Consider the following 72089-nt stretch of genomic DNA (forward strand, 5'->3'; position numbering starts at 1 on the left):
ACATTCTCTGTATCTCTTTAAGTATCTAGTGGTCAGAAAGAGTAACTATAGAGGTCAAATGAAGGAACATCCTAGGTAGCAATAACATTTATATGTTATGTGGAATAGAGTTTTGATTTAAAGTGCTTAGAAAATGGGGTGAAAGATGCAAGGAGAAGTTCTCAGTATTTTAATTCCTTGCAGGCCAGTTTATTTCAGTAGGTTTCACTAACCATAATACTTCAACAGATGCTTTTTGATCCAAAATCCTGAGTGTATCTCAGCAAAATGGGGACAGATCCTCAAGGTTCCAAAGACTATTTCAGTAACTTAGTATCAATTGATGTAGTAACACTCTAAAACTATAAGAACTGGGTAGTTCTTCTAATGGAATATACAAGGTTTTTAGAGGTGTCAGTCAAACTTCTAAGTTTTCAAGGACCCTTGTATATAATCAGAACTGATAAGGTTAAACACTCATTTGATCTCTTTATAAAAGCAGCAACCAAGGAAATATTTTAAGGCTCTCAGCTGACATTCCCCTTCTCTGCAGGTTTAGCACTGTGTGGTCACAAAAAGACTTTTGGTCAGAATAGGAATGAACATTTCTTTGAGTCACCTAGCAAAGGTTTCCAGCATACTACCTGAAGTGATCAAGAAGGATACTTCATAGTTCTTCCATTTGTTAACCCTTCTTTTCTTCTTTCATTGATTATTTTGGTTCAGTCCTCTCAATTTTTTAAAAATCTGTATATATATATGTGTGTGTGTGTGTGTGTGTGTGTTTTACTCCAGCATGACAGAATACAGCAGAAATAAGCATAAACAGTTTCCTGTCTTAAAACCAGAAGTTACTAAGAAATGAAGCACATTAGCAGATGAAAGTGTACTGATTACTAGGATACATCAGACATGGCAACTTCCATGGTCTGCAAGATGGATCCTGTTTTGATCTCATAAATTTATTGTTCAAGATGAGATTATATCAAAGTGGGGCAAAAAACATGTCCTTGAAGATTAGAAGAGTTCAAGCCTAAGAATAGATCCATTTTAAATGCTTCGGTAGAATATGGTTTGCCATATTAAGAGAAAATCAAGCTTGAAAAAATCAGAGCACAAACTGTGTGGAAAAAATGGCAACCATAGGATCAGGTTATAAGATACCATCACTATCAATTGAATCTGAAGTTTTATATAAAATAACATTAAAAACATCAGCTTTGTATCATCATAGCTGTGACTGAAATGCTCCTTTTACCACAAGAAAACTATACCAGTTATGGATTGGTTATGTTGGTGATTCTCCCCAAAAGTCACATTTGACCTGTTCAATAGTTCAGAATGAGTGAATGCCTTTGTATGCCTATGTCACCCTTTTCAAGAAAAATACACACATTGAAACGGTTATAGACAATAAATGTTGCTTAAATTTAATTATCAAAATGCTTCATCAGATGATGTATTTGAAAATTCAAATGCACATAAAATCTTTAGATTCTCAGAGACAGACTCAGTCAAGTCATCAGCTATTCTGGTATTTATTCATTTGTTTTGGAAATCTTGGTGTGCTTCAATATTGGAAGCAATATGTTTCTTGTCAGCTTGCAGGAGGGCACGTCAGCAGATTTTTAAGTATTTTTACTACTATGAGTCCAGATATGTACACACCCACATATGGAACATTATTACTGAAGCAAAGATCCTGCTGATTTAGAAGAATCATGAACATTATTTGTGTTAGGTATATATGTCCTGGTGTTTCATTTTCTTGAAAGTTTATCTCAAAATCTGTCCATATATCAATACATCCTTTTTCTAAAGGACTTTGTATTCAAAATTAACCATTTAAAGAATGTTTGTACCCTGACATTCCAATGGTATGCACCCATTCATGACCAGAATAGTTCAGAATTAAATATAAAAAAGCATTACCTTATATAATTTTATAAACATGTTTTTTCTTTTTTAAAAAAATGACCAAAATTTGAGATAAAACAGGAAAATCTTAGAAAAACATGGAGGAATTTGATTACAACTGCACTAATTACAAGATATGTTAAAAAATTAATAAATTATCTACAGTATTGTTTGGCTTTAGAAAGCAGCAAACAACACATTTGGTCAATAGTTAATCCCTTCCCATAGAGTATCAAGTTGTCTTTGGATTATTCTGAGGAACACAAATTCAAATAGAAAGGAACAGGAATAGCAGAGGTTTTAAGTTGGAGCCCACAGAGGGCCTCCATCTGGAAGAAAGAGGAATCCCATATGCAGTGTGAAATTGAGAAGAGGCAACAAATCCTTTAGTATAAAAATAGGTGACAAGAGGTTGAAAGAAGGCAGCTTCCTTGCCTATTTTTCTTTCATCCAGTGATGGGGCAATGCCTACCACTTATCTCCAACCCAGAACGTAATGGCACACAGAGCAGGTTGTGATAGTCACACATGATCATTATACATCTGATTATACACCCCATGTGTGTTGCAGTTATTCATCCATATCCTCCTGACTTTGCACATCTCTTCTTGGAAGAAGGATATACACTATATGGGGAGCCAAAAGTTGTACAGCTAACTATACTTGGCTCCTACCACTAGTGTCGTAAGAGAGTACCTAGGTTCCAATGGGTTTCAGGGTATATCAACTTAAGGCCCAGGCAGATTCTTCTGGGCCCTAAAGCTCCTAAGGCCATTTGCTGAAAAAACAAGCATGTGATCAAAAATGGGAGAGGTTTTAAATCCCACACTCACTACATTTCACATTCAAGCTTCTGCATTGTTTGGTGTTCCCTTTTTTCATCTGATTACAAAATTCAGAACACATTCATAGGACTCAGATTGTTCAAACTGAGCACACATCCCTGAAAGTAAGTTCCACCGAAACGGGTGGGACTCGCTTTTAAGCAAATGTGCTAATGAACAGACTAAAATGTAAAAGCTGAAAGCTGAATGGAAATCAGCAAGGAACTCTAATGTATTAAAAAAATAAACCCCCCTTGTGTGTGAAGCAGTTTATCATTTTCCTAGTTTAGTCAGAATAATTGCTGAGAGATGCTTTTTGAGCAAGGCTTTTTGTTGTCTTTCCTAAAAAAAATCACTTTATTAGTGCACCTGATATATCCTTATGGTCCCTCTTGTAGCAAAGTCACTTCTTTTGCGCTTAAAATGTTCCAGATGTCTTGTTCCTCTTGGCTTCTGCTATTTGCCACTCTGTTACCAAACACGACACTTTTTCACAGGATCCATGTAATCTTTATCAGTACATTTAAAGGCCTCAGAAAACTCCGGGTTGTTCTGCAGTGTTCCCAGGACCCTTTAGAGCAAGGAAAACATGAACAAAGTTTGGTACTGCTGGATCCACTTCATGGATCAGCATTAAAGAAGAAAAATGTCATGCTGGCTTTCTTCCACTTTCCAAATGCTGGGACTTTGGGTCCATGTTAGCAAATTGATTAACTTTCATTTCTATGATTTCATATATTGTATTTAGCACAATCTAAGACCTGGTGACATCTCTGATGCTTGCCCAGAAAGCATAGATTGGATACCTGACTATAAAATATATCTAAATTAAAAGGAAATTATGCTTCTAGACTAAGACAGGCACTACCGATTGCAACATATTTGGCTGAAAGAAGTGGGCATATGTTACAAGTTATGATAGAATTAGATGTAATCTTTCTCAGCTTGTCATGATGCTGTCAGTAATAGGATAAAGATCTGCCCCAACTAAAATGTAATCTGGAAACATTCCAGATTAAGAAACACATTAAAAAAAAACAGTTGATGACAAATTCAGAATTTTCACGCTGTTTCATGAAACATTTCATTACATAGATATAAGGATGGATAAAAACAAAAGGATTCCCTTTCAAAACTGATGTGAAACAGAGCAAAATTTGTCCAAGACAAAGTGCAGTTGTGAAATTTTGTTGATGGCTCAGGTATGTTAAACTTACTTTCTATTATTAGAACATTTAATTTAATAAAACAGAAAACACTACTTTTTAAATAGTAGGGTGCAGGCTGTTGTTATGGATAGACTTTTCAAACAGCCATTTTGTACTAGCTATGAACATGCTGAACTTATTTAAATGTTAATAGCCCAACTTCCATCAAAACTCTTCCCATTCCCAAATCCTATAGTATCCTCCAACACTTATTTGGACATGGACTTACATGGTGCACATAAAAGCACTCCTTATGCCAGAGATCTCTTTGGGTGTGGTGCTGGTCAAAAAAATCAAGATGGTGGCTGTATAGTTGCTACTGTCACCTTGAATTTTTTGACCCCGCCCCCCATCCCCCCAGGATGTCCTTGCCTGATGTTGTTAGTATGATGGGCCTGGCTGTATTAGAGAGGAGGGAGAACATGGGGGATTATGCCTGCTTGATCAAATGTCCTGGAATGCAAATTGTTCCAGAAACAAGGAGAGGGAGAAGGAAATATTGAATGATGATGAAAAAAAGAAAGAAAAGGAAAAAGAAAAACAGCATGGTGGTGTCTCAAAGTCCTACATATTTAGCATGGCATGAACCTGTGAAGACAAGGAACATACTTTGATTTGTAAATAAATAACACTTTTTAAAAATTTTTCCTTTAAACACCTACCTGAATTTGCCAGGGCTGTGTACATCAGTTTTAATAGAACTGAGAGCATATTCCGGCCTATATGTCCCACACCAAACCTTTGGAAACAAGAAAAGTTTGCAGAAAATATAATTTCACTGCAGCTGCTACTTTAACTTTACTGAGGTCGAAGCTGTGACATGGAATAGAAAATTGAGATAGTGCAGGGAATATTAATAGTTGATCTGCACAAGCAGCTTGTCCCAGTGCCAGTATGAGCCACTGATCATTTCTTGAAGCAGGAATGCATAACAATGTCCTCTGTCTGCCTTCAGACCATTGGGAAGGCAACCCTGCCCATCTGTTCCTGCTACTCATCAGAAATTGAATGTTTCAAGTTGCGACAGCTCAAATGGCATAGTTGGGTTCACCTGCTGTGCTTCATTTCATTGTAAGGAACCCCCTCTATTCTAATTGGCTACTATGCACTCTGGCAGGAATGTTCCCTCCCCTCCAGTCACTGGTCCCTCCCCTCCATGACCATTTTTATTTTTCCAAGTTCACTAGTGGAATGATGAAAACCTAGGCTTTTTATAAAAAAAAAAAAGGTTGACTGATGAAGCAGTGAAAGGATGGACTTGAAATTGATAAGAGTTCTGCCATTTTGCTATTTTATCCCAAGTAACATGAAAATTAAGAAAATGGTGGTCTTTCTCCTTTCTCAATCCCCTTTCCCTTCCCTCTAGGGGAACCCACCAGTTAGGGACTATGGGAAACACAGTACACATAGAAAACAAGGCCATCAGCCTGGCCAAAGTGGAGGAACGGACTGAAATCTGAAAAGGGATATCTTAAGTTGGCTTCATTTTCAGCTGGTTTATGGGCAGGAATCAAGCTGCTCAAGTCTGCCAAGTGGAAAAGGCCTTAGACCAGTGTTGTCCAAACTTGGCCACTTTAAGATGAGTGGGCTCATGCTGGCTGGGGAATTCTGGGAGTTGAAGTCCACTCATCTTAAAATGGCCAAGTTTGGACAACACTGCCTTAGACAACTCCTAAATATAAAGTGTTCTAAAAACAAAGCACAGGGTCACATGCAAGTTGGTTTCCCTGGCTCACCTCCAGAATGCATTCATCCATATAGGAGTGATTAACTTAATCTGACAGGCCACACACCTCTTGGTCTGATGGCCATGAAGGCAGCCGTCTTAGCAATCCTGCCAGTTCATATTAGAAGGAGAAAAGCCAGCCTGCTGTTTCCAACTTAACTGTGAAATTGTAACTCAAGATAATTTGCAAAGCTTTCAATCAAAACCAAGCATAATACCTGTGCAAAATTCAGAAAGAATAGTTGTTTATGGCTGAAGTCAAGCCCGGGAAGCAGTTTCTCTTCCCCGTTCTTCTGTACAAAAGATTCATAGGCCTGGCAAATAAATAGGAAAGGGAAAGAGTTTACTGTTCTGAAACAGGACAACCTTATTACAAGTATCACTGAATTGAATTCCCAGGTAAATATGGATCGGAAGCAAGCCTAAGAGGACTGAGCCATCATAAGAATCAAGGGCATTACATTGATTTAGCCAACACCCATTTAATAAACAGGAAAGGAGCGAGCCAGTCCAGCACAGGGCTGTCATTAAGTTTTGCTTTAAAAATGCCTTATTTCCCTCTCCTCCAAAAACACGTGCAGAGGGAAATGTTCCAGTAGAGTTCAGGAGCCCTTCCTGCCATGCTTTATTGGTATGCTGGCATGCAAATCATCTACTGTAGAGGACAGCATAAGGCGCCATTCATACACCCACCGCCTCAGTAGATCAGTATTAAAGTAATTAACTAACCTTGTCAGTGTTTTTTTTTCCCCTGCTTGCATCACCAGCTAGTTTTGGTATACAAATACACACCAACTTACATACTGGACACTGGTAGGGAAAGTGGCCAGAAGATAATGCCACATGAACCATTTATAACTTCTTTTTACAAATCAGATGGAGATTTCTCTAAATTCCATTTCTATCTATGCTTGTATCGAAATCTTTTTGAAATCTCATTCTCAAAGGTAATGTTCCTCTGAAAGGTCTAGCCTTCCTTATAACTGATTCCAACAGATGAATAAAATGTTAAAACTTTTTTCTCTTTTATCACCTTAATGTCCATAGTAAATACCAGCCCTGCTCTATTAATAGCACTGTGGGACACTGTGATTACTCAGCTTGTTGTTTGAACATTGTTTGTCAGATTAACAGTGAAGGAGGGATGGTAAAATTCCCCTGCAGGCGCACTCTCAGAGAATTTCATTGTGAGTGTTAGAGAGTTTGGTTCTCTCCTTCACACTTTGGGATGCCACATGAAATATAAAATGGATTTCAATCTGTTGTTGGCTCTTAAAATGCCAGTTTCTTCTACTTTGCAATGAAAATTAGGTTTTGGTGGGTTATGGAGCTCTGCTATAATGTTTATGCCCATCAGATTTTTTCAGATCAGTTCACAGCTCCAATATACTGAAATTTTGGTGCAATCTTTATACTTTATTTTGTTTTCCCAATTTGATCCCCCAGTTTATGATGGATCACCATGACAAAGAATACAACTCCATGCTTATTAATTCATCACCTGGTAGAATGTGATGTCCCACAGCTCCTTCCATACAACACAAAGTTAAATGTAAAAGCAAGTTAGTGTTCCTCATGAATGAACTCATATATTTTACTTTTAGTAAAAATTATCCATAGGAATCACTTTGTACTAGTATGGAATATACATTTAATAAGGAAGGAATACATCTCTTAGGTATCTTATTCTGATATAGTTCATCATGATTTACTGATAGGAAAATTCTTTTAAAATGTAAAGTAAAGATAAAAGACTTGTAATCTCTGTATGGATAAAACAGTGTGATCCTTACTGGAATGTACTTTGCCTTGGACATTCAGTTAATTTGACAATATGTTCTGTATTCCTTTAATTAAGATTTTAAAAGAAATATCAGGCAGGAAGTATTTTTTTCCATGACTACCCTTGAGGGAGTTTTACATCACTTAGTATTTCATCAAATGATATCTCAGTGAATTAATTAACTCCCAATAGCATGCCTAATTCATCACAAGATATTCTTCACAACCCCAGATCTACTGATTTCTTCTTATAAGTAGCAACTGTGAATTGCGTGTTTGCTTCTGTAAACAGTCAAGCAGGTTTTAAAATTAAGAAATGTGCACACAATGGAATGCTGAGAAGATGCCTAGTGAAATAATGAAGTAATGTATCTTTGAGGGCACATTAAACACATACAAATTCATGGATCTTAGCAGATTTTCAGAGTAACATCTTTCCTATGCTGACTGTGGATGATGGAACTCTAGTACAACATTTAAGGAGGGCAACTGGTTGAGGAAGCAAGTGAAGAATTCCCATTTAACAGTATATTGTATTCATAACTTGCACAACTATGCAATGAAAATAATGGTGACATGCACCAGAGCTTCTGAAAGATATGGAAATAAAGTGGTGGAAGACAGAAGAGAGGAAAGTTGAAGAAAGAGCAGAATTGGGGGATAAAATTACCAACTATGCATTGAAAAGTGATGTATGTATGTATGTATGGGGAAAAAAACTGTAGGGGTTTAATAAACCAGACCTGTGTCAAAGAAGTACCATTGAAAATCTGTATTTCAATGAATATATTCCAAGAAATAATAATCTGAGCTGTGAAGAAAGAGAAAATAGCCATTTCTCACCCTGTATGCTTGTCTAATGCCACCATTATCAGCAATATTTTCACCAAGAGTATTGATTCCACTGAGCTGCAAGGAAAAAGGAAGAAATGAAAACTTAACCTTCTTTCCTTTCTTTCTTTCTTTCTTTCTTTCTTTCTTTCTTTCTTTCTTTCTTTCTTTCTTTCTTTCTTTCTTTCTTTCTTTCTCTCTCTCTCTCTCTCTCTCTCTCTTTCTCTTTTCCCTTCCCTTCCCTTCCCTTCCCTTCCCTTCCCTTCCCTTCCCTTCCCTTCCCTTCCCTTCCCTTCCCTTCCCTTTTTTCTAATTGACTAACTAAAAATGATCAAGCTCCAGGAAGTAAATTGAATGCTTTCAAGGTCAAAATGGAATAGAAAATGTGAAGTCTATAGGGAAATGTTTCATTATAGGATTCTATGAAAGGAATCCCACAGAAGGAAGGTATGTAACATAATCTATTGCACACATAGTTCAAGTTCCCCATAACATATAGACTGCCCTTCACATATTTCATTTCCTATAAAAATTGGTCTTTTGCTTGCACAAAATAAGCAAACCATATTGCACAGATTTCAAACTGAATGTTGGAAATGGTCATTATTGTTCTTGAAGCCCATCAACATCAATGAAGGAGCTTGAAACTCAGAGTAAAAACTCCATTTAAATGCAAAGATGAGCATATATAGACTGTTAATGGAATGAAAATGATGGAACTTGACATTGCTGCGTTGAAAATACATATCTATTTATTATATTTATATATCCCTGTAATAAAAAACCCAGCTCCTGATAGTATGTAAGCATAATCTATCAATGAATCAATCAATCTTTTCTACGGTAGAGAGTGCAATGTAAGTGCATAGTATATTTAGATAAACTGAAATTCTAGTTAACTGAAATGAATAACCTTATTTTACTGAACAACTGACATTTTGATCCTCTTTGGATATAATGCTAATCTGGAAGGTGAGCACCTTTAGTAATAGAAAGCGAGGGGGGGGGGTGCGCAAAGGTAAGCCTATGATAGAAAGCAGATAAGGATTTCTTGTATATGAAGGTAGGGCTGGGATTTGATTCTTACTTCCTGGACTTTTTTTGTGTGTTAATGGGGAGATATGGGGGGAAATCTTTGTTTCTAAAAATTAGAATTATTTTTATTTTATTTTATAATTATTTTATTAGGTATTAACCTAATTTTGGGCTTGCTCTCCATGTTTTGTGGGCTTCCTGCTTCAAAATAGTAGAAATGGTTTCTCTGATTTTTATCCATAATTGCAAAAGAAAAGGGGATGAAGGAGTCAGAGGTTGCACACAACCTTGGAGCTGCATGTTGTCCACCCAGCAGCAAATTTGCTTCCATGTGCTCTTCTTTTCTACTTTCTCCAGCATTACTATGAGGAGAAGCTTGAACAATTTATATTTAAATAATCACAGGATCTTTTATAGCTGAATTTGGTGGTAAATTTTTCAAATTTGTAACCCTCATTTGCACTGTGCTTTAAAACTCTCAGAGGCAGCATAGAATTAAATTAAAATACATGCATATTTTTGTATTTATGCATTTTTAAATTACAGTTGCAATATATAATAAAACCCCTAAAACACATCCCATATACATTTAATACATAAAAACACATATTTTAAATCTTAATTGCTTTAAAAATCCATGAACACTGGACAATAATGCTATCTGGACAGAAATGTGCAGTTATGCCAGTTAACCAAAGACCAGAGTTAAGTTATGGTTTGTTTAAACAAGTAAGGATCAAAGCAGTTTAAAAATGAAGCAGGACTCTCATAGTTCAGATAAATCTTTTGTTCATTTAAAAGCAAGGGTGGAAGCTTCCAATCTTCTCCTTTCAGGAGAGTGAGTTGATAAGAAGGGAAGAACATGACTCTGAGGCTCACTGCTACTCCTGATGCTCAATTGCGGGTTGTGAGCACATGTGTGTTTGTGCATGTCTGTGCATGGTTCAGATTTGTATGCATATGTTCCAGCCTGCATCAGTTTAGTACTATGTCCAAACTGGGGTCTATTTTAATATGCTATCTTTGAGTCCTAGCAGAAGAACCTTGAGAGATGAGAACCATCCAAATGTTGAGCTTATCCCGAAGGAAACTAATTTGAGAACAAATCTAAAATGTGGCACACATGTGCATACATGTTTAGATTTACTGGGCAGATATCCAGTCTTCCAACAACTTTTCCCCTAAATATACACGCTTTGTTGCATGATGAAATAAAAGGGCATGCCCAAAATATACATAGTAAGTTTTGTATGGAAAAAGACACATACGTTTTGTCCGCCAGCTAGATCCCATGTGAAATTTCCATACTGATATACCATGCACTGAGACTGACTTTTAAAATTTTTTGCAGATTCTTGAGTCCACCAATCTACAAGGTCCCCATCTGCATTAAAATTTCTACCTGAAATAACATATATACAAATGAATTATGCATAGATAACAATCAAGAAGGCATAGATAATACAACTGCATTATAGCACAGCATATTCATCTGGCTTAATATTCCAAGACTATAGGGTTTCTTTTGGAAAACTTTTCCTAAGAGTTCAAGGTAGGACCAGGTTACCTGAGGTACCCTCTCTTCCCCATTACATTGGCCTATCCCACCCGGTCAGGCAGAGAAGGTATGTTACAGGCCCCATCTATGAAAGAATGTCAACTGGTGGGGTCTGGGAGGAGAGCTTTCTCCCTATGGAACCCAGAGGTGAGGCGAGCCCCCACTCTCCTGTCCTTCCAGAAAGGGGTGAAGACCTGGTTTGCCAACTTGCGTGGGGTGTGAGGAAGGGTAACCAACCCTGGGGTGGCTGGCATCCTGAAGACACTCTCGTAGGTTAATAACCTTTATTTACCATCAGAGTCTTGGAAGATGTTATTTATTTATGAGCATCATTTTATTGTATTTTAATCAGTATTTATTCTTATTTTATTGTAAACCACCTAGAGTTGCTCTTTGAGTGAGATGGGCAGCGACTAAATTTGAAATATAAATAAATAAATAAATAAATAAATAAATAAATCCTAATATATGCAAAGTATGAACACTATATGAGCTGTGCCTTGAGCAATGTCCTTTTCTATATTAAAAAAGCAACTCTTTTAGCTGCCCTGGAGCTTACACTGCTATACCCACATTCAAGCTAATCTTCCATCAGTAAATATGTAGTGAATTCACAGCTTGGAAAAGGAGGAAAATAACACAGAAAAGGTATTGGGAAAGAGGAATCTATTCGTAACTACAATGACACCAAAATGAGAAAACCTATGTTGTAATAAGATGACATAAGCTCCATTCTTTTGCATTTGTGTTGTGAAGTGGCATGCAAGTACATAAGGAACAGAGGTCGCAGTGCAACATCACATATTTTGCCCACCATGGATGCATATGGGTATGTTCTGAACTATCCAGATCACACCTTGTTCTCAGACACATTGTTTCTATGCCACATTGTCAAAGAATCCAGCCAGCATGCCTTTCAGCTGTGTAGCATATACCTGGGTATCTAGTGGTGGTTATCTAATTCTACCTTAAGTAGAATGAAACTTTCATCCTCTCCAAGGACTGCTTAGTCCATGGATCTCAGGCATAGAATATTTATCCTTCCATTGGCTTAACCTTATTCCAACTAGCTTGCTGGCTTCAGAAAAAAGAGTACCTGGATTACTTACTCCACTAAGCTTTCTGTTTGCACATCTAATGACTGGCAGAAATTGCAATCTGCAGGTTTCCCACTTCTTTATAAAAAAGTACCATGACAGGCTAGGACTAAAGTATGTTTAAAAAAACAACAACACTAGATATCTGAAATAGATGTAAGGAATGGGAGGAGTATCTATATTATCTCTATCTCTGTCTAGATGTAGATACAGGTAGTCCTCGCTTACGAACCACTTGTTAAATGTCCATTCAAAGTTACGATGGCACTGAAATAGAAGACTTACAACTGGTCCTTGAAGTTGCAACCATCCCAGTGTCCCCACAGTCACATGATTGCAATTCGGGTGGTTGGCAGTTATGACAGTTGCAGCATCCCGCAGTCATGGGGTCCCTATTTGCAACCTTCATAGCTTGCTTCCAACAAGCAAAGTCAGTGGGGAAGCCAGCTTGAAGTTGCAAGTCATGGTCATGTGATATCACACTTAATGGCTCATGGTGATTTGCTTAACAACTGCAACAGAACTGATGTTGTAAGTCGGCACAATCACATGACATTTCACTTAACGATCGCACTGCTTAGTGATGGATTGTGGTTGGTAAGTGAGGCCAGTCCCAGTTGTGGTTGGTAAGTGAGGACTACTAGTATAGATGTATATCTAGATGTACAGCTATATAAAAATATATGAATGACAGAACTAAAGTTTCAATAAGTTGTTTTATTACAAAATTCTAACTGCAACTGAGGTCCTTGATGTGATGCTTTGTATGTTAATTGATTGGCATTTTAATATAATAGAAGCATTCCCAAGAAGCCTGGGCTGGGTGATTTGTGTCTTTGTTGTTGTTCTGACAGGACAATAGGCAAAAGGGATATATACATAAATAGGTACTTACAATAATATGCAAAGTTATCCCTGTAATGTTACATTAGTGTGGCATAGTGGTTAAGGTGTTGGACCAGACATAGGGAACTCAGGTTCTAGTCTACACTCATCCAATGAAACTCACTGGGTGGTTTGGGGCCACTTACTGTTTCTCAGCCCAATTTACCATACAGGTTTGTTGTGGGGATAAAATGTAGGAAGGTACTCAGGTAAGATGTGCTGGAATTTGAGGGGAAAAGAAGGATATAAATCCAATCAATCAATCGATCGATCAATCCTCAATTGGTGAAGAATTTCTTAGTTCTTTTTTTCCCTTGAAAAAATGTTATTACTGATAAATAGAACAGGATTCTCTCTTTTCATGTGCAATTCTTAACATACAACATTCATGAAATAGTTTTTTTTTTAAGTCTTACCATTGTCATCAAAGCCATGGGTGATTTCATGACCAATGACCATGCCAATTCCACCATAATTCAGTGACTTAGGCTGGGATGCACTAAAGAAAGGTGGCTGCAAAATACCTGCAGGAAAAACTATATAGAAATATGAGACCAAGGATTCCAATGTTAATATCTTGTACATATGCAGAACTTAAAACCAGAATAAATGCAAGCAAAGAAATCCTTGGAGATCACCCCATCCAACCACTTAATTCAGTTATTGTTCTTTTTGCATTGCATTTGCATCCTTCTGAGAGTCATTTTTGATTGTAGCAAGATATAAATGCATAATGGCTTGCTCCTGGTCCTGTCAATCAAGCTATGTCACCTAGCAGGACCCAGGATGTAAAGATGGCATAAGGAAAACTAGTAACAAAGAAAGGACATTGCTACTCAATTTCTATTTTGCCTCAGTTTTGTCTAAGGACAGGATAAATGGTCCATTGAACAATGTGAATAACTGGTTGAAGAAGATGGATTATATCTCATCTTAATAGATACACAGTGGTTTTGAATGAGTTCATATATGTAATGGCAGGTGGAATTTATACTAGAATACTGAAATAATGTGCCACTGATCTAACTGAACCTTTAACTTTTCTTTGAGGAAACCTGGAAAATGGGTGAAGTACTAAAGACTGGAGAAGGTTAAATATTGTCCGTCTTCAAAGAGGGGGAAAGTAAGATCCAGAGAATGCAGACTGTAAGCATGACAGTGATACCTGGGAAGATTCTAGAGCATATTATAAAGCAATCAATATATAAGATCTCTGAAAACAAGATAGTGATTAATAGAAGTTAAAAACAAGACTTGTCAAACTAATCTACAGTGATATTTTGATTTAACTGCCTCTAATTCAGTGGATTTCAGATGAAATGGACCACATTTCAGACAGGACAAACTGCTCCAAATAATAGACAAGCCCATTGCATCTGATGTAGAGCAGGTAAAGCAGTTAAATTTACAGTAATTGTACATCATTTATGATGAGTTATGTCACTTATGTAATGATGCCATAATACAGATTATGCCATTTGGGTCAATTTACATCCCTTATTCAATTATATCATTAAGCAAATCACTATAAATGATGTAATATGCAATTTAATGGATATCTGAGGGTAACAGACACTTTATCCTCCCAACTGAACCATTAAGTTAAGATTTGACTTATAATTTCATTATTTAAGTAGGCAGATTATGCTAAATTTACTTTTTAAGCAGGTAGATTGTGAGAATGCTGTGAATATAATATATCTTGACTTCAGGAAAGCATTTGACAAAGCATTTCTCATGATATTTTAATTAGCAAGCTAATTAAGTATGAAATGGATGGCAAAACACCATATCAGACAATGCTCATTATTGATTACTTATCAAACTTGAATGAGGAGTTAAGTGGCATGCCATAGAATTCAATCTTCAACATTTTTATTAAAGACTTAGAAGAAGTGGAGGAAATGCTTATGAATGTGGAAGATGATACAAAACTGGGAATGAGACTAATACTCCAGAAAGCAGAAACAAAATTCAAAATGATCTTAAATGAAAATGAATTTCATTTTTAAAATATAAATCTGACTTCTGATTTAACTGGGACTTCAGGTATGACTGCAAACTTTAAATGATGCTGTAACTTATATGCCACATTTAGGGCTCTGATACATAAAAGGTGTGTAAGAAGAACCTATGTTTTCAATTCCATGGGAAGCTGCTTTTAAAGTCTCCCATCTTTCTCCAGTTTTAAGAAGCATTTTTCAATGTGACTTTGAAAATACACTGCTGTGATTGAAGTGAATCAGGACATTTGAGTATTGCCTCTGTCATGAATTTACTATGGCAAAATCTAATTTCATTCAAGTAAGAGTCCATTTATGGAATTTTCTCATCTTCTGTTTTTCTCTGCAGCTTCCTTCAAAGCAGATTATAAAAGCACATTTGGGTGAAAGGGAGAATTGTCACTCCCTTTCACTTAGTGCCACTGATGGAAATTGTTCTTTTCAATTGACTGATTAATACTAAATTTCAATTATTCAGTTTCTTGATGGTCACAGTGGTGAGGTAATTTTAGATAAACCCACCCATCCCTGGTTATTTGTTTCTTCTTTAGGAACTGTTCATCAGCTTATAAAAAGGTGTTTTACAATTTTCCAGTGCATCTTTGAACATTGAAGTAGTAACATTATCAATGCTGTGATTATATGACAGCACTATCTCTTCTAAATTTGTTTCGCTAAAATAGGGGTTGAAACATCCCCAGAACATTCACAGATTCAGTTGCTGAAATTCAGTAGCAATATTACTAGTTTTCAACATTTTTTTTTAATCACAAAGAAGTTGGAAATGGGTGGATTCACAATCTGCATATTTTTAAAATCCCAACTCTCCTGCATAAAACAACTCCCAAATTTTCAGCCCCATATCCATCTGGGAAGGTTATTTTTCTATAATAATTTTAAAAAGTGCTGCATTTAGGCCAGCAAGGTTTACCTCCCTCTGAGGTGAGAAATGAAATCAATGCTCTTGGGAAGGACTTTCCCTTCCAGTTGTTTTGTGCTCTGCTGAATCTATCAGCTTGATATTTCACAATTTCCAAAGGAAAACAGAATTAAATAGACATTTCCTCTCCAACCCAGCATATACCCAAAGTAAATCACAAGAGACAGAAAGACTATATAGTAAAACCACCTCAGATAAGAATTGCATTCTACACAGCAAGGTCTTGAGCTTCTAGTCAAAAGCATGAGAGGCCCAAGAAGCATGTAATAGTATCTGGGCTTCAGTATAGAAAGATGAGTAGACAGAAAGGAGAGGAAGATGAATTCAAAATTCTGACCCAATCAAGGTACATATGAATGCTGGGATTTGACAGGAGGCTAGAAATAACTTTCTTTTTCACTGGTGATTAGACCAGCTTCCTCCAATCTAATGTCCTCCTCATGCGTTAGACTACAACTCCTCAACAGCTTGGTTGGGTGGGATTATAGATAGCCCATCTGGAGGGCAGCAAGTAGGGAGGGCTAGATTAAGCAATGTTCAACTTACCAATTTGATTCCTGCTAGCTGAATAGAAGGCATTGACAACAGCAGCTCCACTTATCCATCTACAGAAAATTTAAGGGATGCATGAAAATGTTAAAGTTGACATCCATGGAAGGAGGGAACACAATAGATTTTAATTCCTCTAAATCTGGATAACATTAAAAAAAAAAACATGTACAGGGCATACTGCTGGTGATTTAAAGAAGAACCATAACAAGGGTGAAGCTTTGCACAGCATTTTATTTGCTAGTGAGCTTCTCTATTAGCTTGGCTGGGATGATGGATTGGATCATGGCTGCAGCTTTGCTGTTCAATCTTTTCATACTCATAAATGACTCTCACTGAGATGAAATAAGCCACAATCTAATGTTTATGATGTAAGCCTACAATGAACCTTGAGCTCTTCTGTTTTCCCTTGGGTACTCTTCTGTATATGTAGTGACCATATAAATCTGTTAGTTTTCCTTGTATTATATTTGCCAATAATGGAAGAGAAGAACTAGACTCTACAGATGGAATTCTGACCTGAAATGTCTGTAATATGTTTCACAAATATATTGGAACTGAATCAACAGTCCTTACAATTCTTCAGTACAAGAAATAAAATAACTAAATGTATCCATATTTAGGGAACTATATCAAACTCATGTTGACAGGCCTTCTCTACTTTGAAGAACAAGCAATGTTCTGCCTTGTTAAGTGCTGAGTAAATGATGCCTCATTAAGATAAACCAAAATACGACAGCAATTTAACGATTATTTCAACATAATTACACTATTTATTTATCCATAACAAACATTTCTTTATTGGCTTACTTTGAATTACTCAAGTCCATGGATAAGCATTTTTTGGATTACTCTATCCTGGCTTATTCCCCACGGATTGCATGGAAACTAATGCACATGAATCTCCATCTTTTCCTAATCAAGATAAAAAGCTTGTTTTTTCACAGTAGAAGCTGTTTGACTATCTTGGTAGTTTGTCATTGTGCAATTGGTTCTCATACATTAATTCTGTATGACATTCTTCATGTAAGAAGTCTTAAAGTTCACATTTCTTCCTCATAACGACTTATTCCATGATGCTATTACCCCCTATGCATATCAGTACTATTCATATTTATTTCTCATTGTTTCCATTGTTGTGCCATGAATACAAGAGCTGTTTGGTGAATTTATGCACCTTGACCAGAAATACTTTTCTGTGAATCACTAATATTGTTCAGACTCACATCACGCCATTTGTCAAAAGCTGATTTTGCCTGGCTATTGTTATAATATTATAACAAAAAATAAAACGATTTGCATGAAGAAGTTTACTGATAATAATAATACGGGGTGCTCTGAAGATCACTCCACCCATTATTATCTAAAAAAAGAATACACTGTCCTAGTGAATCTCTGAGGGCTGCTGCAAATGTATCTTCATCACAGTTAAAGGAATGGAATGTGCATTCAATGAGCCAGCAATGCTACATGGATCATAGTTTTATTATAGTTGCAGTCCCTGGGCAGCCTTCCACATGATAGCAGGGAATTCTGGAAGTTTTAGTCCAAATACATCTGGAGGCTGAGGTAAAATATCTGAGAGTGGTCCCTGTACATTCACTTACATGTGCATAGGAACTAAAATAGAGTTATCATTGAGATCAAGTGCTACTCCATGAAGCAAACACTCCTGCTTATATTAATTCCATCAAGCAGAATGGAAGTAGGCACAGTCCAACTCATCCAGGATTTTGCCTCAATTGGCTTGAGTCTGCCTTGCCCTACTTGGTCTGCTATCTCCATTCCCTTTCCCAAAGTGCCTCACTGTATAGGAAAAGGCAGTGGATCATCAGCATATGAAGGCGCTGAGCTGGAAATGACCCAGTTGATTACAGACCCTATCATCATTACTGGTGGGGAAAGACTATCAGAGCATCCCAACCAACCAGAAATCTTCTGAGCTTCTGCTGTTTAAGGAACCTTGCTCCATTCACTACTCATTCTCTCTTCTGCAAGATGAGACATTTTTTTTTCCTCTTGGGGAAAGAAGGGATAATAAAGGAAGGTTGGGTTGAAGGTCCTTGGAAAAGCTTGTGGAAAGTTATAGAGTCTTCAGTCTTAATGTTGGAAGGTTCTTCAGTCTTTGGGAGGCACATCATTCAGAGTTCTTGGTCAAATAGAAATTGCTCACATCACACAACTATACCATGAAGCTTTTTATAATAGGTGATGATGGGATTTCTCAGCATGTGTATTTATCCTATCACTGTTGCACATCTGTCAGGTAATAGAACTAACAGTTAAGGCAGATGTGACCTGTAGGGAAAGATTATGGGAAAGTGACCCCAGAACTATGTGTACCTGAACTCAGGGAGATTCTCCTGGTGCTACAGCTGGAGTTTTAGAACATTCCTTTACAACATGGAAAGGTAAGATTTTTAGCTCAAGGGCCACAATCAAGAGTGGATCATGGGTTAGGGACTGCACAAGTACACATTCATATGTGTACAGAAACATTTTCTCAAAAACACACTGAGGAAATTGGCAGCAGTGTGCCAATTGCACACTGCAATTGCAGCAATAAGTATACTGAAGAAGGAAAGCAAAGTAGAGAGGGATATTGTAATTATGGGAAGCCATCCAGCCCAGGGGCAACAGGTTGCCTACTTTTGCTTTTAGCATATGGAATGATCACTACATCATGAAGTTGGTACAGTCTTTTTGATTACAAAGAGATGCTACTTACAAATACCCAACTATCCATATTTAAGTTCAAACCATATAAATACGTACTCTTCTTTGTTCACTTTTTCTCTAAGTTTCTTTAGCCCTTCCTTCTGGCCAAATTTTAAGTTCTTAATCATATTCTCAAAATATTCTTCTTCACTGTAGTTCAACTTAAATAGAGAGAAATAGAGAGAATGAGCAATAGCATTTGTTATACATACAGAAAGACACATATACACGCAGAAACTCCGTTCATGCAAAATATTAGGCTAAAATGTGGTTGGCTAGTTTTTGGCTAGATGTGCTGTGTAAACCTAGCCACTGTGGCTAGTTTACAGTTCAGTGTGTTGTGCAAAGGCAATTTAATTCATTTAATAAATGTTGACTCAATTAACCATGGGTTAATATTTTGTGTAATCACAATCAAAGAGAAAGAGAGAGGTGCATATTGGACTTATGTTTACAGTTCAAGTATAAGCATGTGCAAGATACCCTGCACACTCCTAAAGGATTCTCATTTTCTCTATCTATCTTATCCCACAGGGTAGCATTTATATTATATATGGTACCTGTAACCAGTATGGATTGTTCTGTACAGAGTTCCAACTGATCAGGTATACCCTTCTTTCAGGATATTCCATTCTATTCTCCTCCTTCACTCCATAGCAGACTATCAGCATTTTATGGATACTGTGCTTATTGGATTCTTCTTAGAGATCCTTTGATTTACTTCTTTCTGCTTCCCTTTAGATTTATTTTTCCCTCAGCATTTTCTCCCTTTTTCTCTGCACCCAACCAGGTGGCAGCCTCTAGCCAACCTTGGATGATCTCAAAAACCTAAGCAGCATTGGACTGAAAGAATACTTGTAAGGGAGATTTCCAGGAAGTTCCAAGATTGGGAAGTTGGTAAAACATCCCAGAAAAAGGCACTGGAAAATCACTTTGATATTGTTGCCAAATAAATTGCATGGAATGTCCATGAAGTCAACAAGAACTGAACTCAATTTAAAGAAAACTTTATCTCTACCAAACCATAGAGTTATCCTGACTATGCCTATACTTTTCTCTTGTTTCTCCCTCTTGAAATAAAACAAAGTAGAGCTAGCAAGAAAACATGGGTGAACAACAAACGGTTTCATGATCCCATTCTGGCACAGCTCAGTAACACAAGACTTTTGAGCACAATATCTGCACAATTAACCCCTTGCTCACTTAGCCGTAAACCCCAGTCTACCAAATGTTATACTGTAGATGTCCTACATACAAGGCATAATGCTGGAATAGTAATGACAGAAGATTACATTAATGAAGGTATAAACTAAGAGTTGATTTTGATGTTATAGATGATAGATAGATGATAGAAACAGGGTCCCTAAAATATAAGTCTAATTAGCTGCTGTACTAATACATGTGATCTAGCAGCTGGTGGAGCCAGGATAGACATAGGATTCCCTTTAGAATATTGTAGTGAAAATTGTGATCTGTATATATTGTGTTGCTACCCAGTCCTTATCCTGATGTATTTTACTGTACATCTGGAGAATGGTTTTTTATTGCTTTATTTGATTACACTTCTAATAGTAACAACAGCAATAGTTGTGTGTATCCTTCAAATCTTTTAAGTCTGTTTTAATATTCCCTAAGTTCTGCAAAGCACATTTTTTTGATACTTTACCCTCCTAGTTTTAGTCATTATTTAGTATATAAATACAACCCATTCCAATGAGATCTTGTGGCTTGATTATCATTGATTTAAGTCTATGAAAGTATTTCCTAGCTAAGTGCCATAATCAACATTTTAGAATAATCAGTAAGATTGTTGTGAACTGACCATGCTAGATTTTAGGGACTGTCCATAACAATTTGCAATTAAGCCACCCTTGTGGATGGAAAATATTATAAGCCAGAGATTCCTCCAGGGGCTTCTTTCTAACCCTGTCTCCTGTAAGCTTTTATTGAGTAATGTTGTTGGTATTCCAATATGGATATTAATACTTGTTTGTATATCTTCTTTTTAGCTTTGCTGTATGCCACCCAGAGTCACTTGTCTGTGAGATGGGTGGCCATATAAATATGATGAATGAATAAATAAATAAAAGTAAAAAATATTTTCCATCTGGGAAAGCAAATGTGCTTTGTGTAATCTCAAAAGCAACCTTACCACATTCCAGGACAGAAGTATCACTGCTCATAAGATGATCTGTATGCATTTTAAGCAGTTGCCAAATGAAGGTAAAATGGGTCAGACACTTCATAATTAACAGAAAGTGCCAGCTGTTCAACATGAAATCATATCTAACTATCTGGTAGAACTATCTCAGCTTATTAACTTGGGTAATTTCTGTAACCCTTTAAAATATGCATTCATCTTGCATTCCATTTTTACTTCTAGATTTAATCAAACAATAAATAATGATTGGCTTAAAAAGATAGCAATGGCATGTTTTCCTATTAAAACTTCTACCTGAGATGTCTCTACCGGTATAGCTTTTATAAAATTACAGTCATAGTTTTGTGTTTTCTAATTTAAATTTAATGCAATTACTACTGGAAAAGCCTTCTATAGGTCCTCAGTAAGCTGGGGAGAGGGGCAGTGTGCAAATGATAATGTTTAAGGAGTTTCTTTGTGCAATTTTAAAACTCCTAATACTGTAGCCAGAAATACAATTTCCGGGTACGTACAGAATAGTGGATGATTACTAAAATCTGTGCAGGATTCTTGAAGGAGTTCTTTTACAATGAATAAGAGCTGCGCAAAGGACCCATAACAGGGGATCTTCCTGTGCACTATATCTCAAATGAGTTTTTTTTTAATTTGTATCATCACTATGGACACATAATATCTGTTGCTTACAATACATTTAATAAATACTTACATCTTTGTACTCCTGATTTAGTTTGTTAGGATCTGTCATAATCTCATCAGGGTAGCCAATTCGTTCTCTAATTGCTGTAGCCTAAAAATAAACCACGATACAAAATGAATTGGAATCAAATTGTAAATTCAAGCAGCACAGGAAATAGTCAGAATTTGTCTATCAACTTACAAGGCTTTTCAATCAGATCTTTTAGTTTTTACAACCCAATCATGATACCATTCTCTGATGCCAAGATTTCCCTGAAGATTCTTTCTGGGATTTCCAATAGAAAAATACCACAACAAATTATAGTCAATTCAGGCTTCTGAATTGCTCTCTCTTTTTTTTCCCCCTTTTCATTACAATACAAAAAACCCCTTAGTCACCATTTAAGCAAGACATAACTCCACTCTGAGTTGATGAATGCCAGAAATATTGCGTTTTCATGTTACCTATTTCTGCTTGTTGAATTGATGCTAAAGCCACACAAAGATATATCTTCATATTTATTACATTTATTTCCTACTTTTCCTCTAGGAACTCAAGGTAGTAAATGCGGTCCTCTCTACCCTATCTTATTCTCAGAATATCTCTGTAAGTAATTCATACTGAGAACTTTTTAACAGTCAAGCTAAGAATTGAATTAGGAACTCAACTATCCAATACTGTGGGCTTTTCACATACAGTTTAGTTTATTTTTTAATATAAACTAGAGGTCTAAGTCAAATCGCAGGATGACACCACCTAGTTAATCAAAGACAAGTTCTTAGAATGTTTCCAAACCAGTGCTTTTTGGGATTACTGATCAGAAGGTCTTGCATATCTGTTCCTTTTCTCCCTCCTTAACAATTTTTTTTCCTAGCAGGAAAAATAATGAGAGAAGCAATGGAAAAACACAGAATGGTTACAAATGGAAGATGACATTGTCTGGACCTTTTCTTGTAACTTGTTATGGATAATGCAGAATGACTCACCATAAAACATCACTTTGAAGCATCTATATATCACTTCATTTTACAATGCTCTCTAGGACAAACAGGGTGCACAGATAAGTTAAGAGTACAACTGTAAGCTGTACTTAATTAATTGTAGTAGCCACCAATATTTGTCTGTTTCTGTCAGCTTGAAAAAGTGACCCTTTGAGAATTAGCCAATAGCTTATGTGAAGAATGATACATTTGTTTTCTTTCTCTCTCACACACACATTATTCTTTTGGTAGATAGCCTGTACTGTTCAGATTTTGAAGGAAGAAAGTATTCTTAAATTACAAGATAACCCTTAAACGATCCTTGCCTTTTGTTCTGCTTTCTTTTTGGTTTCGGCATCCATCCAAGAGAGTTCTTCCAGTGTTTTTATAAAAACTTCACGGATTTGTGTAATCATTTCTTGAACCTGGGAATATATGGTACAATAAGATTAAGATTAATCCTACAGCTGCTTACCTGAAAGGAAGACTAATAAACTTAGTGAGACTCACTTCTGACTAGACATATCTAGGGTAATATGCTTAATTATCCAATTTAGTCATAGATCATGTTTTGAGGTGTTATATTCCAACTGTTGTTGCCAGAAATACTGTATTTTTGTTTTTTTCAGAATAAGCTGACAATGGCAAAAAATTAAATCACTGCAAAACTAATCAAGTGGAATAGATCTTCAAAACAATAATTTAAAATATGTCTATGCATTCAAATGAAAACTAATTAGTGCTAATGTTGAGATAATATTATGCTATAGCTGGGTATTGTTTTTTATCACCTGTTTAGAGATTCTAGGATTAAAGCTGGAATTTTTCTCATACAAAGCATATATATTTATTGGTGCGCTAGAGATTTTGCTGAAAAATGTTAGAAGATGCCAATACATTCATTCTGAGAAAAATTAAACCTTATTTATTTATTAAATGCATATGCTGCAAACCAATCCAGAAAGTCCCCATTACAGTGGACAGTATCTGGTTCCAATTTCCTGGATAAAGTACTTGTACCACTGAATTGTGTTATTAAAGGATTGCAATATGGGTTTGCACCCATGGATCTAGCCACTGTAACAGCAAGATACAATCTGAATACAGGTTATCCCCAAAGTCATCATGTGTCTTATTGTCCTAAAAGGGCAACACATACCCAACATCAGCCTGGCTGTCAAAGGATATTGATATCTACTAGCTTCTTAAAACTGCTTTTCAATGCTCCCGAGTACAGGATTAAAAAAGAAAATCATTCTTTATATATTTTCTTTTTGGGGCAACCAGCAACTCAGCTTCTTACTACTAGATAGTGTGTCATTCAGTTTTCCTCTGCAGAGTGCCCTTCAGGTGTTTTCTATTGCAACTCTGAAACTCCTATCCAGTACCAGGTTTGGATAGCTGCTATAAAGTGGATTGAGATGGACATTACGTCTTATCTGTGTGGTTGTATACACCGTCATGCATACTCCAATCACCATCCTGACTCTATTGTCCTCCAAAAATCCATTTCCCCCACTACTGGCTTTTTTGATAGTTTGGGGGAGAATTGTGGCTTCTGTATGCTGCTGAATGCAATGTATGTCAAGATGCAGCACTATTATGTCCAGGCAAAGGGTAGACAATAGGGGGCTCAGGACACCTCCATGCCTACCAGACTCCTTATCCACCTAACTTTTAAATCTCATGAAATAAGAAGCTGGCATGGTACAAAGCAAGGCACCATCTTTAGGTTCATAATGATTTGCAGCCATCATTTGGAGCCTATAACATTTCACTGGAATAGTATGGAGCATCCTAGGAGCTTTTTCCCATTCTGCCCAACCATGGCAGCCATTTTGGAACTGATAAGTCCTCCAAGGTTGCTGAATGGTGAGCATGCCCACCCTGTGCTTTCAAAATTCCCTCTTGGGACAGAAAGGTTCCCTGTACTAGGAGCAGAGGGATCCTACTAAACAAACAAAATAAAGGAAAATAAGCATGGAAAACCAAATCTAGAAGTTTTCTGTAGGCATTGTGAACCTGACTAAAGGATTAATGTTACATTCTCCAGTAGGATTAGCTTATTCAATTGAGTAGAGACAGGGCAAAACCTAGGAACAAGATAGGGGAAAGGAGACAATCCAAGTGCTTTTTCCAAGGAGATGAAGGGGAAGAAAAACTTGCAACAAATGCCCAGGAAGGATATCAATCTGTTGCCAGATAGAACATTGGAGAATAAATACCAAACAAATATCCATAACAGCAGCGGCAGGAATATGTCACTGCCATGCTTAGGATGCTCTCAAACACTTGGCCTTTCCAGCACCTCTCATTTCTCTGCTGTTACAAGGCGTATGTCTCATACTGCTTTTATAAAAGCCATAGATATTGCAGCAGTTGCTTGACATGTGCCTTCTGAACAGGAGTCACATTTCGGAAAGCTGCTGCTACTGTAGTGCCTCAGAGATTGCAATAACCTTCACCCACTTCAGCCGAAGAAAACCAGCTTGCTTCCCCAAACTGAGGCTGCAGATATGAAGGAGCATAATCATGTAGAACCTGATGGCTCCCTTTCCAACAGCCATCAAAGATGTACTCCTGCAGGTGGCATGTTATTTTTTGCCCTTTCTGTGGGCCTCATGCCTGCAGGTAACATTGCCCCAGAGTGCATTACTTTTTAAAATAGTAAATGGCAGGGGCAAAGGGTCCAGAGTAGATTGGTGCTGCAGGATGGAGTCAAGAAGTGATCTGACAGCGTGTTGCAAATGACAGATACTATTTTGCCAACAGAGGCTAAACTGGTTGTCAGAAGCATAACAGTTCCCTTCCTTCTGCTCTGCAGCAATGGTATGAGCCCAGAATACTGTCATTCTTGCTCCCATTCCTTGCCTGGTCTCATAAAATGGAACTACAGGATCCTTCCAAACAGTCATTAAGTATGCCTGGTTTGATTTCCAAACTTCTACTGCAATATCCCTGCCATATATATGAATCCAACCTGTCTTTAAGTATCATATTAATGATAATTACCACATGTTTACTCTCTCCAGCAAAGGCTTCTGCTACATAAAGCCTTCCCACAGCATTCCACATAACGCTGTTGACATAATTTGCACAACGGCGCCAACTTGCAGCATCTGAGGTTGTGCCATACAAAACCTGTAGAGCATAAACAGAAATCAATTATGCATGTGTCAACAAGCAAAAACATGTGAATTTGGGAAAAGTTCATATCCTCCCTGAATGTTTTTCATCAGTGTTAATGAAAAAGTGTTTATGGATAAAGGATATTTAAAAAGTGGTATAGATAAAATGAGAACATATTCCTCTTTGCGTTGTTTCAGGAGTTTGGAGAATGTGAAGCAGGCTGTATCAATCTCAGCAGGGTGAGAGCAGGCTTTTGTGCTTCTGTTCTCTAACTACAACCTCCTGAAAATGTAAGAGAGCCCAGTAGGAAACCGTCTCTCATTTGGTATTGCCTCTGAGCCATCCCAGGCAATAATAGCTCTCCTTAGAAGAAAGGAAATGACCCCTATAAAGATAAAAGTGATCAAGCCTCAACAGAACAGCTAATAACACTTATGACTTTTACATGCTGTGGAATATTTCTTCTACTTTTGATATTGTCAAGCTTCCTCGCTTTTTCTTCTTTCTCATCAGATATGAAGGGAGATATGAAGCCAACAGGATTTAGTCATAAACTCAACACTCACGAAGCAAGGAATGGCCAGACTCATTTAGCAAAGAGCTGGCTTCCAGGGGAAAGAGCTGCTGTATTGATTAATTTTATAGTGTTCCCCTGCAGAAAGAGCTCCAGTCAATTTCACAGATTTGTCTGCAATCTTTTACAGTAGATGAATCCTTGCACAATCTGAAAAGCAAGGGAAACTGGTTTCTAGAGCTGCTCAGCCTTATTTTGAATGGCATCTCAGCACTAGGTTCGGAGAAGGATTTAAAGTCTAGGTAGTGATACAAAAATGTAATACTGTAGCCCTACTAAATATTAATTCACTTTCTGGCCAGCAGAGTTGCACAATAATGTTTGATATTTTGTTCTAAGTTTTGAAAATTATGTTATTACAGATGGGGCAATCCTGGGTTATCCTGCATTCACAATAGTGGTGCTGAAGTATTGTTAGTTGGTGGATTATTTTATCAAAGACACTCCTCTAATATCTCTTACCATTTCATATCTAATACAAAGAAAACATGAATTACTACATAGTTTTCTAGCAAGCTTTGAAATAATGTACCTAGTTATGAATAAATATTTTGTGATCCTATTATTTATATTTCAAGATTAAATGATTCTAGGTAGTAAGCAATGTGCAACATACTGCCTTCTGTTAATACTGGCACAATATGCACACCTTATGTGTACATTTACACATGCACAAGGAGGAACAGGCTGTTTTTTTTCTAAGTCTGGACAACTGGCCTGTAATTTGTACATGTCAAAAAGTCAACAATGATCATGGTAAAATCTTCCTGTCTCTTACCAAATGGGTAATAGTGACCTGATGTGACAGTCATTATGGAAATTGTTTCCACATGCCTTTCCCTTACTACAGGATAAGAAGCAGCATATGGTGTTTCTGTCCAACAGCCTGCACTTGGGGACTGAATATTGGAATGGTCTCTTATTTATAAAATGCCCAGTGTATTCAAAAGGAGAGTGTTTTAGAGCCAAGCATTTTCCCTTGAAATATTGACATGTGCTTGCAGGATTTTCTCAGCTTCTTTGTGGTGAATCAGTACATTCTAGACAGCTCCTCATTGAGGTACCCCCAGACTCCAAACTGATTCTGTTCATCAAAACTAAACGCAATGGATCTTCCTGGACAGGAAGAAGCACCAGAGCTTTACTTAAGTAATACAGTCTTCCTGAACCTTGGTATGATTCTATAATTTCTTTGTCTTTGATCATGACTTTTGCTTTGCACCATGATTTCTGGTTCATTTCAAATCAGTTGCAACCCATTTTATTTTTGGAAGTGATGTATACAACCCTTTTAGATCATAGCTGTCCTTTGAGTCATAAGCCCTTCCCCAAGAAAACCTGATGTAGACTAGGATGAAGTGAGGAGGCCTGTGATGGAAACTATTTTTTAAATGTTTTAAATAAAGATGAAGGTAATTTATTTATTATTATTTGTTTATTAAATCAATTTATATAGCCTCACATTTCACCACAGGCGACTCTGGGCAGCATACAACAAAGTTTAATGGAAATCAGTTAATAGGATTACTCCCCATATATTTAAGATTCCCCTCCTTCTAGACATTAACATGTCAACCTTATATGGGGGAGGGTGTCTGGGAGCCACACCCAAGGCTTTCAGAAGCAGCATGTGGCTCTTGGATCTCAGGCTGTATAACCTTGATTTAGGCCATAGAGAGTGGTGATGAAGAAGCTGTCTTGGCTATTGATACTGTACCAGGCATCACAGCAAAATGCACAAGGCTACACAGCATGTGAAACACTACCAACTGCCTCAGAGTGAAGGAGACTTCCCAAGTTCGGGGAAGATGCCTATCTACAGTATCTATCTATCTATCTATCTATCTATCTATCTATCTATCTATCTATCTATCTATCTATCTATCTATCTATCTCTGTTCACTTAATCTTATGTGAACAGATTTAAGTAGTCACTAAATTCTTCCCTGTGTACAGAATGGTTTGAAAAGGAACAGGTTGTTTTATTTCTTAATAAGCATAAAAATAATATGGCAAACAGAAAAGAACTTCAGAGAAATGTTATCAGCAAAGTTCAAAAGAACAGTCAGCTCCTAATTTTCTTGAAGACGGCATTGCATTTTATTTTTACTACATTTTATCTTTTGTTGTATTTATGTGATATACTGCAGAATCGAATATTTAACAGAACAGGACCATCTTTCAGCTTGTAAACTTAATTTTCCTCACAATTCAATTACAATTATGTCATGAGTCAGAGAGAGTGGAGACTGGCTGGACTGTAGTTAAGCTCTTTTTATTGGCAGAAAATAAGCTTATATGCCACTTTAAAAAAGTACTTCACTTTGTTCTCATTGTATCCAGCACTTCAAAGAATCACAGAATATTTGAGCTGGAGAGAATTCTAAAGGTCATCCAATCTTCCCTCTTTTGTACCTGACAGCCTTTTATTCATTTGTAGGATGCTATTGTACCACCCCTTAGTCTTCTCTTGAAAGCTAAACATGGTGAGTTCCTATCTTTCTCATACAGCTTATTTACCAGCCCCCTTATTACGGTACCTCTCCTCTGAATCCACTTTTAGCTTCTCCCTCTCCCTTTTAAAACATGGTGGCCAGAACTGGAAACAGTGCCACAAATGTAGAATGGAATTATTACATTATATGATCAGAATGCAATTATTAATATATTAATGAGCTCAAGATTGCCTTTTTAGCTACAATGTCATCCTGCTTGTGCATATTCAGCTGGAGATAATCTGCAATAGATCAGCATCCGTTCCATAACGTTCTCTACGTAGTTTGCAGATGTTTTCTCAACATCTAGAAATGGATGGAGCCCTGGGAGACTCCACTCAATTCTTCCCTACAGGACAATGCAAAACCATTTGCAAGCACTCTTTGGGAGTAACTGAAACTATAGTACTGTACATCAGATATGCAACACAGTACAACATATAGTGATAATAGCTCTAATCCTATCATCTTAAAAATGAATTAGTAATATTAGAATCAGGAATGAAGCATCTCATTCATATAGCCTACTGTATCTTTCCATCCTGCCCTAGGGCCATTAACAGGATTTCATCACTCTATCCTTTGGCTTTTCCAATCTCTTCTTCCATCTGGGAAAAGACCCTCCAGAACTATGCTCAATGAAGAAAGGCTTTTTTTTTTTTTTTCAAACTTAGAGGATGAAAGCATTATCATTTCCATCTAAGCATAGAAAAATGGTTGGAGAATGATAGCCAGAGGGATATGGCTTCAAAATCTGTCGTTTATATTAGATTTAGTTTCTCATTCTCAATTTAAATCTTATAAATAATATCAGGAGCAGTCACAACCTGCTCCTGGCAGTTCACTTACAGAAAGTGTTGATATTCACTTGAGACAGAAAGAGGAATCTTAAAATCAGAGTTGGAAAAGACATAAGAGGTCATCAGGTCCAACCCCCTGCACACTGTAGGATTTACCACATCATCCCTAATAGATGATTATCCAGCCTCTGTTTGAAAACCTCCAGTGAAGGAGAAGAAACCACTCCATGTGGTAACCTGTTCCATTGATTGACAGCTCTTACTGTCAAGAAGTTCTTCCTAATGTCTAATCTGTATCTTCAACTTTGAAGCTTCATCTCATTAGTTCTAGTCTGATCCGCTGGAGCAAGTGTGAATAAGTCTGAACCCTCTACAATGTGGCTGTCCTTCAGATATTTGAAGATAGCTATCATATCTCCTCTCAACCTTCTCTTCTGCAAGCTAAACATATCTAGGTCTTTTAATTGTTACTCACAGGACTTGGTTTCCAGTCCTTTCACCATCTTGGTAGCCCTTCTCTGTACTTGCTCCAGTTTATCAATGCTTTTTTAAACTGAGGTGTGCATAACTGAACACAATACTCCAAGTCAGGCTTGACCAAGGCAAAGTAGAGTGGAATAATTACTTCCCATAATCTGCAGTCTACACTCCTCATGATGGTTCTCAATATGTTGTTGGACTTCTTTGCAGCTGCATTACACTGTTTATGCATCTCAAACTGCAATATGAAATGATAGCCTCTCAGACATTCCTCTACAGCCTCTCATCCATTCCTCTTCATTGGAGAACAGGGCTGAATACACCATAAACACTATCCCACCAGCACAATGAAAATTCTGTCCCATTTGCCATATTGAAATAAAGTTCCCTTTAGTAATTGAAATGGGGGGAAACATCAATCCTTTGCCTCAAGCAATAGAACATTGTAGGTTGGTTTTAGATTGTGACCCTTCCCAAAATTCTACAGACCACAACAATCCTCTCTCTCTTCTGCTCCCAAATTTCCTTTGAACAAAACTCCAAAAGTGCAAACATAAAGCTTTATTTTGCTTGGATGGAAAGCTAATAAGGGTAATAGAGCTTATTGTAGTGTGTTTAACATTAAACATCAATGGTCCCAAGGAGATGACAGTGCACAAGAGCTCCTAGTCTAACTCTGTATATCCTGCTACATTCCTTTTTCCTTCCTACCAGAGAATACATGGCTCCTAAACACCATAGCTAAATACTTTATCAAAATTTTTGCCTGTCTTTAACCAGGTACTATTTTTAATCACCTCCCCCACATGCATTTTTCTCCTATACATTCTGAAATCTGTCCATCCCATTCAATTTAGACCAAAGCATTTATAAACTTATGAATGGGCCATGGTTGTGGATCCTGGGATCCTGTATATTGTTGCTAAGCTATAACTCTTAGCTCTTCCTCATAGTGTTGGAAAGGGAGAGGAATGTGGGGAGGCATGGTTCAACAACATTTGGAGAGCCAGGAGGTCCTCATTCCAAGTATATGTCTCTTGATCATCTTGAAAAAAGGATCAAATAAATTAATAATTGCTTATTTTTCATCTCTGATGGAATTCAAAGAACGGTTTGTTTGTGAGAACAGTAATACAGTTCTCCAAAATGTAAGGGGTGTGCCTACCTTGAGCTCCCACCCAATATTTTCAAATCTGCTGTCTAAATATCTGGAATGGCCCCAGAAATATCAGGAGTTACATTCAAATGTTAAGTATGAAAAATGAATTTATGAATTTCTGTACCTTGCGGAAATTATTCCTTGTGTCCTTGTAGTCACGACTTAGGCTGCTCACCATATCCATGATGTATCTCCAACTCAAGTAGTTCTGAATTTCTCTGCATAATAAAGCAACAAGAAGCAGCATTTATTGCTCTCTGTAGAACTATGAAATATATTGGCGAGTTTGAAAAAATAAAAACTTAAAGTGCATTTGGCATACATACCTGGGACTGTATTTGTAAAGGATAGAATTTAGCTTGGTTAAATATTCTGGAGCATAAACAATTATATCTTCTGTATTCTGAACATTGATTTGCACTGTTGACATTATATTATTTATGAATTTTAGCCAGTCGAATGGCTGTGGGGGGAAATAAGCATTAGGAAAGATAAGAATAAGTGATCAGACACTAGGCAATTTTACTTTTAACGTTAAGTCTTTATCGTTGGTGTGCTTTAGGAAGACTGTTGGCCTTTTTTCAGCTACATTATAATTATTCTTTATGTTAGGTTTACAATCTGCCACCTTCAGAAGGAAATAAGAGAAAACAATACACAGTTGTAGCAGCAATCAAAAACAACATATCAGAAGGGGAGAAGGGCCTCCAGACTTATTTCAAAATTATTTTAAAGTAGTATCATTAAAAATAGTGATGTTACATTATTAAAACTGGGCTCCATGCCAAAATGTTTTTAAAGGCTTAAGTCCAGATGTTGTTTTTAAGAAGTGTACTCAGAGAATAGAACATTAACATATATCCTTCCCCCCCAAAAGCAACTGACAATGTGACAAGCGCCTTTCTCTCAGCCATCAGCTAGCATGCCTAGATTTCACACAATGGGTGAATCCTACTTCCAGATACATTTTAACTTTAGCATTTCCTATTTCAAAAATTAAATAGTGCCTTAAGGTTTACTCAGGAGTTGGGGATGCTTTATGCACTATTGGAAAGTGGACATATGCAAATCACATAATGTGTGGTAAAAGCAAAACACATCACGTTGTGTAGAAAATGAAATCCTTTACTGTTACAAAAAGACTGAGGAAAGTCTCCTAAAACATGCTTCAGGTAAGGAGTAGTGTATTTATATTCCCTTCTATAAACAATGTGTTGATTCCATATTTAGTGGATGAATGGGTGAGTACCTAAATGGTGCAAACTACTGAAACTTAAATTTCAGGAATACATGCATATTTCAGTGAATTTCACCAATATATTGTTTAACAACTGGCTTATCAAAATAGTTTGCATCAACTATAAATTGTACCATTTTGCTTCATCTTTTGTCTTTTGATTTTTCTGCAGCCAGACTGCTTCTGTAAACAAATTCCTCATAAGAGCAAAAAGAAAAAAAAATCCTTTGATAATAACAATAAGCCACTGTTAAGCACTTTAGTTGGGCTCAGAAACTCCTGGCCAACAGGCAATAAATTAAGTTGAATAGCTTTAATTTAAGATTAATGAGCTGTAAAACAATCAAAGGGCTGTAGTTCTAAAAGCATTTACATGATGGTAATTCTTATAATCAGAGAGACAGCTGAGGTTCCAAGAGGTCTTAGATATGTTTAAGGATCATGCCAAGTGTGTTTAGGAATAAAATGAAAGAAATTGTCATCCTGATTAGAGACAATATCAAGTCTCTACATTTTTACAGTTTACTTTTCTGACTTGGATTTTGAAGACTGACATCAACATGTGATATTTGGAAATTAAATTGTAGCTTGGGAAATTGATATCTGGCTGGGTTCTCCATCTTTTAAAGAGAAGTTTCTTGAATGACACCCCCCCTGCAAAAAAAACCTGGAAGATGCCCTGGTTTCCACAATCCCATCCCATCCTGCTGGCAGCAGGAGGCTTGCCTTGTAAGAGCAGCAATGCACAAAACACACTCTTTGTTCACCACTCATTGTACATTTGGAAGAACCTGACTTGGGCCACCTTATCTGGTCTGCAAAAATCCAGACAACTACAAGAGGACTGCAAAGAGATACAAAAACTCGAACTGTTAGTGGTCACCTAATGCCCTTCTGGGTGGGTGGGTATTAATTTGAATTGTAAAGTTATGAAGCACTTGACTTCACAATTTCACAGTTCAATGAAAAGTTATTGATTTTGATATGGTTTTTTGTGGGATTCTAGCAGGCTAAGGTGAAAAAACAAAGCTCAAAATAAAATCAGATCAGATCAACTGGCAATCTAAATCCAATATTAACACTGTCCAGCCAAATTATTCTAGGGCTCCATCAAGCAAATAATAGCCTTTTTCAGCTGCACACTGCTCCTAGGTTTACATAAAAAAGATTAAAGAGGCTTTATTTATTTCATGCTTTCGTCAATATGTCTCAAAGTTGCACATGTTGAAAAATTACTGATAATACAAATCAGTTCATTAATAAGTTTAAGGACAAGTCAACAGAAATTATTCTTTAATCAGAAGATTGACCTATCAGCTTAGTAGAATTTAGTGCCAAAGAATTTAGCCTTGGGCCATAGGTTCTGTTCCTATCCTTGTATCACATGAACAAATTTGTCCTTATTGAATATCATATAAGCATTATATCTTCATGCCAATGAAACAATTTATATAATTAAACTTTGTCCTGCTGTCAAGAGTTTGATTTGCAACAATGAATTGTAGTTTAATTTCTCTGTCCTAATCTAGTTAGACAAGATATGCAGTCAGATGTAGACTTTGGTACAGATATTTCTAGCTGGAAGAGGAAATATAGATTTATTTGGTTATTTTCCAGATGGCTTCTCTCCAATTCTGCTGATAGGATGATATATACATAGCCCTGTCTGAAAAATCAGTGATAGAATTGATGGTATTCTTTAGAATGGAAACAAGGCATAATTTTCATAGGATTGCACAGGACTATACTGAGTCACAGTACAACCTTTACCACCAAATAGCTACTTCATGTGACTGTTAATTACCTGGGAGGGTTACTTTCTATGACCAGTTTTATTAGGGCACATGCTTTCTTTCCCCTGCTATCAGTTAGGTACACAACAGGCTGACAAATTTAGCTTAGCAGTTTGAATTCAAAAGCTTCATCTTCAGAATTAAACTTTTTTTTAAGTGGTTTATACTGCTAGTCAGAAGCGGGAAACAACAGAATAGCAATATTTTACCTGATTACTGATTTCCAAAGAGAAATTTTTTTGGACATCACTGAGCTTCATTTTGTGGTATAGCAAAAGTGGGTCATTTCTGTCATCAGCTTTAGTTGTGGCCTAGAAAAACAAATTTATACTGTACAAAGGAGTGGCTTTGAAGATAGAGGAGCAGGAACAGAAAAGCAAAATGCCTTAATACAAAAGGCAAAGCAAACCTTCAAATCAAAGAGATTAAGGCAGAAGTGACTGACTTGTTAGTATATAAAAGGTAGAAGAAAGTGTGATCTTAGGGACAGGATCCTAGAAAATACAGAAGCCCTCTCCATCCTCTTTCTGAACCTGGGGATTATGCTATGCTCTGGGAGGAATATGACTTTGAATACTCCTATTTCAGCTCATGTCAGCTTCTACACTTGCTACTTTCTAAGACCATAAAAGCCCAATCTCAGAAACCCTCAAAAGAAAGTAATAGAGTAGATCTGGAGCAGAACAAAAAGTTCTTGTTTGCAGGAGAACTAGAAGAGGGTGGAGATGCAAGCAACCAGATCGTCATATGATATTGTCCTGGCCTATAGGTTCAGATAACTCTGTTAGTTGTTCTTAGAATAAACTCACTGAGATCAACATGACTTGTAATATCTAATCCAAATCCCATTGATTTCAATAAGTTTACTCAAAATATGACAACGTCTAAATCCAAAACTTTACCAGTGAGGGAATATGGCCATATAATACAAAGATTGATTGCGTACTCAACATTTTGTGTATTTCTAGAGTGATAAATATGAAAATATTCAATCTTTTCTCTTTACTGGACCCACAATAACTTGTAACACATTTCTATTATTACTGTCGTAGTAGCATTAAGACATACAGGTATACCTTGACTTAAGAATACCTGGTTTACGGATGACCCATAGTTAAGAATGGAGCCTACTGTAGCAAAATCCGAGTTAAATACACAATGATTTGAGTTAATTACACAATACTACTAAAGTATAATTACATAATAATTATATACTTATATGTGCATGATTACATAATTACATATATAATTACATAATTATTACATAATATTACTGCAGTATTTTACAATAATACTGTTTCAGCTTACATACAAATTCAACTTAAGGACAGACCTTGGGAGTGGAATTCCTTCTTAAACTGGGGACAACCTATACTACCAAGAACTATTGAAGGATTTATCATGAGCTGCAGTAATGTCAAAACAGAAGTAGAAATAGAACTAGGAATAAGGAATTTATCATCTATGAACCCTGGAACATTCTGTTTTCCACCAGACCATACTCATCCAGCCATTTTATGGCCAGATCATATCTGAAATACTATGAACCACTTTCTGCTCTGGAAGATTTTTCTGGAAAATGACCATACCATCCTTGGAACAGTCAGATGAATACGGTCCAGAATTAAAATGGAATATTTCTGTATTCCCTAGAGCATCCCATCCCTCAGACTAGAAATAGAACTACTTCTTTCATATATATATTTACCCCTAATTTTCCCCTAACATTTCTGATTTAACAGTATAATTTTGGGAAAGAGGGAAGGAGGCAGAAGCCATATATTGTTTCTTCCTACAAAATATTCTGTATGTAGAATAGGAGAGTTAACTTACATTTGCAATTTCTTTTTCAAGACTCATTATCCTTTTTGCTTCCATAGAAATTTGAGTGTCATTGATGGGGAGTTTTCTTTCTTGGCGAATTAATTTTGCTACAGAAATCATGAAATTAACATAGGCTGAACATGCCTGTAAGAAAAAAGAATATTTTGCCTTAGTACTATGACAAACTTGTATAAAAATGGCTAAGATGTTAATAAAAGTAGCAGCCTAAAAATTAAGGCTTATAGCGTTAGTGTATATCCTTAATGAAGATCAGCCATAACACTGGATGAAGATTATATTATCAGTATTATTTTATATTTATAGTGCATATTTAATGCTATCCTTTGAACTGTGGATTTCCTAATCTGCAGTTTACTTAATTACTGTTTCTGAAAATTTTCTAAATCATGAGTTGGGACAAGGCACTCATTACAGGGACAACAATTCATTGTAATTAACTTCTCTAGGTGCTTGAAGGAAGCCCTTTTATAAGTACTTTGCCTCTTGTTAATTACCTTTCCTCCTTAGTACGCTGGAAATTGAATACTTACAATCCATATTTGGGTCAACTTTACACCTAACAGTTTTCTACATTAATACTGACTTTTGTATAGGAAATTTGTATTTATGTTAGGAAGCTGCACCCAATCATTATCTGCATACATAATTAAGAATAACTTATCTATCTGTCATCAGTTAAGGCAAGAAAGCCATCACAGAAAGTAAATTTTAAGGATACAGAATGGTGGACAAAGTGTACAATCTAGTTGGAGTGCTTGCATGCCCACAATCTACATTTTGCAAAATTTTCTGCAAAATAAGGCTTTGGTTAACTAACTATCATGTTTATATGGGATTTCTTTGCTTTGCTTGCAAAGTGGCATGGATTCCTCCTTTATATAACATAAACACACACAGAGACAGAACAGTTTCAGGCCATGCTGGACTATTTAATGTAAAATAGTAAAATAGCATTATATCTTTCAAATGGATATTGAGTTATAAAGAATCTATAGCAAATATATTTATGTTATTATGAATAGTTCTGATATATCTGGGTGCCATTATTTTCTTCTTTGTCATCTTATTAGCATTTAATGAAGACACATTCTTCTCAGTGGGGCTGCCAGTTCATTAACAAGTTAGGAAGTCTAACTTTTTGTAGGGAGTTTTTGCTTATTCCTAAACCTGGACATACCTCTTCGTACATTCCAGTGCATTCATAGTAATCCCGGGAAGGAAGTCCAAGTCCAGGTTGGTCAATCTACAATACCAAGTTAAAAAAAAAAAATCAGGCCGCAAATTGAACAGCAATTGTGGACAGATAGACATTTGAAAGCAATAATATTTACTTTTTCTAAATAATTCAATTTCTTTCAAAATGCCTCTAAAGTGAGACTTTTTAAGTACAACAACCAAGGGAAGGAGGGAGAAAGGGAGGAAGGAGGGGAGGGGAGTGAAGGGGAGGGGAGGGGACAGGAAGACTAAAATGTGTACACCACCCAACTCCCAACAACTGTGGGTGGTTCACAAGAAAAGGAAAAGATGATAGTGGTACCCAGAAGTAAAAACTTTCACTCTGCTATACTTCCTATAAGAGAAAATGGGTGTTCAGTTTCTAAAACCTGTGGAAGTAGAAAGAGGTCATTACTACTCAAGAGTGACCAGTGAGAAATGGGGATTCAGTGTTTTTACTAGCAAATGTTGTAAGACACAATCAAAGATAGAACTTCAGCATCATGGGGGTGTGACTGCAGATTGATGTCCCAGGTTTGATTAGCAGTTAAAACATGTAGCATTATTTCAATCATTCTCTTATGGATAGGAAATAAAACTATAAAAAACTTAAAACAAGGGAAAAGGAAACACAAGACAGATGGCATGGCCCCTACCAAGTACTTGCAAAGGCCACTGTCTTTATTGGCTATATACTCCTAACTCTGCACATCTATACATTGTAATTGTTAGTCTGTTACAATAATTTGAGCATCATTCTTAATGGAGATTCCTTAATGGAGGATCACTGAATCCATGGGTAGCCTGGCCAGGCAGATTCTACTGAAAATTAGAAAATTTAATTATTTTTCTTAAACATGCACATTCAAGCAATTTGTGGTAGAATGATTTCAATTCAGTTACCAAAGGAACTGAATTCTGACTGTGTAAGAAATGTATAGCAAAACATTTTAATGGAAATGACATGGGATTTACATGTGCATCACCCTTCTGTTGCACCCTTGCCTGTAAGCCATTTTAAGACTCTACAGCAGGATGATGTGTTATTTATATGAATCAGCACAATTCTTTATGGGTTGGACATTTAAAATCCCTAGTTTCCTAATTATGTCAGCATGAACAAATGCATTTTTAGACATTTCTAAGAGTGATAAACTTACATGAATTACATGTTGTGAGGAGTTTTTATCATCAGTACCAACAAACATGTTAATGATGATTTTTCTCCCAAGTTGAGAAATCAACTTTGCAATGGATGTCTCGGCACTCCATGTGAGGCCTAAAGTAGTAAAATAATATATTCAGTGTTGGATAAAGATAACTCTAACCTCTCTCATTTGAAAATTACAATGAACAAATAATGTGAACTCGCCTACCGTAATCATGGTCCCAGTTGTCTGTTGCTATAGGCCATTCTGAAAAGTTGGTCATTAGGTTGATTAGTGGCTTCCCTGCTTTCCTGTCAATGGCAGCTTGTGAAAATAAACATGAAATCCATTAATGATAGTTGCAGACTTCTTAAACCACCCAGTTATCACAATGACGTATGGGAATGGTCCTGTGTTTCCAAAAAAACATTTTCTGCAGAATCGTATCTCACAAGAAAAGGTGAAGAAAAAACAAATATAAAAATAGCTGGAAGTAGTTTCATCTTGAGTCTTTGGTGTTGTCACAGAACATGGCTTTACATTATACATTAAGCCCATAAGTGGTATAAGCCACAATAATGTTACTACTCTTATGATGTCATCACAGAAATGATGTAAATTTGATGTCACATGATGTCATTCCATTCCCCACCCCTCCCCAATAGGAATACCTAAGATTTATTTCTGGCTTATGATTAATGGGAAGGTAGCCACTGTGGTTTGTAATTATGGCTTAGAGAGATATTGAACCCACCCTATGTGTCATTAGCAAGCATATGAATTGTACAGCTGTGCAAAGCATTTAAAAAAAAGCCATTCATTCATTCATTCATTCATTCATTCATTCATTCATTCATTCATTCATTCATTCTATATAACTGCCAGTCTCACAATGGTGTCTCTGGGAGGCTTACAAAACAACAATGCCTGGGTTGCCAAACCAAACCACATAATTAGTGCAATATAAGTAAGACTTGTTAATTTAAGATAACAAATCATAATAATAATGTCTACTGTGAATAACATTATCTCTCCAGTTGCTTTTTGCTAGCCATTTTCTTTCTAGATGCCACAAATTAAAACAACTTGTTTACATTCTATCAGACTTTTCTATGATCACCGACAGAGTTTCTACAGAATAGATTTAAGTAAGTCAACTGTACCATTATTCTCAAGAATTGAAACAATTAAATAAGAAATGTGTAGAAAATTCAATATGCTGCTACTGAACTGATTACCTTACACATTTGAATTTAAATATGTGAAGCATATGGTGGTGCCCAAAAATAAGTTGCAAGAATGTCACTAAAGAGTAGTATTATCTGTGAGCAGTAAGACTATAGAACAAGGTTATGTGCACTGCTCTTAAATGTGGTAATTTACCAAGTAACTTACCTTCATTTATACAAGATCTATAAAGTGTTTTTGCTTTTGTAACAGCTTCTATATCATTACTGTCTTTCTTCTCAAGGACATCTGAAAATGATGGAGATGTATATTACCAAATGTGATACATAATGTAGGTTGTGTTCTACAGGTGTTATGCAGAATCATGGATAATGATGCCCATTTTAGTCATTACAACCGCAACATACAAAAAGATAAATGGTTGTGAGAGCAGAATTTAAAGCCTTCTAGTCCAATCTTACAGTCTCTGGTGGTGTGATGAACCAACTTTCCATGGCTGAAGAGAGGGGCTTATCTGAAGAAAGAAAGAGCCACCAACAAAGCTCCTCTGTGGATTACAGCAGTTTTCGGCTGGCATAGTTGCCTTTTACGAAGGGGGATAAATTAAAAAGGCGCTTTCCAAGCAGATGTCCAGGAGGGGGAAGGATCTACTGACCCTTATTTTCTAAACACACCAATGGAATTTCCCGTCCTACAGGCCCTATTAGGAAGGGAAATAATAGAAGCAAAACCAACAACAGGAAACTTTCTACAGTATCTTCTAAACTGGTCAGTGCAAAACCAGCAGTGCCCAGAAAGTGGCACTTCCTCTGCCACAGATTCTCTTCCTCTTTGGAGGTTTGCTCTGCCCCCCTATAAATGCTCTAAGATTAATATAATGCTGTCTCAGTTAATGTTTTATGGGGTATCTGTCCTAAATTATTTTTCTCATTCTCATCTGAATTTGACAGCAATATTGCCTAATACTTCTAATATAGTCCTTATTTGTCTGCATCTAAGCATAAACCATAAGACTGACCAGTTTGGGCTATCAAGATTTGGGGCAGCATATCCAAGTTACTGTTAATCTTGTTTCTCATTTCTAGGATAACTGCCCATCCCTGTTGGATCACTGAATCAAGTGAACTTGTCCCATCAAATGAGACTCAAATCATCCCGATCTATTCACTCTTGGCCAAAAAACATTTGACCCTACAGACTTGCATTCACCTAACCTATCAAATCTTTGAGGCTGGTTTTAGATAAACCAGAATACATCTCTTGCTCTTCTGTCACAAAATTGGAGTAGTAGAAGAAAAAAACGAAATGATCCAAAAGTCGAATTAACTCAATTTGTACTACTGACCTTTCAAAACAACTTCTAGTTCATCTCTTAAAATGTCAAAGTTACTATAACGGGAACTTGTCTCTGGTATGATATGCTTTTTTAACCATCCTCCACAAGCATACTGATAAAAATTTTTGCAAGGTTCCACCGTTGTGTCCATGTTCTCAATGATCTGGGCAGCTGTGATAAAACAAAAATAAACAAACACATATCGAGGGTAATGTAAAGATTTTTTTTTTAAAGTCTACATTGATCTTTATTGTTATAAAGTAGTAGCACGAATACAGATTTAGTTTTGTAATGAACAGTTGTAACCCTCAAGGGTTTGAATTAAGCCAAGCTAACTGAATGTGAATTACTTTTGAGGACACACATATAGGGTTGGGCTATACAACAGCACACTTAATTGAGAGCCCATCTTATTGAAACTAATGGAACTTATCCAAATAGAAATCTGTAGACTGCATCAAATACCAACCAACATTCACATAAAGTTAAATATTTTGAGCCAGGGTGGGTGGGGGGTTCTGCTCCAAGAACATGAGTTGATTGAAACAAAACTCCCATCATCTGAGGGAACCTGCAAATTAATGTCCATGTTTTCTGTCTATAGATTGATCTCCATTACTGGCATTTTTATTTGCCAGGTCTTGCCCTATAAATGCTAGAGATGCCATAGCTGAGGGCACCTGCTGCTACCACCAGAGCTGGGAGGTTGGGAGAAAGAAGGGAAAAATGCTTTCCTTTCAGGTTTTCTTCCCCTAACACTGTGGAAAAAGGATAGGCAGTACAGAGCTTCTAAGTAGCAGTGTGACCAAGCACACCTCAGCGTCTTTCACTGAGGCACATATATCCCATGGGATTTAAAAAAAAATACTTCGCTTATTAAAAAGAATAAAATGGGAAGCTGGCACTTGCAAAGCCAGGCACCAGTATTTAGCATCATATTTATTCCCAGCAAATCTTTTGGTTATCCAAAACTTCATTGGGATAGTAGAGAATAATTTAATAATAGCTACTTTGTCTAGTAGTAAATTGGTGTTTTGTGACCGGCTAGAGTCAAATTGGCTGCAGTTGTGTAAATATTCTCTCTATATATATCCACTTTTTTTTCGTATGTCTATCACACACTTGCAAAATAGCAGATGTGCCCCTGTCCGAAAAAGTTGCCTGTTGCTGCAGGAAACAAAGTGAGGGAGGAGGCTTCCTTTCCCTGTCTTCCATCACCTATGATTTATATGGGATGGGGTGTATGGCGATAAACCCTCCTGAACACCCTAGGTTGCCTGCTAAACTCAGCTTACCAAATAATGAGATATTACATTTACCAGCCTACAACAACAACATATTACTGCTTATGTACTGTAGCAATATTATACCTTTAAAAAGAGGACCTTTCATAGCATTTCAGATAGAAATGGTATTAAACACCTGGTAGTTCAGATCTGACCAAGGAGTATGTAAAGAATACCTCACATGCGTTGCAAGTGTTGGTTTTATTCTTGCCTTCACGAAGATGCTGGGGCAATGCATTTGCTTGGGCAATAACCCACTTGGAACAGGAGTAATTACAGAGAGTCTGCACATTTCTTTAAATGAAGATATTGATGAAAACAATACATTGGAAATGACCTAGATGCATAAGCTTCATCCTCAATGCAACTGATCTCTGGAAACATTTCAGAGCTTGCTTTTCCATTTGAATTTTCTCATATGCACCAAAATCCTCACTAGAAGCCCTTTCTTGGGTGCTTCCACTTGGAAAGATTAAGCCATGACCTAATGGTGGTACCACACCTTGTGGATGGTCTCCTTCCCAGAACACACTACATCACCTGATATCTGCTTGTGTTAGGTTGTGGTATGGGCAAAACCCCCAAAACCAGTTCTTAACTGTCACATCTAGCTCTCCATGAGACTTTCTCCCATCCCTCTGTGATTTTCACTCATGAAGATGAAACCTCCTTTCTAATGTCCCAAGCCTAGTTGCCAAACCTGTCACCACACTTTGTTACACGGGCAAAACTTTTATTTTCTCTGTTCATTTACATAAAGGTAGATTGGCTTCACCTATTGCACTCAACTGAAAGGTAGTTTGCTCGGTGAGTCTACCTTCTGCAGCTTTTTAACAAAACACAATTTAATGTATTATGTGAACTCAGCCATAGATTTTATTCTGCCACTGCGTATTTATGTGTTGTTTTAACTGCCTGGTTATTTTATACTTTTTTGTTTTGTTTTTGCATAACACTGTTATTGTTTTGTTTGCTGATTTCTTATCTGCCCTGGCTATTTGTCTGCTAACCTGTGCTATCATAGAATTCAATACAAAAATACTAGGGAAATACTTTTTTGATACCAGGATACTCACATTTCTGAACTACAACCTGGTGTTGCCTAATGGAAAGTTAATTTATTTAATCCTATCCCCCACACTCAAATTGTCAAGATGAGGCTCCTCTTTCTGAATGGCAATGTTCTTTAAAATTACAGTTAAGGACTATATTCTTTCACTGAGGTAATGAATGCAATAAGACTTAAATTATATTGCAATTTTCTCTCTGAAAATGGGAAGGTACTTTTAAAAAATGCATCAGAAGAAAATGTAATGAGGCTTGCCCATGAATGTCTGGCTGGAATGCAATGAAATTAAAACACTGGATATCAGACTAGCCATAAAAGTCTATAATTGTAACTCTGTTTAGGCATTATACCCCATGGACAATATATAAATCTGTATTAGAGGGCCATATTTCCAACAATGTTAGAGACCCTTCTTCCAACATCTCTGTGCATGCTTCTCCATCAGTCCTTATCCACCCTAGGTTGAACAAGAATGCCTAAAGAGAGCTTTCATTCTTGTTCAAGAGTCTTCATACAACACTCAAATGTAGATACTATATTTAATCAGAAATACGACAAGGTTTTTTTTCTCCAAATAATTACTTGTGAATTGGAGGAGCTTCTTACATGTGTTGAGGATACAGTAACAGAAGAAAGTGCTATTGAAAGCAAGCTAACAGGCAGAAAGTGTGAGTAATGAAAGTACCTGGGAGATAGAAGATGGAGAAAAACCACAAGCATTACTAGCACTATGGTGTTTCTAGAGCTACTGTATATTGGCTGCAAAGATCTGTGGGATCTCTAGGTGGCAGTAAAGCACTACCATTTTCCTCTATCTCTTTCTTGTCATCTAGTGGTTATATGGAGTTTTGCAGGCCATAAACAGTAGGCCTATTCAAGAGAGAGAAGGCTGAACATGTTAGCCCTGCCCTTTTCTCATCCCCTCAGTCGTCTCTTCTATGCACCTGCAGTGGCGAACTTCCTCTAGCCACAGAGGCTCTCCATGAAATGAGGCTAGTACACTGACTGAATAGACCTAAAAATCCTTATCATACTGAACTGCATGGGACAGCACACAAAGGTTTCCATAAAGGCCTTCAGCAACCTGTTTTCCTTTGGGAAAAATAAGGGGAGAAAAACAGCTTAATGCCCCAAAGACCTCTTTCCCAGTTTCTGTTGGGAAGCTAAGTTAATAGATCTGTCCTAGCAAAACAGCAGTTTATGCATACTTACCTGGAAGGAATTGCTACTGAACATATTTCCACATAACACATAGGTTTATGCTTCCTGAGCTCCCTAATATGTCTTTTAGTGTATGCACATGTGTGTTACAGCTCCCAGATCTCGGTGGTCACTAAATGTAAACAAATGCACACGTATCTCTTTTCTATCTAGTGATAGTTCTGACTTTTTGTATTCCAGAATTGATAGGCATTGTTTGTGTGAGTGTGAGACACAAACACACACACACAAGAATGTCACTTGTGTTAGAGGGAATGATATGTTTATGTTTATGAGCATATATGTTTTTATATTCTTATGTTGGAAGTAGATCCAAATTGAAGGAAGAACATCATAATTCTAAAAGAAATACCAGAGGATACTGCTATCAATATTCCAAAATATAACCAAATATCAGTTTACGAACAAATAATGAGAAGTGTGTGAAATAGCTGTCTGTAGATGACAAAGTTTGCTTTCTTGAGACGTGAAGATACTCCAACTCTTTTCCAGATGTTACAGCAGCTGTCTAGAAGAGCAGAAAGAGGCCACTACACATTCTGCATCTGTAAAGCTGCTTTGTAAGTTGAAAGGAAGAACTCTTTTGTTCTCTACAGCCTAGAAATAATTAGCATGATGGGAGCAGAATTCAAGAAATACTAGAATCAATTCATAGAATCAGTTTATTTTCTGGGACAGAAAAACAGAACTCAATGATTAACTTAACTATGATAATTTGAAAAAGCAAACAATTAATTAGATTTATTTTGAGAAGAAAATCCTAGGACTGAAGTTTCAGAATGTAATCATTAAGGTATTTTAATCTCAGAACATTAGTTAGAAGAAAGTAATTTAGAGTTAAGATAATGTTAGAACAGGTATTTGGGGTGGGGAGAGTTTTTAACACATACATACTGAATTTTTAATGGGCAATTCACATGCAAAATATAGAGAATGGGAAACAGAATTGAAAAACAATAACCTCATTTATTAGTGACTGGAAACCTCTTATGGACTTTTTGCTGAAGAAAAAATTAACTTGTGATTTATGGGTTTGACAATTAGAAAGGGTAAACTATGGAACTAAGGAAATTATGATGTAATCTTAGAGACAGAGGGTAAAATATAAATGTAATTATAACTGCTGTTAAAAAGATCAGAAGCTACTTCTTTATAATCTTTTTTTTTCTTTCTCTTTTCTTTTTTTCTTTCTTATCTATTCACTGTTTTACTTCATTTTCTTCTCTAAAATTTGTATTGTTTTTATCTTGTTAAAAATTCTTTAATAAAATTATTTTTAAAAAGGAAAGAATTGAAGGATTAAGGGGGAGAGGTAAATTCAGGTGACAGAATAGGAATTGTTAACCATGGAACAGATGAAATAGAGAAGGTCAGCTACTGAGCATAATAGAGAATTGTTTGTTAGCAGAAGGAAATGAAGTTTTTTTTAAATCATTGTCAAGGGATTAAATAATCCTGCTCAGAAGAAAAGCATGCTTAACAAAATATACCTTTATTGTGAAGGGGGGTAAATTTTGAAGTGGGAGGTAAATTCAGGTTATGGAATAGGAATTGTTAACCTTGGAACAGATGAAATAGAGAAGGTCAGGTACTGAGCATAATGGAGAATTGTTTGATAGTAGAAGGAAATTAAGTTTTTTAAAATCACTGTCAAGGAATTAAATAATCCTACTCAGAAGAAAAGCATGCTTAAGAAAATATACCTTTATCTGAAAGTCTTCCACGCCTAAATATAATATGGTTTCTGTCATTTTCTGTTTGTTAGCTCCATAATCTTTCATGTGTTAAGAAAGGGATATTTCTACTCATTTTAGGTACCCTGAACAATTCAAAGTACTGAAAGATCAGAATTCTTAAATATGAAGGGAGTCTCCATGAGTGGAGAAAGCCCCATACTGCCTAAATTTGCCATTTTCAACATACAGATTTGACAGAGCAGAGAATTTAGCAGATCACCCCTGGATGCATAAGGGATGTAATTCTGAAGAGAGCTGATGTAATGAAAAAGCCAATGTGGTAGTGATATAAAATATATTATTCTCTGCCTCCTCCCCAAACTAACTGTGCTATTTGCTTGTCTGTGAATCTTGACCATAGATGCGGGCTTTTCTCATTTTTATTAACTTAATAAATCTATTAGGGTTTAGTAGTATTTAATACAGGCCTACAACTGGGTTTCTCATGGGCCAAGAAGAGAGAGGAAGGGGGGCTATAGAGACTGGGGTGGGTTTAAAGAGACAGTGCATAGTTAATTTACTAAATGTTAGGGCTACTACATCTGGATTGCAAAAATCCAAATGACTACCAGATCATAGCAATGAGATGCCAAAAACTCTTAACTCTTTGTTGCCATTTAGTGGTTATCTGTATTTATGCAGCTGAAATCTACTCACTCTAATTACCACCCACAGTTAACAAGAAAAAGAAATTACAGAGTCTAAACTATAAGGTCTTTGTGACTTCATCTACTATTTGCTATTCATTTGCTATTTTTTCTGTTTAGACCTATTGCTGGTTTCCTTAAAAGCAGTTTCACAAACATTAACTTAATGAAATTAAATTACATATGAAAAAGTGTGCTTCATTGAAAACAATAATTAGGGTAATAATATGTTGTATGATGTCTGAGAGAGAGTTCTGCTGCAGCAAATGTGTTGCCTTGAATTTAACAAATCCATGATAACATTTATATTTATTTATAGATGTTATCCAAATAGCATACATAATATGCTAATTCAAAACATACAGTCCCTACACAATGCAATGACAAGATCAGAGACAGATTTATCTAAGGATTCATTTCTGTCAATCTATTCCCTCTTACTCACTAATTACAATATGGAAGCCACTGCTGAACAACCTCTGCAAAGTTGAAGTAGTAGGGCAACCCTTTCAAACTTTAGATTTTAGCTAGTGTCAGCATTTGGCAAGCTAGATTTTCAGTTCTGATGGACTTATATTAGGTAAGGCAGTCAGCTGATTTATAAACATAATTACTGAAGCTATCTAACACTGGGGGAGATTCAGACTTTACCATCCTCATGACTAAATCTCTTTGCTGTGATTTGGTCACCCAAGTAATGATAAAATCTGAGTTCAATTCCTTTTTCTATGATACCACAACAGATGTATTGGTGGTAGATTTACTGTCTCTTCTAAACTTATTTGTAAACTTTCTTATTTCTAAATGCCATTAAGATTCTCTAAATTCTAAAACTGAGATTCACAATTTGAAATCCCAAAATCACACGACCCCCCCCCAAACTTCCCAAAGTCAAGATCAAGTTATAACTTTTAACATGACAGAGTGAAATAATTCAATGAGTGAAGCAGATTATCTTATTAACTAAATTTAATTTTAATGAAATATATATCAAATTGAGTTCAATATAGTTATTGTCTTGCCCCTGCCAACCTCTTTTTGGAGTATGTTCCCCCCCGCCTCCAACTTTGGTGTTGGAAAAGGTTCCTGAGAATATTAGAGACAGCCAAGAAAATAAACAAATGGGTCATTGAACAAATCAATCCAGAGTTCTCATTCAAGGCACAAATGACCAGGCTCAAATTATCCTACTTCATACACATTATGTGAAGACCTAGCTTTCTGGAGAAGACTCTGATGCTGGGAAAGGTGGAAGGAAAGAGAAGAAAAGGAAGACCAGTAGCAAGGAGGGATGGGCTCAGTTACAATGGCAATAGGTGCACCATTGGAAGATCTGAGGTTAGGGACAGATCATCATGGAGAAAATTTATGTGGTCACTAAGAGTCAACATTGATGATGGCACATCAATTCATTCCCCCCCCCCCCCCCCGGGTGGCCCTTGATTCTGAAATTGCATTGCTGTCCTTGAAATTCACAAATCTTTGGGAGATCCCTCCCTCTCCTTTATATTTCATTCTGCAAACCTAGAGCATTATTCAAGGGTTCTGGAATCAATTTGCTTATGGGTATGCAACCTCTTAAATATTCTACTAGGGGAAAACAGACTTAGGACAATTCTGCACTGTAGCCTAAACTGATTCTCTTTTGTGCTGTTCCCTCTGCTTCTTAAGCCAATTTCAGAAATTCCAGCCTGGATTGAAGTGGGTTAGTAACAGGGCTGGGCTGGTGCTCTCTGGACTCTGGCCACTGCAAGATCTGATTGGTCTTCCCCTGCTTCTTGTCCTTACCATCCATGCAAGGAAGGCAAGCATTGCTGGATACCCACTGCAAGATGTAAGGGTTGAATGGAACATGAGCTTCTAGGGGTGAAGAAAGTTTCATTGACTTAATGTGCCATCATTGGATCAACTGCAAGACTATAAAAAACATGTGGAGAATATAGAAGCTTAGCAGTCCATGGCAAAAAGTCTACACAGGGCCATGACCAGCCACTGGAGTGGAGGAAAGAGGCCAAACACTGCAGCCTATTTGAGCTGGGGCTACCACTAGATCAGAACAAAGGGCTGAAGAGCATCTGCTTTCAAGGGTTTAAGACAGCTCTAATTGGAAAAGAGCTTTTTTTTTTAACTGAAACTAGAAAAGAGAGTGTGGTTTCATTTGCAACAGGCTGTAAGAGGACGATGACATGATGACCCACAATGGCGATGGGCCAAGCAGAAAGTGCAGATATGCCCTTAAGCAGAAATCCACTCACAGCTGTGGTTTGATAGTTTTAATTACTCTATTTGCAATCTAAGGTATTTTTAAAATCAATTCAAATCCCCCCAAATACAAAAGAAGACCACAAACACCTGATGTTATTGTCATAGTCAGTTCTTTAGATTCATTTCTCAGCACCTTATCTAGTTCTTGGAAACATTTAATTTACCTAATTTTTGTAAGAGGCTTCAGTTACATGAATTCCCAGATAATGGAATGTATGCCACAGATCTGATATATCTATATACCAAGTTTTTACCACTGCAAGCCATAATTAGTTTGAATCAGCCAATGAATGATGGCTTTGCTGGGGAAATATGTTATTCAGCACTTTTTTTCAATATAAGAGAGTACAGTTTCCTTAATGTGCACCAGGAAGATGACTCAGCAACTAAAAGTACTTTGATTAAGTAAGTTTAAGATTCTGATCTAAATTAATTGATTCTGAACAGTAAAAAAAATGATATTTCATTAATTGGCAACCTTGAAAAGCAGATACTAATTTAATTATTAAACAGTAACCATGATAAGCAAACAGTTTTTAATAAATAGCATGCAAGAGAGTTATGCTAATATTTAACCTTCATGTCATTTCTGTTCACACAAATCAGACTTCCAAATAATCCAGAACACTATAAAATGGGCAATGAAAGATTAAAGGAAAAATCAGTGTCATGCATTTGACTGCATTCACACAACTGCTTATCCCTGTTCCTGAATTAAGTCACTTTCTGGGTCGCATAATACACTGAATCTTAAACTAACCAACCTGGCTGAGTTAATGTAACATGCTGTACCACAATCCCCCCCAAGTTAAGATCAACTAAGCTTCAAACATTGTCACATAGACAATTAAGTCTTTAACAGTCCTGGTTCAGTGCAGTACATGACCTCAACCATTAGGGTGAGAAACAGCAACACTCTACGGTTGTAAATATTTCTGATACATGCAACCTGCCCCTTACCATGAATTTTGACAAGATATTTTTAAATATTTCAAAAGTTAATGTGTGGTATCCTGGTGAGTTCCCATCTCCTCTCCCACCCCATCCCCTTGCTGTGCCTGTCAGGGGAGAAAAGATATCATAGGGAAAAAAAGCCAGTTGACTACTTCTAAAGGTATTAATGCGACTTTAAAACTCATCATTATGTGAATGGGAAAAACAGTTGGACAGGTGATAGGACAAAAGATTTTTTGTTTAGTTCAGCTGTACAAAAGAAATCTTCTACCTTTGTGCCAATTTGCTTTTTTCCACTCATGATTGTAGTCTTTATCTGCTGATGATTTGGCACCATTTTCTTTCTCCTTCACAACTTATCCATGTGACATATATGGCATATGACATCTTGGCACTATGTAATTAATCAGACCAGGGACAACTGCAGGCAATTGAAGCCCTGTTCCTTCTTTACACACAATACATTTATAGTTGCCATCTTGGCTTTTTACACCCCTTCCCTCCTCCCCCTCCCCCCATGGATGCTCCTGAATCAGCCTTGTCTACACTACTGAGAATTCACAAAGCCAAACATATTGCTTTCACTCTAAAAGGGTGGTGGGAAAAAAATGGGTGCCAGTTGTCAAAATAACTAAAAAGATGTTTCTTACCCTGTCATGCCACACTGCAGCAGGATCATCAACTGCTTTTGCTCGTGCTTTTGCAGCACAGCAAGAAATTGAACACTGGCCTAATTAATTCTGCAGTGGGAATGCATTTCTATTATGTCTAAGAGGTAAAGATGTCCCTTTTATAGGACCTCTGACAAACTGCTGAAAGCATAGGTATTGTTCATGGCATTTCAAAGCTTTGATGAACGCTGACCCCTTTCAATTCAGCCGTCTTACCTATTCGATTCCAAGATTATTTGCGTGGCTCTATCTGTGATTAGGATTAGCACAATGATCAGCACAGTACTTTGACAGCTACTTTAATAAGCTAATCATATAGGCAGAGCAAAAATACAAGCCTTCTCCTTCTTCCTTCTGAACACAGTAACTGATCTATAGTCATTTCTGGAGAAGAAAAGGAAAACCTTGACATCTGGAAATTCAGAGATTGATTCTATATATTAAATAGCTCACTCAGCATAGTTGAGCCTATTGCGACACCATCAAGTCAGCATCCCATGTTATATATTCTCATTAACAAACAAAACCATCATGTTCTGAATCACTAGGTCCACTTCCCATAGCCTTAGGCATTTTATAGAGATATTTCATGGAATGACCAAGATTGTCTGAGGGAAATCTATTAATATCTCATCACAAGACTCTGTATTTGCAGAACCCTGTTAATTTTATGAGTGATTAGTACAAAGCCTGATGTTGCACAGCTGTAGGTGATTTTCATTATTTTGTTTGCTTTTAATCAAAGGAATAGAACTTCACAATTCTGGCTTTGGGATAAATACATCTTTTTTGATTTGGCTTACCTGCAGTTACTTTCTCCAGTTTCCACTGTGGTATTTTATTCATAGATCTCTGGATTTCAAAAGCAGATTGTCATATGGAATGGAAGTAGAACACAGAGGTGCCATTCAAAAGACACAAAACAAAACACTGTCTTGTGCTCATCTCTCTGTGATACATTATTTTCCAAAAGCCCACATTAATATATTAAAAGAAATGGAGACATTATATCTATCTTACCTGATTTTATACACTCTGGAGTTTTACAAATACCATCTGAAAAAAAAATATAAGAGTGGTTTAGAATGTTAATTTGTTTTTCAAAGCACATTAACATCTTTGTGTTTAAAATGTTGAGGCTCACTCCTAGTACATATAAACTAAATGTGTCTATTTATATAATGTAGACATCTGCTTCTTCAAGATCTTTGGTTTGTCCTGACACTAGATCACTATTGTGACAACAAAGAATTAAAGTAGAAGCTTCGTTAACATAAAATAAGTATACTGAAATTAGGGCAGGAGAAAGTGAGGTTCTCAGTGTGCATGAATTCAAAGGAAAAGACAAGCTATTGTCTGAAAGGGAAAAGACTTTTTTTTTCATCATGTGTGCACATGGCTTGAGGAAGGAAACATGCAAGAGGAAAAACTAAAAGTGTGTACAGAAGAGCAGATTGGGTTGAGGACAAAACAATTATTGAGAGTTGAACACAACCCTCCTTTCAGTTTGTCCATCAAATTTGTAGTCAGAAAGAAGGATATTTTTCCACTTCAAGACTTTTTTTCAATGGAAGTGGTATACAAGTGTTTTAAATCAATGACATTTTTCTGGGGAAGCAAAACCTTTTCAATGATTTCAGGACTCCCTTATTAATGATGATAGTGCTACTATTGAAAAAGCCAAGTGAGAGGATTTCTCTCATTATGGTCTTCCCTTGGGATTTAATTGATGATGATGATGATGTGTGTGTGTGTGTGTGTGTGTGTGTGTGTATGAAGAGGACTGACAAGATGACTGTACAATGAAAGACAAGACATTTGCACATGCTCCTTAGCCGTTTCACCATTAAATAAGTGCAAGAACATCGCATTCTTTCCATGGGACTTTCTCCTTTGGAAGTATTTTTGAAGGAAATCCTCTTTCATCATATCAAATGCTACCTAAAAGTTTTAGTGAATGACTTAGGCCCAAGAGTGAGCTCGAGCAATGGGATACTGTCTCTAGGCATGGGCCAGTTCATCTCTACATACTAGATACACAGGAGTGAAGGGAGAAGGGGCCTGCCTTGATCTCCTATTAGTGGACTTCCTAGATAAAGCTGGTGGGTCACTGAATGAGGTAGAATGCTGACTAGATGGGCCTAGGCTTGATCCAGCAGCGCTATTCTCATGTTCTCAACTGAAGTAAGTCAGTACCCTATCAGTTATCAGGCAAAAGAAATTTGAGGACATTTTCTGTCTTGGTCAGGAACTTGCTTGAATAAATGACTGAGTAGAGGAGCAGAGAAATGTATCTCTCACAACATAAGTGGGCTAGTCCAATTAGTCCTAAAGAATGAGTATTAAGCATTGTATTAACTTTTCAGGCCATCCAGATGTTGCTCAACCACAACTTCTAGCAGACCATCCAGAGTGACCAGTGATGAGAGATGCTGGAGCTGCAGTTCAGCAAGATCTGCATTCAGAGTTATTTTCTTTCATTACAGAGGTGGTCCTCCAGACCTTGCTGAACTGTAGCTCCCAGCATCTCTCATCATTGGTCACATGATTTTTTAAGGAACTGTTGTACAGGCATGGATGATTTAATCCTAATTAATAATGTCACGTACAGACGGAAAAGGTTGATGTGTTCTCCCTTAGCTACTTACTTTGTGAGAATTTATATCCCACCTATCTGATTACAAGTGGTTGGGAATAGCAAAGATTTAGGATTCCCCCAATAACATTTAGTGCTTTTGGAACTGCAAAGAAAAAAAAAAAGCAGAAAAACACCCATCTGTTAAATTTTTAACCATGAGGCACTCCGTTTTGGATGAAGGTGTGATTTGGTTGACTCCCCACTGAGAGACTTTGTGATTGGAAATTTAATTTGATAGTTTTAACATCTTGGTTTGAGGTCCTTCATGCAGCAAGATAAATAATTTCAAATATGGATTGTTATGCATCTCTTAGACAAAAAGACACCCAGAAAATGTATGTTTGGAATGTAGGTGGAAGTATGTGGCCAACCATATATTTACTTATTTTTAGGATTGGTTATGGAACTAAAATCCTATCTACAGAAATTGCTTTGGGATATTTAGGATTCAGCTACCAGATCTGGGCTGAAAACAATCCAGCTGACCACTAGATAGGAGCTTGCTGGACTTTTTCTGACCTCTAATGATCATCTGGATTTTTTCAGCCCACATACATAGGCTAGGCTTAGTTTAAGGACAAGTAAGTCATACGATCTGACAAGCTGATATTTGTGTCTGAATGTGTGTTTTGGGACGACAAGGGGGAAATATCTGTTCTCTGGGTTACAGTAGCGCAAGCTATTTATAAGAAAAGGGAACTGAAAAAAATCTTAGGTGAATATTCCTTCTGTTGCATAACTATTATAAAAAAAAGTAAGCCTCAATCTCTTCTCTGCGACCCACCTCTCACGTTAATGCATACTCTTAAGACTTTACCAAATTATGAAAAAACACTACATTGTTTGGATCTAGGGATAATCTAATTTTTGCTAAACGATAGAAATCAGAAAGAATCTGGATGCTAAAATAAGCATGCCATATGTCTTTTAAACAGATTTTGATAGAAGCTGCAGAAAGGAAATATTTTTATCACAGTGAAAGGGAAATGACGAAAACATTTTGCTTAGAGTTTGTCAAGCATGTATGTGTTAATTTATTTAATGGCTGGGAGCATTTTTCTGAAGAAATAACGTAGCATTGAGTTTGAATATAAAATAATTACAGCAAATATTCCTTACTAGTCAGTGGTAAAAATACCCATCACATTGTCTATTACAAAAATTACAGGAAAAAATCCCAAAGACTAGGAAGTAGTCCTAGACATGTAGAAAATGATAATTCAAGTTTATTCTCTCCACCACCCAGAGGGAGGGGACAAAGCCAATGGAAAGCAATAAGCATTTCTTGAGAGATAAATGTTAAGTGAGTAATGGAGCAGGAGACAGAAAGAGACCAAGTTCTGAAAGAGATCGGCCTTTCTCTAGGTGTCTAATACAAATTTCTGAAATGTATTTTCAGTAATTAACCTTCATGTTGCTACTCTGCTCTACCTGTATGTTAGTAAATAAAATTCAAATATTACAAAATGCCAGTTCACCTCTAATGACCACTTTCCAGTGGAAAGCAAATATAGATAAGTGGAGCATTCTTCTACATTTTTAACCCCTGGAGAAGTCAGGTGAGGAGAATATTAGTGTTATGTTGGCAAATACATTTTAAAATATAATTATAATTACATTTATTATCCATCCATCCTTTTTTCTGCAGAGCTCATGGACGTGTATAATGAGAGGAGGGGAGGGGTCTCCATTTTATTGCCACAACAGCAGTCTTGTGTCTTTGTATCATCAATCTTGGGATGATACAGAATGACTAGCCCAAACATGGGAATTTGAGTGGTTCAAGTACAAAATATCCACTACACAACACTATATTACAGTGGCTCTCTACTGTAGTTGATGATGGAATCCTGCCTAGTTATCTTTGGGAAGCCAGACTCAAATAAAGATCTACCAATCAGAAAGTTTTATTATTAAACATGACAACATAGATTTTACTATTTAAATATTAAATATTTAAAGGAAATATTTATTTTATATATTTGTTAGATACATATCCTGTCTTTTCTCCAAGAATTCAAGTGGGCTTCTATTGGATTTACCTTCATTTTATTCACACAACAGCAACCTTTTGACATAGGTTGGCCTGAGAAAGAATGACCACCCCAAAGTCACTCAGTAAGTTTCTACATATACGGGTGGACGACCTTGAGTGTCCTTAGTTCTAGTCCCACACTTTAGCCACTACACCACACTATATCATAACAGAATATGAACTATTTTCTAGTTCAGTAGCTAAAAGTTCAGTTGTACAGCACAGTCATTCTAATCAAATTGCTCCATCTGGGGTATTGTAATTAAATTTGTTTCTAGGAAACTGTATTCACTGACATTTTCTCTCTTCCCTTTTAATATCACATTTTCAAATAATCCTTGTTACTGACATTTTAAGTTTAGGGAGGGGGCTCCTACTTACCATCATAAGTTGCATACAGGATGATCATGGTGATGGCCACTATAGCAAGCAGCAGCACCACCACAGCAAGCCCAATTTCCAATGCACTCCAGCGCAGTTTTCTCTTTTGTTTCGGGGAGTTCATTTCAGTTATATCCATCTGACTTTCTGACTTGGCCATAACCTAGAGTCTGGCAAGAGAAAGAAGACAAAGCCCTGTGACTGGAACTGTAGAAGGATGGAAACCTTTAGTTCCTCTTAGATACTTTTTTTTCCAATGAGGAAGAGAAAATACTATGCTTAAAAAAAAAAAAAAAAAAGCAGTCACCATAGTAAGTCACTATTTTTTTGCTACTTACTTACAGCCCACAGAGTAGTGTTGTTCTTATACACATAGAGAGCAGGCTAAAAAGGGACCGAAAACAAATGCGAGCTTGCTTTTATTGCCAACATATCTATTGTAATTGTACTCTTGTGGTACAAGAGTTCACAAGTAAGTGAAATGCAGCCTTGTTTGAATAAAAATTAACTTAACCTTTCAATCTTTGATCCTTTGCCAATGGTCAAAAGTGTTTTATTTTGTCTCTCAGCAATTTTCAGATCCTTTTAGCAATTAATGGAAAACGTTCTTTATATATATATATATATATATATATATATATATATATATATATATTTCATTAAAGGTTTTTAAAAAGGAAAATAAAAACTAATACAAGCTAATATAAAGCAAGAAAAAGAAAAGAAAAAGAAAGAAATCAAGAAGAAAGCTAAAAGTGCAAGAAAGGGGGAAAAAAGTTAAAGAAAAATAGAAAAGAAAGAAAAAAGATACAAAGAAATAGCTTCCAATCTTCTTTACAGCAGTTATAAGTACAATTATAAATTTACCTCGTACTCTATGGTTACAATATAACTCTATTCTTTCTATCGTCTATCCTGTCTAATCATCAAAAACATAAATCATAAGTTCATTTTTTTCTGTTTCATGCAAAAAGTCTATAAGGTGTTTCAGTCAGCAATAAACGTAGATATTGTTTTTTTTCTCTGATCAAAGAGGTCAATTAAGCCATCTCAGCAAGTTCCATCATCTTCACCAATCATTCCTCCATTGTGGGTAATGCCAAATTTCCATCTTTGTGTATACAATAATCTTGCTGCAGTTATCACGTACGAAGTTCCATGACTTTTTTTCCAACTGTTTATCCATCAATCCCAGAAAAACCTCTGGTTTCAATTGTATATTAATCTTTAAAATCCTCTGAATTGGCATATGCATTTGAATCCAGAATTTTCTAGCTTTTTTACACATCCACCAAACATGATAAAATGTCCCTTCTTGTTGTCCACATTTCAAACATAAATTTGAAGTGCCTTTATACTTTCTAGACAATTTCTCTGGTGACATACCAATGGTACATCATTTTATAAAAATTCTCTTTAAGATTATAACATGTTGTAAATTTCAGTCCTTTCAGGCACATATTTTCCCATTGTTCCATCTGTATATTATAACCAAAATTTTTACCCCACTTTATCATACATTCTTTTGCTTGTCCTTCTTCTGTTTCAAATTTCAATAAGAGTTTATACATTTTAGCAATTACATGTTCATCATTTGTACACAATTCTGTTTCAAACTCAGTCTTACAATATTCAAAACCGTTAATTCTTTTGTCTACTTCTTTCCAATCATTGTAAATAAGAGAACCATTGATAACTATATCCCTCTGCCACCAATTCTTCTCTCGATTTTGCTTTACATTCCCCTGGACAAAATTCTAGTATCTCAAAAAGTTTTTAATTTATGACCCTACTAATATCCAACCATCTCAGCAGGTTGCAGCAATAGGAAGCCCAGTCTGGTCTTGAGAGTTAAGCAGGAAGAGGCTTCGTTAATATTTGGATGGGAGACCTCCAGGGAATACTGGAACTGTAGGTTAGATTGGAAGTAAAACAAATGAACAAAAAATCCTGAAATAAGGCAGTGGTATCCTATTTCCATGTTGCTGCCAAGAAAATGTCATAGATATATTCATGAACTCGCCAGAAGTTGAGCTCAATTTGAAGGAGACTTTATTTTAGTATCCAAGAGGAGGGGAAAAAGGAGAAGCTCCCTTGGGTATAAGACATAGATCTGAAGCTGTACAGTTCAGTGAAAGGGTTGATTCCATTTGTGGCAATTGAGGAAAAGATGAAATCCATGGTGAGGATCATTCGAGAAGGGATGGAGAATTCAATAACTGACCTTGTAATGCCTTTATATAAATTTATGGCTTAGCCCCAAGTGAAATTCTGTTTATATTTCTGGTTACCTTATTTGAAAAAGGATTATTAGAGCTGGACAAAGCACCGAAGAGTGCAAGCAAAATTATTGAGGGTTCAAGCACCATCCTTGCAAGTAAAGGCTAGAATTTTTGAAACTCTTTAGTTTGGGAAAAAAAGGTGATTGAGGGGTAGACATTACCAAAGTGTATAGAACTATGTATGGCACAGAGAAAGTGTTAGGGAGAAGGTTTTTCTCTCTGATTCAGAATACTAGGACTAAGAATCATCTAATGAAACTCACTGGAAGAAGATTTAGAACAGAGAAAAGAATGCACTTTTTTACATAGCGCAGAATTACCCTGTGGAATTCATTATCAGATGACATGGTGGTGACCATTAACTTGGATGGCATTAAAAGAGGACTGGATAAACTCATAGAGGACAAGTCTGCCAAAGGCTATCTTGAAGGCTTAATGTTACCTCCAGGTTGGAGAGAACAGCCCTCCAGTTGCTGGGTTATATCAGTGGGAGAGGGATATGTCTCCACTTCCTCCTTGCAAGTTCTCCAGAAGCATCTGGTTGAGCACTGTGAAAACAAAATTCTGGGCTAATATGAGCCTTGATTTCATTCACCAGGGCTATTCGTCTGTTTTTATGATCCAAAAAACAGACTTAGTTAAAAGTAAATCAGGATCTGTGTTGAAAATGGCTAAGGAAAGACACTGTTAACCTAGATAATCTGTGCTATGACTCAGAATGATGGGATGTTGTCAGTTTTTCCACTGACTGATATATGACTCATTAAGACCTTTTTATTTACACCCAGATTCTTTTGGCATTAGATATGTTTTCAATCTGTCTTAGTTTCGAAAGTGACTGATTCAATATAATTCAGACTCATTTGCAAGGTACTCTTTAAATTAGAAACCCTAGCATGTGTGAATTTTACATGTATCCTTTGAGTAATATTGAGCTTTTGTTGCTCTTGTGGCATGTTGGCCAAAATGTGCCCAAACTAACCAATACTTTTCTTACTAATAACAAGGAAAACTACATGGGGCATATATATGATTAATGTTGGTAACCTGTTCTACATCCTCTCTATACTACTAAAAAGTGCTATGTGAAAACCTCAGCTGACCAAAGCCATGATGGGCCATGCAGGCCAATGTCTACGGCCCATCTGATGACAACTATGACAGAGCAGAGTATGATTTAGAATCTAAAAGGAGTACATGATAAAAGCCATGAATTAATGGATGAAATAAATAAAAATTGATAAATTGTCTACTGGCAAAACTAAGAGAAAGGGGAAAAGATGTAATAGATATGAATGATGGTCTGATTTTGTGAAAGGGAGCTAATGAACATATGCATGAAACTGAAGATGTAGGTTTAATAATGCATGAAAGACTAAAATGTATGTCAGAAAGTATGAACGGGTGACATTTAAGTTGTTGTGGGAACTTAGAAAATAGAAATTCAGAGGTTAGTAGTAGCTGTATGTACATAATATGAATTAATGCAGTGATAAGTAATTGTAGACAGCTGATTTGGAAAACATGTACATTACTCTGAATAAAAATGATTGGGGGGAAATCATTTGGGTGACATGAATAGATGGATGGGAATGAAATGAAGGATATTGAAAAAGAGATTGGACCAATTGGTTATTTAAGAATGAATGAGAATAGTGGACAGTTTGGTAAGCACACTGCAAAGGAATAAATCTAAATCTAAAACTATGATTGATCAGATTGTATATAATGATACGTTGAAGGTGTTTATGAAGGATACAAAGAGGATGAGAATGTCTAAATGTGAAATAGAATATTTTTTGGTAATGTGAAACAAAGCATTTTTTTTTTTTTGGAATATTTTTTGAGTGGACCTTAGAAAGAAAAGGAGGGAGGTAACAAGCTAAAGTAAAAGGAGAACTACTGCAGGAAGAATGAATGGTAAGTTGTCATAAAGAAAGAGGATATGGAAACTGCTTGGAACAGAGTGAAAAAAATATATGTTCCAGGGTGCGCAGAAGAGGCATGATAAATATGATATGATATGATATGATATGATATGATATGATATGATAAATAAATAAATAAATAAATAGATATGGAATTGACACGAATGAGAAATATGAAAAAGGATACTTAGTAGAATGTTACAGTGAAAGAGTCTATGGTTACATAGAAGATCATGATTGCTGCAGAAAATGAGGAAAGGGAATAATATTTTATAATGTGTATGTAGAAAAAAATAGTTCCAAAGCATATAGTCAAAGAGAAGAAGGAACAGTTAAAAGAGGCAGAGAAAATGCAGAGTGGCACTAATGGGATTTAAAAAAAAATTGTTTTGAAAGTGGGAGGAAAGGACTAAACAATGATTAAAAATAATGAAATGATGTGGGATGAAACTGAAATAATGGAATGCTGGAAGGAATTTTATTTTAGCTGTTTGTATAGTAATGACAGTGACATGTTGAAAAGTGGAATTGAAATGAGTGCTGTCAATTAGATTTAAATTATGGAATGTTTTGTAGGAATATAAAGTTGAAGGTTGGTTGCTGATTATGATAAGAATATATTATGGATGTAAAATATGTATGAGACTAAATGGCATACTTAGTGAATGGTTGAACACTGAGTAAAGAGTAAAATTAGAATGTGTGGTATGTAGTTATTTAATGCAAGTGGTTATTTAATGCATCATAAGGAATGCTTATGATGTCATTAGGGGTGTGTTCATTGGAGATATATGAAGCAGTGTACAGATGTGGTAAAAAAGATGGTTTACAAGAAGAGGAAGTTATAGTAAGGTATACTGGACAGTACTGGTATTTACTGGATTTTCTTTTTCTCACCTCATTCCTTACTTTCTTTGGTTTATTAATCCTTACTCCTTCATTTCACATATTTCTTACTCCAAAAGAGAATAGTGTGATGAAGATGTATGAATGTATTTCCCTCACACTATTAAGACACCAGCTTCATAGTTGTTTCTTAGACCAAATTCTCTTTCACTCACTCAGTTTTACCTCTGAGGGATCACTAAATGACCCAAATTCTTAATAAAGCGGGTTTCCTCCTTCCAGATGCTTCTCCTATAGCAAAGGCGGTTATGTCACTTCCCCGTTTGTTTCCATTTCAGATCAGTTGAAAACACCATATTACAATAACAATAAAGCTGAATGATAGGAGACACAGGATAAAATAAAGAGCATCTTCAAACTGCACATACTTAAATTATGGATTTGGTTCCATAATTGCTGTATGAGCATGACACACTTAACAGGGTCATAGGCAGAACACTGTGATATGCAAATGCCATAACACAGTAATGAAATTGGAGGAGGGCTAGTTTCCCCAGTCAGATATAGAGACAGAATTAATTCTGTCTCTCTGCCAGCAGCTGGACGTCCTAAAGTGACCCCACAAAAATGGGGATTTCAAGGAACTTTATCTCCCTATTTTACTACCTCTTACACAGTCACAGCAGGAATGTTATGAACAGGGAGAAAGGAATGGGATGGTTAAGACTTTTCCAACTCTGGGTTTTTAGATTTTAAATTAGATTTTTTTTTATCCTGCCTTTATTATTTTTTATAAATAACTCAAGGCAGCGAATATACCTAATACTCCTTCCTCCTCCTCTTTTCCCCACAACAACAACCCTGAGAGCTGAGTTGGGCTGAGAGAGAGTGACTGGCCCAAAATCACTCTGCCGGCACTAATCCCAACTGGGCCAAAGTGTCTTTTTTAAAAGAAGTCTTTTTGTCAAAGATTTTCTTTAATAAGAGAAAGTGATAATCTGTCAAGCCCTTCTGAAACAAATGGGAATCAGATAGGGATTGACTCCAAGATGGTCAATCCCCATCTGATCTGTGATTGTTACTATTGATGCATGAAGATGAGCAATTCACTCACGTCACTCAAACACAGCCAATATGTATTGATATTCCAACAATTCATATGATTTTTAAAGGGGATTAGACAAATGCAAATAGTTACTGCTATCAATGGCTTATAATCATGATGGTTATACATCACCTTTAGTCTACTGTCTGAAGCAATAGACTTGTGAACAGCAGTAACTGGGAAACAAAGGCAGAACAGGGCTGATATACTATTCTGTAGACTGCCTCTGATTGGCCACTGCAGGAAATGAGATACTGATCTTTGGTGCCTCTTGAATTCTTATTAGCTCTGCACTAATATTTAAACATTAATATTTATTTTTTAAAAAAGTGGGCACTTCAGCAAAGCATAATCTCCCCATGTCCCAGTCTTTCCCAGATAATGTTGGCTGTCTTTAGGCAGTTATGCATTCAGGACTATTGTCTATAGGAGAAAATACTTTTGTGTACAACTATATGCATGGTGTTTTCATAGGGTCCAGGATCCTGAAAATATAGCCTTGGTTTTTGTAGAAGCGATGTTCATACAGCTAAAAGTTTCTGCCTGCAGAGACTGCTGAACGAATTTGATATCACTGAGTGACAATGCTAGGGGGCAGAAATTAACGATGATGATGATGATGATGATGATGATGATGATGATGATGATGATGATGATGGAATCAGTGTATTTGTCTGTTTGGTTTATAATCCTCACACAGGGCAGCTAACAAAAGTTACAAACAAGAACAGAAAGTAAAATGGTAATAATAAAAGTTGTAATACAGTAAATACTAACATCAACAAATAGCCGAAAGCAATTGGTGCTGTGCTATTTTGTCTGGTGGGTGTGCTCTGGAAGAGGTTATTCTCGAGTATCGCTCTGGCCTTGTGATATTGCTGTTTTTATTATTATTATTATTATTATTAATAATAATAATAATAATAATAATAGTAATAATAATAATGTACTGACATGCATGCAATTAGACAACTCAAAGAAAACCCAGTGAATGGAATATAAGTTCTGCTGGTTCAGGCTAATATTACAGCATTCTAGCCAATCAGATGACTACAAACACGACATGAAAACTTTCTTGATGTTGTCCCCTAGCAACCCATATTGAGAAACATGGGCTGGATTTACACTTTGTGCCAAACCATAACATTATTTGTTTGGTTTTGTCTTAGCAGATTCATGAACTCAGCCATTCTGTTTTATAAATCATGGTTTATCACTTAGCATGATGTGTGCACCAAGCCAATTTTGGTTTATCCATATACCATGGTCAAATTATGGGCTAGTATGAAAGGTTAACCCAGGTGGGGAATTTTTAATCCAGATAGGAAGTTTCAAAATCCTATTTAGCCATGAAACTCACATGAAGAAATTATGGTTATGTGAAAGAATTCAGCCAACATAACAAGACAGTCAAAATATGATATAGCTTCCTGCACATGGATAACATAAATATGTGCCTAAAGCCTATAGAAAGTTACTGGTTCACCATCCCTCCCTGGAAGAGTATATGAAGGAAGAATACAGTTGGATAGATCTATAGAACTGAGCTTGTAAATTGTGTTCAGCTAGCAAAGTCACTGTTTTTTTCTCTCTTTAGGAACCTGAATGATCAGAAAAAACATTTCTCCCATGAATGGTAGAAAGCAAGTTTCATGAAAATAGACAAATTCAAAAACAGCAATCTCTGATGACAGTGTAAATAGCTAAACTAAGTTATCTTTAATTCCTATCTGTTTTTTTACCAATATGCAGTATAAACAATGATAACTTATCTTACAGGGTTTGCTGTAAGAGTTACTGAGATTATATCTGTGCATTGATTTTATATACTGTTATATTATTCTATTCAATTAGTTTCAATATTTCAGTTCAGGTGCCTCATGAAAACAGTAAAGATAATTTATAACTGCCTTAACAAAGCAAAATAATGCCCTAACAGTAATTATTAAAAAGAAGATGCGCCTTTTATGTTTTCTTTTCTGAATTACGTGAAACCATAAGGACACAAAATAAATAAAAGTGTTGAACCAGGACTGGGGAGACACAATGAAAGGTCTTGTCTGATTGTGGTACACGCTAGGTGACTCTGGGCTAATCGTTTTCTCTCAGCTCAACCTATTTCACCTACTCTTGAGAGAATAAAATGAAGAATGGCTTCATGCGTGCTGCCTTGAGTTCTTTGAAGGAAGATACCATATAATATAAAGGTATAAATGTACGAATAAAGCAAGCAAGCAAACAAACAAGCAAATTAATAAATGTATTCTTCATTTTCAAGCCAGCAAGATTAGCATTTCTGCTACATAAAATTCTGTCCTCTTTTCCAAGGTCAGAGGAAACTTGAGTTAATTTATTAAACAAGTTACATTTTTTGGCCTGGTTTAAAAGTACCCATTTTGGGATATCTAAATTAATATTTTCAATGTAAACATATAGATGAATACTTAGAAAAGAAATAGCCTTACCCATCCTGTTCATATAAATAGACAGCTGTTTTTTCACAGATGAAAGAATCTTCAAATGTAGTAGGTACATCGAGTCAAAATTAGAAAATTGTTCAGTTTTTTTAAAGTGGTAAGTGCTTTAGTGCTCCTAAATTGCAATTTATTAGCACATGAAGAATGATCTCCCTTGACAGGCAAATGTGCTTTGTGAAGTCAGCACAACTTTCCCTCTCCCAAAGGAGTTTGTCTTTATATTACTGTCCAAATGCTTCTATTGTTTAAGGAAAACCCACTGATCTGTTCTTATCAAAGAAAACTAATGAAGTCTGTAATACTGATTTAGTATATGTCCCAGTATATGTCAATACTGACTTGGTAAATGTCCTAGTATATGTCACTTCGTAAGTTCCTTGCATGCTCTACAAAGTCCTGAGAATTACAGTAGAGGTGCCAGTATTCTAGTAAAATGGGAATAAACACATTTGCTTTCTATTATTCATTTCTAAATTTATAGGTTCTCCATATTCCTCTTCAAATACTGTATAATTTCTCCTAATATCTTCCCCCTTTGCCCTAGAAAAAGAAACAATTGTGATTTTGTCAGACCAAGAACCTGGAAAACAGCAATGGGAATAAACACATTTGCTTTCTATTATTCATTTCTAAATTTATAGGTTCTCCATATTCCTCTTCAAATACTGTATAATTCAAGTAACAGAAAGTTACCAGAACGATGGTGTTCATCATTTTAACTCATACTGAAATGAGAATAGGAACGGTCACATAGAAACAAATGCAGCTGATTGAGTGATTCCAAACATCAAAATAATTCCTCATTCCCAAGTCCTCACTAAGTTTAGACCTCAGAATAAACCATCAGAAGACTGTTTGAAGCACATCTCCTTCTCAAAACAAGTGAGCTTATCCCAAAGAAGATGCATCTATCTTAGAGATTTTATAGGTAATGCACTCAGTCTAGCATCAGGTATGGCTGAAAGGAAGAACCAGTTGCTACATCATTTAGTTAGGATATCCTGCCTGTCTCCATTATTCAGCGAGAAGAAAGAGCCTTTGTGCATTAGAAGTGTGTAAGCTTTGTGCACAGTACAGCAGATTACACATTTAAGAAGGGCAAAACAGCAGCAGCAACACAAAAGAATAAGAATGTTCACAAATCTGCAACTTGAACAATGGTAGTTTTTAAGGAAAATCTCATCTGTCTAAATAGTCGTGGAGGGCAGGCTAAAATGTGTGAGATGTGCATCTGAAGGATATTTATTAACTAAAGATAAGTTACTTCTAACTACTTCATGTATATCAAAGGGCATAAGAAACATCTCACAGTAGTCCTTGAAGGGCTGAGTATTTCGGTTTTGTTTCAGAGATAAGGACTTGGGAGTAAAGCGTGCCTCGGAAGTAAACTGATATAACTAACAGATACTGACCTTATTTTAACAAATCAAAAGCACTGAATCCTAACAGTGACATCAGATGTACCATTGCAAGGAGAAAAGGTACGATCATGGGGAGAGCTAGAACTGTAACATATTTTGGTTGCTGTTTGTGGCCATGAATTGATTTATCAAAGAGGAAGCTATAGCAACCCTGGTCTAATTCTCATCTTTCAGTTTAAATGTACAGGAGCTCTTCCTGTACCTAAAGTGTAAACATTGATTAAAGGTAATGAGCTCTGAGAAGAGACCTGTGACTTGTGACTCCTTGGAAGAGACAACTTAGTATCATATTCATTAAGAGAAGTGTATTCATCCAAGAAAAGTTTTCTTACCTAAGATAGCAAAGGCCATTATTATTTGGACTCTTATGTGACTTACAACTAAGAAAAGAATTTATATTGGAACATATTTATGATCTTCCAGAATAAGAAAACTTTTTATATAGGGTCATCTGGTAGCTGAAAAGATGAAAAGGTAATTGCTACAGGAGTTAGGGGGAACCAATAATCCTTCAGATATTACTGGAGCAGCTCCAGCTAGCCTGATCAAGGGTGAAGATGCTGGAAGTTGTAGTTTGGCAACATCTGGAAGGCCACACGTTTCCCATTCCCATAATAATACATAGCACATAGTTGTATTAAATTAGATTATTAGATGAATGTCCTCACTTTTTTTCTAAAAGCTCAAGGTGGCTTGCATGGGGATCTCCACAGCATCTCCAGTAACACATCTACTGTCATTTTTGCTGTACCAGAATTTCAGATCTCTTTTCTGTTTGTTTGTTTTTAAGTGTGATCCCCAAGAAGTAGGGGACTACAGTTCTCATTATGCCCAGCTAGCTGTACCAGGATGATTGTGTTTGGGGGAGGGATCAAACACCCACTTCTAAGCAGAGAACACCTACTTTTAAAATCAACAATAGCAAGATTACCCCCTCCCCAGATGATCCTTTTGTACATAGCGGTTTGATGGAAGTCATTACACATTTACCAAAAGTTGATATAAAGATTGCAGTGGTGATTCTTTAATCTTAATGAATGAGAGATGACAGGCATGGACATGGGATACAAAATGCCACATTTCTTATTTCTGGAAGGTTTGAAAAGTCTTTGTCAAGCTTGCTTATAGAGGTATGGGAGAGTATATATTTTTGAATATAAACTATTGCTTGAGCTACTGCATTAGAAAGTGAGAGTTCATCCACTTAGGTGTACTACCTGGGACTTAAACAGCAATCACAGTATTCCAAAACTCTCTGACAGCTTGCAAGTCCAGGACAATGGGGACCAGGCAATTAGCCATCATGTGCACAGAAATAAAACCATGTGTAAAACAAGTAACGCTACAATAGCCTATATACTTCATATTAGGAGTACTTTAAATCCAGGGGGAAAAAGTGCTTTTCTTCACGCTCTAGCCATAAAGAACAAGGGAGAAGCTTTTAGGGTTTTTTTTCAGAAAGCCTTCAGTTTCTCATTCTCTGTTGGAAAGTCCTTCCTTTCCTTCTTTTCTCTCTGTCTACGTCCAATGAAACAAGTTTAAACATGGGATTCATACGCTCAGCCGAACAGTCCAGGGAAGGAGCGTGGGGTTTGGGGCTGTTACAAAGGACTATGCTTTTTCTCTGATCGCGTCCCCTTAGCTTGCCTTTCACGGAGCCCTTTTAAAGAAGCTTCGCTTCAGGTCCCAGAGGTGGTGGCGGGGGTGGGTGGGGGGAGGGTGAGTTCTGCACGCGCTCAATACTTTTCTCCCTACTCGTCATCATTACAAAGGGATGATCAAAGGAAATCTGACATACCCCAATACCTGTTCAGGATGCCTTTCGCTGAAGCTCACACCTCCGTCCTCTGCCTTTTAAGTCCCCTCTGGCTCCAGAACTGCCCACCTCCTCGATTTTCCCCCTGCTTCTCTACTCCGGGTCCCACTCCCGCGCTCCCCGCCCGCCCGCCCGGGATCTCGACTTACCCAGCTGTTCTTCGAAAAAGTTCGGAGGCGATGTAAATGCATACATCACCGACCAATGAAAAAAGGCGAGAGAAGCAGCCGTGGGAGCTCCAGGCGCTGAGAAGCCGCCGGCCGGGAGGCTCCAGGGAAGCGTCGCCGCGGCGCTCGGGCGAGCGGGCCGCCGGGCGAGGATGGCCCCGCTCCAGGAGTAGCCCCGGGGCTGGGTTCAGGCTGCGCGTCTCGCCAAGAACCGAGGCATCCTCGGAACCTGGCGATCGCTCGCTTGCCCGCTCGCTTCCTGTGCCAGCCGCTGATCGGGAGAAAGCGCGAGGGAGGAGTGGGCTCGCTTGCACCCGCCACAGCGGAGCGGCAGAGGCTGAGCGGGTCGCGGCTTTGCACGCCAGCGCCCGCCAAAGGGACTCCCGAGGTCTCCTCTAGTGCCCGGCTCCTCCAAGGCGCGCGGGCAATTCTGGGGGCCGCGGAAAGGAACTCCTACTAACCTAAACGCAGAGTCTTCGCCCTCCCCCTAAGAAGGACAACCCCACAGGGCAAACCCGGGAGGGAGGGGGAAGACTTTGGCAACCCCTCCCCTGAGAATTTAGCCAGCCACTCCAATGCCCTGAGGGGACTCCAGAAGAGCTTTCTCGCTCTGTCCTGAGAAGGGGGGGGGGGGGGCATATTGCGCTCTGCTCATCCACCTTCCTTCCTTTTCTCGCTGATAAGAAACGTTTAGGCAATACAGGCCGGCAACGGCTGCCCTGCCAAGGCAGTGGTGGCACGGGGTGGACATCTGACTCAGCCTTCCTCAACCCAAAGTTCTCCAGATGTCTTCTGGACTAAATCTCCCATCGCTATCGGATTCGTGTATGGATAGGCCCTGTGGGCTGAGGGTGGGGCAAGGAGCTGCGTATCCCACACATAATGGCGGCCTGATTCATAATTTGCTACTTTATTGGAAAAGACAAAATGGATTCATCTCTTTCATTCAAGGTAAAAATGCTTGAAAATATAATCCCAAAAATTATTTCTGTAGCTGGGATTTGACAGTTGACAAGGAGCAAAGGAGAGTGGAAGAAATTAGTATTTTGCCTCCAAGCCTTTCCAAGGGTGCTGCCAGCCCTTCAAGGTAGGCCAGGTCAAGGCGTAGGAGGAGCAACAATTCCTGGGATGCACTTTATTGTAGCAGGGAGAATAACAGAATCTTGAAAACTTCTCATTGTTTCTCTTTGCCCAACTTATACCAAGGCAAGGTTGACTGAATTTCTTTCTAATGTTTTTCACTTTCTCAGGACTGAGTTATCTTTTCTCCTTCCATAACAGTTCATTGCTCCCTTCCCAAGGCCAGATCTATGTCCTTTCACAAGTGCCTTTGTCCTGTGTCCTTCCCAACTTGGAGGCCGGAGGAACTTCTATTGCCCTAAATCTTGCTGTCCCCACAGCTGGACCTTACTACACATCTGGAATGGAACCATGATGTGGTGTGTTGCTACCTGAATGGCTGTAGTGTACAACCCAGCCTGTCATGGCAGTGACTGGTGGTTGCCCTGGATGAAATTCAGAGATCATGAGTCTGGGGAAAAACCACCACTAATTGCCATATGGAATGTCTGGGCACTCCGTCCAATATTTTTCCCCCAAAATTTGATTTATCAGCCTGACAACTATTACATGGCAGGAAACAGTTCATCTGTCTTGAGTCCAATGTAGTGGTCTCCTGGGTTTGTGCTGCCCACCACTGCGTTAGTGTTTTGGGGTTCTGGGTATGTGTAAGGGTTGTGTTATTGTGGGGTGCTTTGGGGTATATTCTGAAAATGTTTCCACTATTGAACTGTCAACTGGTTGGCCTATCAACCACTAAGAGGCAGCAAAGGGTTAGAGCTTTGCATTTGTTGGCTACTGTCTTGAGGTCATTTGGATTTATGCAGCTGAGCCACTGGAAAACTGTTATTGAAGAACTGAAGTCTGAGAAATGCATTCTGCTGGGCACATGCAGGTAGAACAGTAGACGTGCCCTTTAAAATATACCAAATTGTGTATGGAAGCTGGGGTTCTGGCCTCTCTCACAGCCAGAGTAATGGCAAATATAGAAGAATGCCGCATACTCACCATCTGCCCCCAGTGCATTCAGAAGGCCCCCTCAGACTGCCTGCTTCATAGCATGGCTTGAATGGGACTGGTATTCAAAAGCAGGAGTGGTGTGTATGCAGGCTCCATCTGTCAGTTGGTTTAGGTTGAATGGTTTCTTGGTCAAGGCAGCACCCATGACATTTGAGGAACCATCTCAAGCAGAGATAGTGAGCTCCAGGCCCCCTTGGTCTAGCAATGTCATCTCCTGGGACCAAGGAAGCATACCTTCTCAGCTGCAGTGCCTGCCATCTGGAACAGCATCCCCCCCAGAGGTCTGCATGGCTCTGAATACATTCAAAAAGGCACTGGGGGAACTAAGTTGTTCCCCCCGACCTTGAGTTAGGATGGTATCAAGACACTATAAAATTTTATCCAATTAAGTATCTTCTTTCTTCTAGATGCACATGATCTTTGTGCCTGTTGTTTTATTACTTTCTTGCTTTTAATGCTGCATGTTGTGGAGTTGGGTGGCCTCTAAACTGAATGAATGAATGAACAAATCCCTTTTAAGTCAATTGGTTGACTAACCAAACCCATGCACACACAAAAAGTGGGACAGAAGCTGGCATTCCAAACTCCATCACAGCCAAAGCAGCACTGCAAAACCGGCAGAGCCTAGACACAAGGGGAGCAGTCCCACAGCAGATCTGCTGGAACAATTTAACTGAGGAGATTGCCAACTTCCCTTGAATCTTCTCAAGCCACCTCCTCCACACACCTTAGACTGTCCACATGGGCTGCCTTGTGTTGGCAAAACATGGAAAACACCACGTATACACCAAAACATCCAAAGCCATCTTCAGGCTGCCTTAGCAGGTGCAAAAGACTGACAATGAAAAAGTGGCAACATTGCGATGTCCTCAGCAAATGGTAAGTGGTGTCCTCATATCTGGAGAAGGAGGCAGGGTACTCAGTGGAAAGTCTAGTCCAGGTTTTTAAAAATATTAGAGAAAGAGAAAGATGGAGAGAGATTTGCACTGAATGGATTGAATGTCACAAAGGATCTTACCCACAAATTCAGCTGCAAGTTATAGATAGGTCACACCAATACAGCTTCTTCAGTGCAAGTCTTAGCCTTCACTGTAGTGATATCTTTTCTTTAAAATCTTGGGGGATTAGGTAGATGACAGTATTCCTTGTAACCCAGGAAATGGCTTTTAGGAAGAACCAAATGCTTTAGGGGCTATAAAGCTTTGTGGATGTTGACAATTTTATGAAAATTTCTAAAGGCAGGATTCTGAGTTATCTGCATGTTTCTTACTGAAATCAGTAGGAAAAAATAAATTAGCTGTGACTAAATAAACTAAGTAAATAAACTAACTATGGAAGAGTCTTGTGTTACTTTAATGACAATTTGTTTTGTCTTAGAGATCATAATCCATTTCTTCAGATGAATGAGTTTTTTATCCTATGATACAAATATATCCTGGGTTTAGAGGGGGTAATTGTAAACAGGATCAGAAGAAAATAGAATGCAAAACACACACACACACACACACTTACAGTAAACCCAACTAATTTTGGTTGAGTTCACGTCGATGTTATAATCTGGGCTTCTTTTATTTTTATTTCATAGCCTCTTAATTCAGGTGCTCAGTATTTGCTCATCCCTGTATCTATATATGTGTGTTTACATTACATGTCTATTTATTTGTTCGTTTGTCTCACACCCCAGCTTTCTGCTGTAGCAAGCACTCAAAGAGCTAATAGAATTTAAAAACAAAAATGGACAGAGAGCAAAAATATAAATTAAAATCAATGATGAAATGAATACCAACATCAAATAA

The 72089-nt window shown here is 37.1% G+C and overlaps 1 protein-coding gene across 2 annotated transcripts; it reads right to left on the reverse strand.

Annotated features, from left to right (window-relative positions):
* Positions 1–1383: 1383 nt before the first annotated feature.
* Positions 1384–56619, reverse strand: MME (membrane metalloendopeptidase). Of its 2 annotated transcripts, none has more exons than XM_015889576.3 (23): positions 56515–56619; positions 56173–56342; positions 52139–52174; positions 41279–41440; positions 40141–40221; positions 38974–39069; positions 38758–38876; positions 37560–37625; positions 36371–36505; positions 34747–34848; positions 31834–31970; positions 31632–31725; positions 25883–26011; positions 23197–23295; positions 21921–22001; positions 19111–19214; positions 16333–16391; positions 13260–13379; positions 10572–10705; positions 8281–8346; positions 5874–5969; positions 4592–4668; positions 1384–3292 (listed from the first exon to the last, which is right to left on the reverse strand). In XM_015889576.3, the coding sequence occupies exons 2-23, from the start codon at positions 56330–56332 to the stop codon at positions 3193–3195; spliced, it is 2253 nt and encodes a 750-aa protein (XP_015745062.1). In that variant the 5' UTR covers positions 56333–56342; positions 56515–56619; the 3' UTR covers positions 1384–3192. The 2 variants fall into 2 exon arrangements, with proteins under 2 accessions (XP_015745062.1, XP_015745061.1); XM_015889575.3 differs by having other exon boundaries at positions 56511–56619.
* Positions 56620–72089: the final 15470 nt, after the last annotated feature.

This window comes from Python bivittatus, unplaced genomic scaffold, assembly GCF_059951505.1.
Source record: "Python bivittatus isolate LINGU-HERP-01145 unplaced genomic scaffold, Pbiv_v1 ctg000980_np1212, whole genome shotgun sequence".
Lineage (NCBI taxonomy): Eukaryota > Metazoa > Chordata > Lepidosauria > Squamata > Pythonidae > Python > Python bivittatus.

Coding starts and splice junctions, on each gene's coding strand:
- MME (XM_015889576.3), bottom strand. CDS start 56,332: ATGGCCAAGTCAGAAAGTCAGATGGATATAACTGAAATGAACTCCCCG. Junction 22,002..23,196: donor AAAAGAAAGCAGAACAAAAG/GCAAGGATCGTT, acceptor GTTTATTTTTAG/GCTACAGCAATTAGAGAACG. Junction 13,380..16,332: donor AGCTAGCAGGAATCAAATTG/GTAAGTTGAACA, acceptor ATTTCTATATAG/TTTTTCCTGCAGGTATTTTG.